The sequence below is a fragment of the Gavia stellata genome, chromosome 4, assembly GCF_030936135.1.
Source record: "Gavia stellata isolate bGavSte3 chromosome 4, bGavSte3.hap2, whole genome shotgun sequence".
Taxonomy (NCBI): domain Eukaryota; kingdom Metazoa; phylum Chordata; class Aves; order Gaviiformes; family Gaviidae; genus Gavia; species Gavia stellata.
This window is the reverse complement of record NC_082597.1, coordinates 17,941,893-18,002,840: the sequence shown is the minus strand read 5'-3', so window position 1 is coordinate 18,002,840 and position 60,948 is coordinate 17,941,893. Positions and strand designations below refer to the sequence as shown.

At 39.4% G+C, this 60,948-nt stretch overlaps 1 protein-coding gene across 2 annotated transcripts; it reads left to right on the top strand.

Moving 5' to 3' along the window:
• The first annotated feature begins 1,520 nt into the window (after positions 1 to 1,520).
• Positions 1,521 to 44,565, top strand: CERK (ceramide kinase). Of its 2 annotated transcripts, none has more exons than XM_059816284.1 (13): positions 1,521 to 1,659; positions 10,765 to 10,878; positions 12,050 to 12,172; positions 14,089 to 14,214; positions 14,754 to 14,817; positions 18,627 to 18,772; positions 27,896 to 27,970; positions 29,716 to 29,868; positions 30,893 to 30,998; positions 33,706 to 33,776; positions 38,134 to 38,339; positions 40,622 to 40,830; positions 41,827 to 44,565. In XM_059816284.1, exons 1-13 carry the CDS (start codon positions 1,521 to 1,523, stop codon positions 41,924 to 41,926), a joined length of 1,632 nt encoding a protein of 543 aa, XP_059672267.1. In that variant the 3' UTR covers positions 41,927 to 44,565. The 2 variants fall into 2 exon arrangements, with proteins under 2 accessions (XP_059672267.1, XP_059672266.1); XM_059816283.1 differs by having other exon boundaries at positions 1,521 to 1,662.
• The last annotated feature ends 16,383 nt before the right edge of the window (positions 44,566 to 60,948 follow it).

The window sequence follows — 60,948 nt, the reverse complement described above, 5'->3', positions numbered from 1 at the left end:
TACAACTAATGGAAATGAAATGTGCTAGATACCGTGCAACCTGAAACAAAAACAACGTTTCTGGCCTAGAGATCTTACCATCAAAGTGTAAGAGGGATGACGACAGATGAAGTAGCTGGCAAAATGCAAAGAAACAGTGAGACGCTAATGACTGCTCAGAGGCTGATTTGATAGACTACTGTTCACAACAGACTTTAGCAACAAACTACTTTAAGGCTCAACGTGAAGAGCTTTACAGGTGTTTGTGGAGGGAAGGATTCAAAGATGTACAGGGCAATACAATTGACAGAAACAGTGTTCCTTGAAATTCTGAAAGTGTGACATGCCTAGGTATTTTCAACAGTAAAGGTGGCAACATGATGTCTTTCAAGGCCAGGGGAAAGGGTGTTGCAATAATCGAGATAGAAGATGACAAGTGTTCATGGCACAGGAGGACTGTCTTGGACACACGACTTGAATAACAGTGCCTAGCTCATTTGTTTTCAGAAAATGGAACGTGAGTGCATTAGAAGGTTCAGAGCAGAGCTCAAGTGCAGTAGCTTTTTAGCCCTGCGCTGGCTCTGAGCAAAGCAAAGCCAGCTGGAGTGTCTGTATCATCCTTGTGAAGCAGAGGACAGGTCGCAGGCTGGACCCATGTAAGAACAGACCAGTGACATTTTTCTCTAACTTCTGTGGGAAATATTCAGAACCAGTAGGTTTGGAGTAAGGTCAGAGGCAGAGCAGCTGCCGCTCACTCTGGCCTGTATTTTGGGCAGGATGCTGATAAGGTTCAGGGAGACCATGGGGGAAAGACAGCGAAGAACGAAGAGTTTAACCATAGTGAATTATTCTCAGCATCTTTAAGGCAAACTCAGAATGTTTTTTATGGAAAAGAAGGCAAGGTTAGACCGAGGGCTTTGTGGTACTACGCAGGTAGATACATTCACTGAGTTTCCACTCTCCTGACAAGGGAAGAGTTCGTCGTCGCTGTGGTGGGTGCTTGATCCTCCCGCAAAAGCACGAAGACAATCCTCAGACGCTATGGTGTAAACCCCAGTTTCCCTGCACGGAGCCGTGCCCGCGGCGCTGGTGTTTTCCCCGTGCTGGCCGTTCCCGGGGGCTCAGGCTGGCCGAGCCTCCGCCGCGGGTCGCAGAGCACGTGGCTCTGGCCGGCGGGGTGAGGAGACAAAGCGGCTCGGGGTGGCGGCGGGCCCTCCGTCTGCTCTGCGGCCCGGAGCCCCGGGCAGCCTGACCGCGGGCGCCGGCGAGGGCGGTCGCCGCCCGGCCCCGCTGCCCCGGGCTGCCCCGGCCCGGCCCCGCCCCGGGGAGCCGGGCGCCGTGCCCGGGAGCCGCGGCCCCCGCACGCCCCGCCCCGGCGGCGCTGGCGTAGGCGCTGACGCCGCGCCCCGCCCCGCCCGGGGGACAGGCCGGCCAGCGGCGGGCGAGGGGCGCCGTTAGCTGCCGGGCTCGCCCCGTGGCGGCCGCCCGCTCTGCTGGGCCATGCGGTAGCGGGCTGCGGCGGGCCTGGGCTCGGGGCGGCCATGGAGCGGCTGCGGGGCGGCCGGCGGTCCCGGCTGGTCTCCTCGCTGGGGCTGGGGCAGCGCTCCTGGGAGGTCACCTTAGACGAGGAGCGGGGGCGGCTGGCCTGGCGCGACCCCCGCCCGCCGCGCCGCCGCGGCGGCGGTGAGTGGAGGGGCGGGACGGGCTGTGGCGGCCGGGCGGGCGGCCGCCAGCGCACCTGCCGCGGCCTCGCGGCGGGCCGGGGCCGCCTGAGGGGCCGCCTCTCCTCAGCGGCGGGGGAAGGGCGTTCGCAGCGTCCCGGGCGGCGTGGGGCAGGGCGGCTTCGGGCACGGATGCCGCCGGCGGCGGCCTGCGGCCGGCCCTGTCCCCGCCGCGGCGCTGCTGGAGCCGGTCTCACGCCGGCGGCGTGCGGCTTCTTGTCGGCTCGGAGTACGTTGAGCGTTCGGAGTATTCTGTCAGCGCCGAGTATTTCCTGTGCTGGGGCGCCTTTTCGCCCTGCGAAGGAAGGGCGGCAGTCGGCGTCACCCGGTGTCCGCCGCGGCAGTCGCCTCTGGGGTTCAGAGTCCAGCGGTGAAAGACGGAGGCTGGTTTAGCGACGCCCGGGCCCGGGCGGTGCGGGCGCGCTGCGGCCGTGCCGGGGTACCAGGGAGCGGGGGAGATGAAGCCGAGGACAAGGCGGTGGCGGGACTGTCACCGGCAGACAGCCGGGTTTGCTGAACGTATCAGCCGGTTCATCGGCTTACGCGTTTCGAAACAAAGGTGAGAGCTACTCACGGTGACCCGCAGACGCTGCGTGCGAGTGCAGTAAGTTCCGTGTGGTGCAGAGAAGGCAAATTAAGCATCTGTTCCGAGAGTCTGCCTCTGTAACAAAGGCGGGAAACCTGTCCCTGCAAATGGATTAGGAAAGCACAGATTTCTTTAGCTGAACCCCGTTGTTCCTTGGCACCGTGGGTAGGTAGCAGCATGTAGTTTGTAATGTTGTATTTAAATTAATCGTAGCAGGACATAATAGACTTGCAGAACTTCACAAGCAACTTTTTTAGTTGCATGTCTTAGTTGTGGTTAAAAAACACTTTCGTACTGAGGCAGTCTTTCAGGCAATTTTTTTTTTTCAAATGAGGTTTTTTAAAGCTCTTTGCTTTCTAAAGGGCTTTATGGAAATTTCCACAAAGTTTAACTTTGGTGAGTTACTGTTTTAGAAATATTTAATACAGGCTAATAGTTTGTAATGGGGTAACAAAGCTGTTTATAGTTCCCCTTTTGTGTAGTAATTTTAGAATAGTGCTGACTTACAAAACTGCAAGAGGGAGAGGTTATTGCTGAAAATACCTGACAAGATTTGCCGTATATCAAGCTTTCTACTACACTTTAGGTGGCATTTTATCAGATTTTTTGACCTTGGTGTTTTTATCTAGTAATTATTCCCATTATTAATGTAGCCCTATTAGCATGGTATGTGAACATCTGAAAATGTGTCATGTCCTTTTCACAGCAGCTGCTGTGGAGTGGAAAACTGCTGTCATCCTCATTTTAGAGGTTGGAGGAACTGAGACTGAGAGAGACTAATAATAGAGAGGTTGACTAGAAGTTTATCTGAGAAGGGTTTGAATATAGACATCTCCAGTCCCAGGCAACTTCCCAAACTTAAATAGTTAAATAGTTCTTCCCTTCTTGAATATTTTCCTGATTATTATCATAATATCTTATTGACCTGTGAGGCTTTTTGAAAAAAGGTGAGGGAAAAGGGGGAAGGAGGACTCAAAAAGTATTTTAAGAATTTGATGTTGTAGTTTACATAGCTGAGAATTGGTCATGTTTTAAATGCAGTTCTTCTTATTCCTGATAATATGAAAACAGAGTTTGTTATCCTTGCTCTGCCATTGTGTGAATACAATTTGACATAACCTCGTTTTTAGCAGCAATGCTGCTGAAAAAAGTATTTGAAAATTCCTGAATTACTTCAGCTGTACAGCTAAATGAACTTAGGACTTTGAAGACAAGTTAGTTCTTCCATTCTGCGGAGCTTAATATATTGGTGTGAAAAATCAGATGTATACTTTTAAAAATGAAATAAAATGAGTCTAAAGAAAGGTATGTGGATTAAATTTAAAATAGAAAGCCTTTTGAGACAATTGCTCTCACTAGGTAAAGTAGCCCCTGCTTTGGAGAGAATTTTGTTGAATTGTTTGTTGAATTGTTTAAAATCCTTCTAAAAATGCCTTTGCATAGTTACCAGTTGACTGATCTGTAGGCTAGAGCAAGTTCAATGGGAGCTCCATTCTACTGTGTGATGACTTCCTTTAGACCATGCAGGAGTGCCACAAAATCATACTAGCTCTCTTGTTAGCACTCTAAAGTTTACAACTGCTTACAGTTGTAAGTTTTTACAACTTTTTAAGTTGTAAGTTTTCTCGACTTACTCCTGGTGGGCCAAACCGAGTACAAACCTGTCCTGAAGCCTGTTCCAAAGTGGGTGTCAGAATGCTGGGAATGGTGGAAGGAGAGTGGGACATAGTGGACTAGACTCTCTTTGAGGCAGTTTCTGAAGCAGTACCCAGTTGGAGATTCCTTAGGAGGCAGGTCTGGTTACTGAGTGTCGCTGCTGTCCTGTAACATAGCTATTTACAAGATTTTGGAAAATATGACGTAGAATCAGAAGAGAAAAGGGAGGGTGGGAGAAGAAAAAGAAGTGCCTAAGTGTTCTGGAGGCACAGCTGTAAGTTATGTAGAGAGCAATACAATAGATGATGTACCTCTTTTCCTTAACGTCCTGATTAATTCATGTGTTTCTTGCACATTCCTGTATTGTGCTTTAATACTACCACAGTTTTATATTATTGCTGCCCTGTTGTCTTTAAGCTCTTTTAAGACCTGGGATGGCTCATTGTGTTCTCTACAATTATTTTGGAAATATGAGCTGCATATTTAAACTTTTTTAAACTTTATAATATGGAACATGGTTAGTTAGAAGCATATAATTTCCGAGGAGTTGCTTGACCAAGATTGGCATCTTTCTACCATTTAGCCTTTGACTACGTGACTACTATGCATTATGCCTAAATACAGACTTAATTATGCAGTATAAAAATGCTGTATTTTTTGTTTAATAGGTAGTTATTACAGTGAAACAGTTGTCTTTAAACTGAAAAAACTCAGTGAGGGCTGCTTATTTTCTGAGTATTTATTACTGTCTTGGACTTAGCTACATGAGTAAAAATGGTTTGGTCAAGGTTTTCAGACTTTGACAGGTAAGGAACTGGAGCTATAGTTAGGTATATTGTAGAAGTGCTGAAATATCTACCTCTCCCTATTGCATCCAAATTCAGGAACAGATAGGAAACAACAGAGACTTTGCCCTATTGTCCAGGGAAATAGTTTTATGGAATATGGGGAGGAGATACTTGTGTTTTCTCATCTTTGTACAACGATATTAAAAAAAGAAAACTAAAACCCATTCTGTCAAAATGCATTTTGTGAATAAAGAAGTATTAATTCAGGAGACTTCTTTTTCATGCTGTCATTGAGAAGATACCAACAATAACAAAACCATAAAATGTTTCTTCAAGTCATGGTCTGTTTTTAAAACCTAAATACTGTTTACTTTCCTTCCTACTGTTAGACCTTGTTTATCAGCATCATATTTTCAAGTTCTGTCTTCAGTGTAATGAGGTTCTCATTTCCCGTTCTTTGGTTGGTTAGACTTTTTTGAACTTAGAGGGAAAAGTTTTATCAGAAATGTTTCACGTCTTTCTCTTATTTTTAGCTGTGCACCTTTTTTTCCTAGGCACGCCTTCATCTTCAAATATTCTGAAGAACATTATTTTTCAACCTTGTAACACTTCACCATGAGATTTAGTTGATCTGCAAAGCTGGGTAGATCAATTGTTTTAATACTTCCTCATGTTGATGGCCCAGTCAGGTTTTTATCAAGTAACACATGATAAAACTTTGTGCACCAAACTTCATAGCAGATTATATATTTTACATATGTACTTATGGGTATTTTAGAAGTATTGGCTAAGATTGTATCATGCCTAGTACTAACGGATTACAAACACAGAATTGAGAGTCTCTTGACACTTTTCTGGTTTTTTTTAATTGTAAAGTACAAGTCTGAAGGGAGCGATCAAACTAGGCACCAGACTGTTTGCCTTCACTTATTGTGTGCGGTTTCTTCTAACCCTTCTATTTCTCCCTTCAGAATTCTCCCTTGGCATGTCCTTTGCAGCTTTCCCCCCAAAACAACCACTTGAGGAAGCCTCAGTACTAGTGTTGACAATGCTGATGCCATTCTCATGTTGTGGATTCTAAAGAATGCTGAGTTTGATAAACACGGTACCAAGACAGCAGAGGTGGGCCTTCTTGGAAACAAAGTCTGTCCAGCACCTGTAGTGTGTTAGCACATCCTTAGTCAAGGTCGTTTTTCATCAGTTGTTCCCAGCTGGCAATGGGCACGTGTAGAAATCTGAACCATGTTTTTCTCTAGACAGTGCCACTGACTACATTGAACTGGTAGGATGTGGAGAATAATACCTTTAGAAAGCATTGTTTGTTTGGAATGTGTCGTCTTCTGGAAGAGACATTATTCAAATACAGATGCACACTATATTAAACAATAAATGTTTCTCAGTGTACACCTCTTTGGTGGTTTTTTTTCCCTTAAGGTGAAGAAGCGCATCTTATTTTATGCTTTACCATTGAAATAGTCATAGTTAAGTTGAAAAGATTTAATTTGGAAATTAAAAAAAAAATCAATGTGAAAACATTCAATGGTATGATTTAAATATGCAAATTGATTCTATACATGGCTGTATATTGTGAGATCATGGCCTTCAGGCGTTTCTGTGACTGTTCCACAGTTTTGAATGAAATAATATAGTCATGGTGTTTCCCGCCCCTGCCCCGATGTGAATTCTGTGTAATTCTGCTCTATATCCCTATCCACTATATTCTTTTATTCTGGACTTTATTAGATACAGCTTTTGTAGTGCATGATCAATGTAATGTACCTTCTGATGGAAAACGTTCTTGGTTTTGTGCTTTTAGGTGAAGGCAAAGCTTAAACTTAGGACAAGATAACTTGCTGTTCATGTGATCTGTAACAGTAAATTACTTTTTAAAATGACTAAAAAAATACTTTTTCTTTAAATCTGCACCCCAGCTTTTTAGTCGTTAATATTTTTAAGTCACAAGAGTATACTAATAATTTAAATTAATTCTGAATGCATCTGAATGCATCTGAATTTAAGAATAAACCAAATGCTGTGATCAACAATGTTTTTATGCTTTTGCACATGTCTGTGTTGCTTTGAGCTAACACGTTTCTAAGGGAGTAATTTGGTCTGTAGGATACATACCTGGCAGTGATGAACAACCAAATTTTGACTGGGGATCTAAGTCAGTTTGCTTATAAACTCAGGAATTGTTTTGGGGGAGTGGCAGACAGCGATGACGCACCAGAAAGCCTTTCTTAACACATTGAATCACACTTCACAAGTGCTGGCTACATTTTTCACGAAGAAAGCCCACTGTTAGTGTGCTTGCTTTGGGTTTTCTTTTTTTTTTCTCTCACTTGCTTAATGTGAGGAGAAGTGGTATGCATCTAACACAGTATTTTGCTGATTTGTCAGTTTGCACTTCAAGAAGAGTGTGTGTTAAGACTGTAAGAGCACTGGCACAGTCAATGTGCTAGGAAGACTGTCACCTGTCCGTTGTGTGTTTTGTTTGTTAATTTTTTTTGCCATGCCCCTTCATTCAGCTGCTCTGAATGGGCAACTCATTGTCCTTAGTGTGTCATGTATGCTAGGCGTTGAACAAGGTGAAAACATAAATGTGTGAAGATCTTTGAGATTAAGCTTAAGAGAATTGATATGTACTTCAGTATTTCTGAACTCAAAATTCAGTCTCTTGAATCTAGATGTGCGTGTTGAAAAAGTCACGGTATGTTGCCTGGAGTTTTGTCTAGGAACTGTTGTGTACTACCTGGTTGAGTATATTGTACAGAGCCAAGTGAAATTCTTTGTTTGGTATGGTCTGAGCCCATAGTTCAACTTTTTTCATTAATGTTCATCTAGTAGTGCTGGTGTAAGTACCAATTTTCTTTTGTTAATGTGGCGATAAGATTTTCCATGTTTTGGGAGAAACTCATAAAGGTGAAGGCCTTTATGAGTGAACACCTTTATGCTAAACGAGTGAAAGAAATGGCTCATGCTACTTTATAATAGGGTAAATGCTACAAAAGTAGGTGTGGGAAAGGACTATAATTAGTGCATGTGTGAACCTTGTTGACCTCTCAAAAGAGGGCAGGATAGACCTTCTACTTACTTTTATGGGGTGGGTTTTGGTGATTAAATGGCAGATAAAGGCATTGTGTTTATAGGAGCAGGAGTGTGCTGCTTGTATAGAAGATCTCTATTTGATTTCTTTGCAATGGAAACTTCTCCCTTCTGGGGAAAAGGGGGGGGAGGATGGTACTAAGTAGTTGACTTGCCTTCTGATTAAACAATATACTGTATAACACTAAGTCAAATAGTAATAGTCATATTTGGACTGATTAGAAATTCTTGAGCTCTATTCAAACACAAATGCCACTGCATTCAGATTTGTTTCTATAAGCTGTAGGGAATGTTCTGAGTAATGTGTTTGTATTTGAGACAGCTTTGCATCTTTCTGGCCCTCTGCATTTATTGTATTAGCTAGTGTGTGGTTTCGACTGCCTTTAAGATTGGAGTATACTGTCAGGGCAGTGGAGTTGCATGATGTTGGTACAGTGCCAGGTAGTACTGAGGGCCACAATCAGCATAGCTGGTATTCATAGAATAGAAACTTCTCAGACTTTTACCAAACCCAAAGATTCATAGAGGGAAAGTGGGATCACTGTGTTCTTTGCTTTTATTTTGTTCCTTTTTTGGGTTTTTGTTTGTTTGGTTTTTTCCAGGAATCTGTTTTTTCAGATGTGTAACTCTTGTGGCTTAAGGAAAAAAAAAAAATGCATGTATATAACTAAAACAGTTACTCTTTGCTTTTTTGGTGCATCTCTTAAGAAAAGCAGAGCTTCCAGTCATGTGACTGTCAGACATCTGAAGAATTAGGAGAGCTTAGTAGAAGTGGTTTCAAGGTCTAGGGTTGTTAATATAAGCTGTGTAATACCTGCTAAAATATATACTCCAAAGAAATGCTTTCAGTGATACAGATTTGGAAGTGCTTTTTAATCTGTTTGCTATCTGTACAGTTGGACAGCTTTCTCTATTATATAGAAAATGTCTAATAAAACATTGACTTATGTTGCTGATCCTAGCGTACATGCTAATAAGTATCCAGTATGTAGAACTGTTTCCCAAAACGTTCAGTAGAGTATTGTCATTTAAACTTTGATCTAAATGTACTATGTCAGTTTTGTAGCATATCTGTGAGCAACAACAAAATGAGTTACCACAAAGTGCAATCTTTATAAATGCAACGAGCTTTCTTTTATATTCTGACATATGGATAGGTGGCATAGCCAGTAGAAAAATGAGAACTAAAAGCAGTTCTGGGAAAGAAAGGTTAAAGAACATGCTCTCTTCCCTTAATTTATTGTTCCATCTCTGTTCTGTATTTTTTTTCCTTGGATAAATGGATAGGTGGATAATCATATTGAGATCCCATAGCAGATCTTTGAATGTTAGGGAGACCAACTAACTGTTATTATCCAATATTGAACACTTGATATAGTCTTACATGTGTGTATGTATGATATCTATATCTGTACACAAGTAAAGTGTTTTTAGTGAGTTCATCTCTGCTGTTGGATCTTTATAAAGACATTCTGTGACTGCTGCATTTCCCCATCATGTCTTAAACATAGTAAATGCAATTGTTATAAGCCGAAATCTGTTTTGTAAGTAGTTATAACATTCAAATACAGCCAGATTCCTAAAAGACCTCAGTGTAAAGTTTGGAGGCTACATTTCTTTGGAATCAAGCTAAAAACCTCTGGGAAGATAAAAATCCCTAAAGGAATGTAAATCAAGTCAGATACTAAAACACCTGTAAAGGAAAAAAAACCCTTGTGTGTAGTCCACAATATGTAAATAGACATGACAATAGGTAATAACTCTGACTAAAATAAATAGGACAGGGAAAAAAAAAAGAAATTGAACTAGTGGCAAATGAATTGTAGTCACTACTGTGAAAAGCTCGGGAAAATTTTTTGCTTATTTTACATTCCTCGCCACCAGCATGGTACTTCTGCAAAATAGCGAGGAAGATGAAATGTAGGATAAAACCCTGTAACAACAGTATTGGTGTTTGTATTTTATGTGTTTAATATCTCTTTATATCTCTATATACCTATCTATATAGGAGAGAAACAAGTGTGTTATACTTGTTACTATATAGGAGATTATATTATTTTAATAATATGTATTATTATGTAATTAAATGTGGTGTGTGTATATATACACAGAGCGCGCGCTTGTACATAAATACAAAGCATGCATTTTCAGTTCCACTTTTCTTTTGAGAAACGGTAAAAGCAGAGAAATTTTGAAATCAGTACTGAAAATAAGACAAAATCCTCAATTTGGCGGGAGTTAAGAAGACTGAGAAGGTGTTGGGGGACTATAAGAGAAAAAAGAGTGAGGGTGGAGTAAACTGTTTCATAGTGTAAGAAGAGGAGGCCTTGAACTCTGAAAAACAATAGTTTTGAAGTTGATACAAGGGAAATATATTTAACAGTACGTAAATATAACATCTAGAATTTGCTTCTTAGGAGATCCTGACGTTTAAAAGCTTAGTGGGATTTTTAAAGTCGTAAGAATCATATGAATGCCCTTCTTTTATAAGCCAGCTACTTACTTGAGAATAACAAATAGCCTCTGTAGTCTGTCTGCACAAGAGTTAGTTGCACATTCTTTGAAATAGCTTGTGCTGTTTGCTGTCAAATATCTGGACTAGGCATCATTGAAGGGGCAATTTTATTATTCTGAAATGAACATTGCTGGATTTCGGCTTCTTTCAAAAATGTTTTCATACTCAGAATACCTAATTTTCTGGGAAATTATAGGCATTTAAAAGATTATTTGGGGTAGTTCATAGGTGGTTCTGGATTATGTGCTTTGACTAAACGCAAAAGGAAATCGAAAATATTCAGCAAATTTCTACCTATGCTCTTGGTTGTGCTTATTGAGCAGTTGCTCTAATTGTATGTCTATATCGTGTACAGAAATAATAATTCTGATGCTGTTTTAAGATGGTAATGTGTAAGATCTTGTGTTCATACAGAGAGCTGTTTCATACCAACCGCCGAGATCATTGCTGTAGAAGAAACTGAACTTAACAAGAAACGGCGTAATATTGGCAAATGGCAAAAAATGGCAGAGCCACATGCTTTCACAGGTAAAGCAAATACAGTCTCAGGATGCTTGTGCTAATTGCTTTGTTGAGGGTACTTTAGGGCAGACTCAAAAGGAATCCTCAGAATTTTTTTAACAGAAACGATGCATTTAAAAAAAACAAAACACCCCCGCCCAAAAAAACCCCCCAAAACGCCTTCCCAATCTAAAAAACCCACAAAAACAACCCAAAAAACCCCCACCAAAATTCTGCCTGTTTACATTTAAAAATCCTTATTTTGGAAAATAAAACACTTCCTTTAAGAACACATGCTGTGTTTAGGTATTTAATGAAGTACTAATGTCTTGTGTTTCTGCTGCTGAATTACTCTGCAGCAGGACACTTGCTTTCTACTAGTTGACTAGAAAATCGAGAGAGGCCGGAAAAATGGGTCCTAAATGTTTGGGGTTTTTAAAATTATCCCTAACCATCAGAATGTATGCATGTAGAGGTTCTTTGTATTATTGACTGCATTAAAACAAAGTGCTAGAAATAAATTTCTGTTTGTTTTGGGGAAAGAGTGGGGACTTCTGTGTTGCAAAGCTGGGGCAAACATGATTGCTTCCACGCCAAAATTTTATGTTGTGGAGTACTTTCCTCACATTTAGTCTTTCAGTAACAATGATTAGTGATACTGTAGATGGAAAGGTAAGGGTGCTTCTTGTCTCACCAGCATAGCTCTTAATGCACAAGAAAACTAAATATTTTTTCTCAAATTTCAGCTTTATGAAATTAAATTCACCCTGTTGGTTACATGGGAGCTGATGTGAGGGTTTGGCTTATCTTGTTAAGCTTATGGCATTTTATATTATGTAGACATTGCAGATTTTAATACGGATAAAATTATATATTAGCTTAGTGAACTTTTGTGTAAGTATGTCTAGTCAGTTTATGGAAAATACATTGTATTTGGTTTAAAAAGAAGTTTATGTTTGGATATCTGCTATAAGGTAATGACCTACAGCAAGTGTTTTCATTTATGTTTTCATTTTGACTTTTTGCAAATGTCCTGTTCACACTCTGAATGCTTTTGTCATTTGCAGAAATATATAGTGGGGGTTAATTACCACTTTTTTCCAAAGGTAGATATTTTGGAGAGAGCTCTCTGAAATGCATTTATTTCACAGAACTGTCTCATTGTGCCTCTTCTTCTTTTTTTATTTTATTTAAATAGTGTATTATGTGGAGAAAGCCCGAAATCACCGCTGGCGGTGTAGTGATGTGACGTTTTGGTGTGTTGATGAGCACTTGTGTAATCAGTGGATACAGGCACTGAAAGAATTACTTGAAATGCAGAGTAAGTTTGACTAAACTACTAACATTTGCAGCATTATTTTACAGGCTTGTACGTCAATTAATATTATTTTGATGTATCTGCTTTTCTGAACTCTTAAGAGCAGCTTATGCTAGAAAGTTGAGGGAGCTGAGAGTTGAAGTGTCTCATTCTTCTTATCACTACTTTTGTATCTTGCATATTTGTTAAGCTGTACTGAGTGCTTTAATCAGTCAGGACTATAGGTGTCTTATAATTCTGCTTAGATGTAAATTATTTTCACAAAACAGGGACACATTAGAAGCTTAGCAGAGGCTTTAAATGACTGCAGCTTTGGAGAAAGTAAAGGGCAGATGTAAGCTCAGAGATTTGAGGTACTCTAGAGATCTGAGGACAAGGATTGTCGCAATTGTAAGATTTATGGGTGGCTTTTTGTGTCTGTTGCACTCTTCCAGTCTCTCTCTCATCAACACCGTGCCTTATGTAGTAAGGGTTCCCATTAATAATTTCTGGGACTCTTGGACATCTACTTCTTGGAAGGCTAAAAGCAGTTTTGCAAGAGTTATTCCTGAAAGAGATACCTTGATACGTGTCAGGAAGTGCTAGGAGCAGAGCAACTCCATGACAGAAGAGAGGTCAAGGATGACCACAGCACAGGCAGTGCCCTCACTGACCAGGGTGCAGTCTCACCCTGTGGGCAGAGCAGGGATGGGAATAGCAGCAGGTCCCATTTACAGCCCAGATGAGATAAAGTAATCAGGTCTATCCAGGGAGACCAGACAGGAGCAGCAGGAGCTGGAGCTGGAAGCAGGACTGGGAATAAGCTACCTACAGCATAGGTCTGAGGTCCATCTGAGACACAGAGCCAGAGAAGGGGCTGGACACAAGTACACCTGTGATGTGACTCAAGTAAGTATTTAAGGCTCAAAGAATAAAAATGGATATTTAACAAAAAATGTTCTTCTGAACAGGCAATGGAAGCGTGCGTCTTACTAATGTTTTTGTTTTGTATGAGTTACACAAGGTGTCTATCTTTCAATAAAATACTTTTTAAAATGGTGGTTGTGCACCCCTTCCGTACATCTGTGAGAGATGTGGCCTGGCCACTCATTTCCATTTGAGTGCAGGTGTTCATTCTGTTGGTCACAAACTATTAGGGTGTGTGGCAGCTTTAAACCATTCAAACAGTCTAGCTTGGGTGGATTTATTATGCAAGTGTGCTGATCTAATAACTGTTTATTCTTTCCTTCTAAAATAATAATAATTTAGAATGCCATATGAGGAAGTGCAATGTTATAACAGGTCTTTGTGTTCTATGCAAAAAACAAAGGCTCTCTAGATGCAGCAAGCGTTACCGTTTTGTGTATCTGTTAGTACAGGGGTGTAATAATAATTTTCAATGTAAATCCATAACTATTTTAACAAACTTGTAGTTTTGTGAGGTATTCTTATTGTGTCTTTATCACAGAAAGGAAATGCATTTTACCTATGTTACCAAAGCAAGAACGTTGTTTAAATAAATAAATATAAAAGTATTTCTATGTATGCTTCACTCACAAGTGCCTTTCCTATTGCTGCCCTTGGTTTGTCTTTTGTCTTGTACGCCTGTGATACTAATGTCATTTAGTGGGAAGGTACTGCAAGAATAATATGCATAAGAATGTGAGATGTGGAGTGAGATGAAATGATTCTGAATTTCACCTGCTGTTTTATTGCCAATTTGTTCAATACTGTCAGTGTCCTCAGTATAATAAAGAGGATAGATGAAGAAGGTTTTTGTAGCTCTCTTGATGAAGAGTTAGAGTTACAAGAATTAATAGTTATAAAAGGCTTGTATGTTGTGTTCGCTTTGACGTTTACAGGTTTGTGTTCTTAGAGCTTGTTGAATTTTTGTTTTGTGTACAAAAGCAGTATACTATAATATTTTTTCCTTACTGCAGAGTCTAGACCAAAGCAGTTGCTTGTGTATATTAATCCATATGGAGGAAAACGACAAGGGAAGAGGATTTATGAACAGAAAGTTGCGCCACTCTTCAGTCTGGCTTCTATCTCCACTGATGTTGTTAGTGAGTAATGAATATTTCTGTTTCTTAATAAACACTATGTGACCTCGTCAAAACATCTCTGAGTAGCTTAAGTTCATTCTATTACTTACTTTTCCTTACCGAGGAAATGAAACTAAGTGGTAGAGAGGGAATATTTTCTAATTAAAGCATAGGTAGCCAGGTAAATGGCAACCTTACATCAATTTTCTGCTTACTAAACTAAAACTTCTGGTACTTCTGAGCTATTTGAGCTATTAATTTATAAGATACTGCCCTTTCTTCTCTTGTTCGGTTTTACTGTTAAAACCAATTGTTCATTTGCACAATTTTTTAGTGAAATATTTTTCCATATATACTGCAGTGCATGTCTCTTTCCATTCTTTCCTTGGCATAAAATCTTTTGAAACACATTTTATAGGCAGGCTGTTTTATGGTCACATTGGTAATAGAATCACGGTTATTAATGAATTAATAATAACATTTTTATAATTGTATATTATATACCATTTTATAATAACATTTTTATAGTAGTAATTTTTAATATGTTTATGTCTTCATAGTAACTGAACATGCTAACCATGCTAAGGACAATTTATTTGAAGTTAATATTAATAAATATGATGGGTAAGTAACTTGCCTTTTTTTTCTTTTCTAGCTGATATATTCTGTAATCTGTCTGTTCCTGTCTCTAATTTAAAATAGTAGCCTTCATTGCTGATAGGTTTATTGCAACAGCAGAAAGTTCTGGGGCATATTCCTTTCCATAGGAGATCCACATTTAGGAGTATCAAAGGAAAACTAAACTGTTTCAGTAAACCTGTTCAACACACAATATATTCAAGTGTAGCGTAACGATGTTCGCATGAGATTTGTGTTCAGAAGATGAATGTAAGATTAATTCTGCTCATCCAGAAGTTGAGCATTCTGTGATAGCTCTAAAGCTACCCTGTAATGTTTTGTGGTATAGGTGATCTTGACATATACATGAGTCCAGAACACTGCATCAGTAGCATTCAGCCTATGTATAAAAAACATGAAGTGTTTAGAAACATTTCAGATAGTTCCTCTTGCTATGTAGGACTGTTCAAATAATGGCTACATCATTTGGCTTTATTTGTGTTTGTTCTGTTGTGGAATTACTGTTTTAAAAGAAGATCTAACTGAATGGTGACATTGCATTCCATTATTAAATCTGCTGTAGAAGCAGAATATTTTAATAAGTTAGTCATTCCGGTTTCCACTTCATGACGTGAAACAAGTTACACGACTGGAAAATCATGAAAACATATGCAGATAAACTCTTGTAACTGCAGTAGTTTAAAATTGTACCTTGTTGTGCTTGTTGACAGGTACATTTAAACTGGTAAGCTGCAAAAATAAAATGCTTTCTATCTTTTCAGAGTACTTTTGCTAGGGGAGCAGATCTATATGCATTGTATAAATCAAGTGAGGGCATGATGTTGACAAATTGTGGTAGTAAGAAACTACATTCACAGGTTGAGTTCCTAGACTTCACCCGCTTTAAAATGAGTAGACTTTGAATAAGCGTTTTTGACTATGCTGTGATTTTTCTTAATTTTGCAGAAGTGCAAGGAAGGGAAACTGAGATCCTAGAAAAACCTTGTTAAGATTTTCCTTTTCATTTGACTTAAGTGATTTGAAATGGATAATACTGTTGGTTGGTGAAATTCCAATACAGAGCAGAAGAGGGAAGCAAGTGAGCCCGTGTCCAATCCTAGCAAATTGTTTTTTACAACAAGTGGCAGTGACCAATTATAGTGGTACCTGAAGTGGTTTTGGCAGATGCAAACAGTATCTTATTGTAGAATTTTTTTTTTTTTTTTGCTTTGGTGAGGTTTTTTTGGTCTTCTCTTTCTAACATGACTTAGCTAAACAATTGTTCAGAGAACTGCATCTTTTCAGAATCTCGTGATTCTTCTATTCCCAGATTGGGCCTTAATGGCAGTTAGCTTGGGAACTGCAACCTGTCTTTCCAAGACTGATTTTTGTCCATCATGTACAAGTCTGTTTCTGTGGTGAACAGTCATGTTAGGAAGGAGTTCTTGTATGAATACTACTTTTTAAATAACAGATCATGTGGTTATATGGAAGATTTTAAAAATGGTTGAACTGCATAAATGCATGTGTTTCTTAAAGATTGATTGACTCTTCTCACACACAGGAAAATTTTCTCTGGATTCCTACATCTAATTGTTGTTCACCTGTCCTCTTAGATTGGTTCTGATGAGTGGCTTTCCTTCATTCAGTGAAGAATTTATTTAATCTCCAGATTCCCTATTTGGCAAAGCCATGCCTGTAATTTTGGAAGTAGATACAGCATTCTTAATGATAACCGCTTCACTGCTTTCCAGGTGTATTTATTTGACACAGCTTATTTAAACCTCTTGTGCATGTTGCCTGTTTGTTCTTCCTATTTCCCCTATAAGAATTTCTTATGGTGAGTGTGCTAATCTAATAGCTCAGTGATAGAACAGCTTCTCTTTAAAGACAGTTACTTAAAATACTCATTCAGTTACAATATAGCAGGTTTTTGTACATCATTGTGCAGAACAACTAGAGTATGCTGTAATATTGTGCAGGTAATGACCATGTTTAGAATAAGTTTGACATGTATGAATCACTATCCTTCCTTATCCATATTCCTGTTGCACAAGCCTTTGTAAACTGTTTCAGACTGGGTTTTTTTCCTACTTCTTGAATTAGTTCACAGAATGGTTGAGGTTAGAAGGGACCATAGTTCTTTTAAAACTCATTTGTCTTGTGGACTTGCTTCTCCTGAAGTCCTTTAGCATATGTAGTTTACTGTTACCATCTGTCTAAAAAGTGAAATGCTAGTTCATTAGAAAAATAAACCCAAAATCTAAGAATCGCTCTAAGAAGATCTCTCTTACAGTAGTTCTTCACTAGGGGCCTTCACACATGTGACTCACACATGTGACTTGCACATTGGTCATCTGATGTTTGCAATGAATTTAGTCATGCTGATATTGTGTGTGTTAACTTCTTTATCTGTCAATATTTACCCTTGATAGGTATAGACATTCATATCATTGTCATATCTGAACCATAGTATTTGTTATAAATAGAACACTATTGAGACAACATTGACCTTGAACTGACATGGAAATTTTTGTCCACTTAACCCTTTCTTAGAGTCTGCAGAGAAAGATAAGACAGGCTAAACTTGAGGAATAATGTCGTTAAGCTATGAGAAGAGAAATTAATTATAAAAATGAAAAACGAACATCCTTTTCTCCCTTCTCTCCCAGTCTTTTAGGTCTTGACTTGGAGTCGGACAGTGTGTATTTTTAAGACTGTCCTCTCCATTCATGAAAACAATGACAGGTTTTTTCAAGCTTTCATTCTGCTGAAAATACATTAATAAGTAAATTTAAATCATCAATATTTAAAAATTAAATAAACTAACTTGTCCTTTTAAATAAATGCTCATTCTGCAATATCTGTTGCTGACTATGTGGAAGAGTAAGTACTAGTTTATACACTGAAAATGATTGCTATAGATAACAGTAAACATTCCTAAACATGTATGCTGGGGACTACATGCATAACTTTAGATTTGTCATGTGTTCCTTTTAAAGTGTATTTGAATTAGTTTTTCAGTTAAATAATGTTTATGCTTTTAGAGTTCAGGGTGTGCATTTGATTATCGTGCATGAAATGTATACTGCTGTAAAACAGTGTTTTATTTCCTAGTATTTGCTTGGCTGTGGACTCTCTGCTGAGCTTTAACATATTGAGGATCTGTGTAGCTGCTGCACCAGCTCTGACCTGAATTAAGTTTGCAAAACAAAGTTTTGTATGTGGTAACATTCAGAACTCTGTGTTTCATTATGAATGGTTATGTAGATATACATGACTCCTGTCTGTCTGATGGGCTCTCAGCATGTTCAAAAGAGCGTGCAAGCATGCACTTTTCTGTTTTTTGACTTTCATATAATGTATATCCCTATTAATTTAATACTGTAAATTATAGATCTGCCTGAAGCCACAAATATTAACTAACAAATATTTTCCCTTTTTAGTAAAGGTAGCCTATTTCCATTTTGTTTACTTAGAAAGCTGTATGTACAGTCCTGTTCAGTGTTTTCCCTGTATAGTGAATTTCCACTGATATTTGTCTGTCTGCACACAGCAGTAGAGGATAAAGATTTTTTTTTAGGTTGCATTCCAAGGTTACAGACATGTCTAGGTGCATTTGCAGTTGTGTAGCTTGAATTTTTTTTCTGCTTTTTGTTAATTGCCAAGTTGACTGTGGGCTACTATATGCTGTGAAAATGGAGGAGAAGAACAGAACAACTATTTTTGATGTGCCTAGTGCATGCCCTAAGTAGAACACTTACCATGTTGTTTATTGACTGTTAGTGTGCATTCTAATTTGTGTTTCCTGGCAGTGTTGTTTGTGTTGGTGGGGACGGCATGTTCAGTGAAGTGATGCATGGTCTCATTGGAAGAATGCAGAAGGACTCTGGCATAGACCAAAATAATCCCAAAGCACCGTTAGTCCAGTGCAATATAAGGATTGGCATAATTCCGGCTGGTAAGAAAGGGTTAACTTTCAGTTTATTCATTTATTCTTGACAAGTCTTCTTATTCATAACTTCATGAATTTAGGCCTCAGTGTAAGATATGAGCAATGTTATTTCATAAAGACACCTAGCTAAAACTGTTTGTATCCTGGTATAATTATTGATCACATGCATTTTTATTTGGGAAGGGTACTTTGTAAAGGAAATCAAATCTTAATGTGCAACTTCAGAATTAAATTACTTTTTTTTTTGTGGCTTACTGTGTGTTATTACTGTCAACATCTTATTTTGTATTACCTTTGCCCATCTGAACACATTAATGAGTGAAATTTACTGAACAGAGACTTACCTGATAAATATTTTTCCAGTTCCAAATGCTCCACAAATTTAGTTAGAATTGTAATGAGAACTTAACCACTGGTCTGGCAAACTCCAAACAAATGCTAAAATTTCTTCTCTTCTCTTTTTTTTTTTCTCTTCCCCCCCTCCAGTTGTCATCACAGAAAGCATAAGGCAACTGCAGCTGAGGAACAGTCCTCAGGTTCCAGACCAAGTAGCAGTTTCTGCCCGTTTTTAGAGGTGCTATACCTTCACAGTTCTCAATGTCAGCCACTTTTTCAGGCAATCCTGATTACTGTCACTGAGGGGCATTTGAGAGAACTCATTCTTGGAATTCAGGCCTTTGGTGATAAACTTTTTTTATTGACCATAGGCACTCTTTGGATTAATCTTGCTGTTAAATCTAGTGTTCCCGGTGTTACTTCACCCTGCCCAGTTGGTCCCCAAGATTCCTTCAAAAGTGGACTTAGAAGATGACTCTCCCAGGACTGGATTCAGTGTTGCAACTCTTTAATAGCATCTGCAAGTTTGAGGACTCTGTGCAGACATATGGCCAGTTCAGTGTCTTTTCTGTGCTGTTCTCTTTTTCTTGTCAGATGCTTGCGATTTGAATTAAGGAACAGGCATGTGAAATAAACATTATGAGTTTCTGACTAGAACTAAAACACAGACTTTTATGAGAAAATTTAGCACAGGTTATAAAAATACACCAAATGAAATAGTATATTTGTACCCTCAGGCTTTAGGTGACTGATTTTATACTCATTATATCTTTGTGAAGAATGTATCCAAACCTAAATGGTCTGAATTGTTGCTTGGAAGAAGCTTAACCCTTTCTGCTTGCAGTACAATAAGGGTTAGATATCTAAAAGTTGCAGTGTGAATATCCCCTTACGGTTTTTCGTTCTCCTTGTTTTACAGAACCCTTAATGTGCTAGCTAACAGAATTACTATATTTAAGTATATTCTGATATATTTGTTAAAGCTTTGTATTAAAATCTGTTTGTATAATAAACCTAACAATAATAGCATTTGAGGTGCTCTACCCTTTGTTTCCCTTATTTGGGCAAATTTCTTGGACTAAAGGTTTTTGCTTATATGTTTGGTTTCAGAACATTTTGCCTACTGGTAGTGATAGTGACCATAAGAAGATAAAATTTAAAAAAATAGAATCTCAATATTAAGAGCTATTTCTTTGTCCTTAGGAAATTAACTATAAGCATGTTAAAATCAAAAGATTAACCTTGCTTTTTCAACAATTTATTAATGCATTTTTTCCAATTGCAACCAAGAAGTATGATCTTCACTGATATTTTAATATTGCTAACATGTATCAGTCACTTTCTTCTCTTACTTTAGTGTTTTGTTTGTTGTGGTTTGTCCATTGTAGCTGTTTGCTATTTGAATGTATACTGCATGCTCTGTTCCTTGAACTAACATGAGGTACAGCCTTGTAATCAGTGCTATGATTCAAGTATTCTCCCCAAGTCATTATTCAGATCCCTCAAATTATTTATAATGGTGTATAAGGAAGCTGGCCTTGAAGTTCTATTACTTAAATTTTTGGAAGTACAGAGGATAATACATATCTGATCTATTTGTATATTGTACCATATTTAAAATGATCCATTACTGAAAATACGGGAGGTGCTTTTTTACTGAAAAAGGGAGTCAAATCACTGAACAAATCTTAACCCTTTCTTAACACACCTAGCCATCACATGTACCTTAAATTGTGTGTGAAATAGCTGAAGCTATGCATTGCAGGGTGGTCAGGAAGGCAGCAAGAGTTGTGTTGGGTTTTTTTCCAAGCCCTTGGTGAAGCTGTTCTCTGTTCATCTTTGCTTGATGTTATGGAGCTCTGGCCGTGTATTGACCCCAACAGATCCCCTAGTTCACAGACTAGTGCAAGAAGTCTGTTCCAAAATAAGCGAGATCCTTAAAAAGACTATTTTTTTTAAAACTAAACTGACAGTCCTAAAATACAGCAAGTCAAAAGGAATAATGAAAAATAAATCATGCATCTAGAAAAACTTCATCCATGATGCTCTTTTTAGTTCTTTATTAACCAAACTTTTTCTTAAAATCCTAAGAACTCATTAGAACAAACACTACCTGTAGTTTAGAGATTTAAGTTCTAAAGCTCTGTGTGACTTCTGATACATGGAGACAGCTTACTCAGTGAGGAGAGGAGCCTGGGGTTAAGGTGACACTGAATCAGTGGTTTTTGCCTTTTTTCTATCATTTAGTTCCTAATGTCAAGCTGTGTTAACAGAAACATGGCAGGTTGTGGTTTGTGGTTGTAATTAAACAGTGTTTGTATTCAAACCAATGCTCAATTCAGCAGACTTAATCATTGCTCAGAAACTGTCAATTTAATTGTACAAAGGTTTGAAATTACAAATGAAAGATTTAATGCTAAAATACTCTGATCTGTATGACTTTTTGAGTGATTAGCTTTATTTCATAGGTAGAATCCATTGTGCAGGATCTTTTTTTAATATTGGATGCTACTTGTAAATAATGATTCTAACTTTATGGAGCAAGCCCCTACTTGGCCCCCTTTTTTTTTTTAACAGATGTTTCTGTTTCCAGACAGTCTCTTTCCTTAGTGTGTTTTCTGGTTAAAAAAATACCATTTATTCTTATGATTTATGGTACATTTTTATGAAATAACTTGTGTTTTTATTGACATGAATGAAGGCTTCTACTCAAATGGCAGTTTTAACTTCTGAATTTCTCTTAGTTGCAGCTGTTCTTCAAATCTGCCAGTGTAAATTGGCTGCTGTTGTAAACAGATTTGCTGTTAAGAGTACTTAAGAGGTTGTAGCAACCTGACAAAGTTTTGCACTGTGATGTGGTAACTACAAGTCAGCACACCCATGAAAACTTCTGTTTAGTTATTACCTCCTCCTAGTGTCTTCTAGCCTTAAAAGCACATTCAGCCATGGTTTCTCACTGCATTCAGAGTGGTAGTATGCCCTTATAGAACTCAAAAACAGAGAACCATTTCTTTTATGACATGTGGCACTGAGGTTTCATCCACATGTTTTAGTATTAAAATTATACCCTCTGGAGTAAGCCAAAGTAATTCGTCATTCTTACTAAACCCAGCATAGAACAGGAGGACAAAGCTGTCAACTGCTGTTGAAGGACTCTCTAGTAAGAGAACAGGTTATATTAAATACTCTTATGATCTCAGCAGGTGGAAAAAAAACAACCTACTTCTCTCTGTGCTGTGGCGTAATAATGCATTCATTCTTCCAAAAACAGAGTCTGCCAGCCTACCCTGGGGATAAGGGAAAAATCTTCCAAGCGCTAGGGAAGATTGAGTGAAGTGTAGGTATGCAGTGTTAATAGCTATAGTGATTTAGGCTTCTAGGTTATCCAGATCCCTCTCACTTCTATTGTGGTCAAGGGATGAACTCCGTAATGTCTAGGACTGAAGCATGCAGTATGATCATAATCAGCAGTTGATGTGTAGCTGTAAAAGTTAAGAATGCTAGACAGCACAGACTTCTTATGCAAAGTTAGTATTGAAAAAATGGTGGAGGATTCATTCACAAACTTAAAAATCGGATGCAAGTAAAATCATTAAGTATGGACTCTTATACTACTGTCACCTAAGCTGTAAAATTTCTCTTCAAAAATGTGTTAAAGCATAGTGTAAAAAGCTATCTAATTATTTTTTTCAATTACTCCAAGTGATGTGTCCACAGCCTTCTCTGTTACAACATGTGTAATACTTAATGATCTTTGCAGTTTAGTTAGCATCTCATTTCAAGGTTCAGTATGTCCAGTTTGAAATGTGAAGTGCAATGTTTTGTGTTCCTCCTTCAGCATTTTAAATCCGTTATACTTCTGGAGATGACAGTCTTTAGAGCTAAATACTGCATTTAATATGGTGGGACTGCTATGAAGATAACTTAGTCAAGATTACTTTTCCTTCTGATGTTAATTTAGTCTCTTAAATTTGCCATTGTTGTATTAATCCATTTTTGTTGTACTGTGGTACTGAACTTCTGCTGAAGTGATTATCTACCAAAACCCAGACCAAAGTCCTTTTGAACTGTTCCTTTTTAAGACAGTCTGTCATTCTGCAGATGTTAAACTTGATTTCTTGGTTTCTGGATGCAGAAAGGAAGGTGTATAAAACTTTGAGTAGGAACATGACTGTATACCCAGGCCATTCAGCTCTCCCTGTAACAGTAGCTTCTCCCCTTACTTTTGAATGTGTCAGATCCTTGTCATTTGAAAATCACTTCCCAGAAAAGTCACCATCTAGATTTTTCAGAACACTAAATGATGCTTGACCAAGAGTATGCAATTACTCTGTCATTAGCACAACTCACCTGATATTTCATCTATGAGGTGACTGCATCGATTGCGACTTCACAAAAATACTACAAACATATGGGACCCTCATTGAAGTTTTTAATCTACCTGTTTGCTGTACAGAATCCTGTTGCCATACTAGTTTGTCTCTCAGGATTCTGTGTGTGCTGTGGGAGCACTTGCCCCTGTCAAGGATATCTCACATGGAGCAATGCTCATGAGCACTAAAAGTATTTTTATTTCTTTATTAAATTCACTCTTTCCCATAGGATCCACATCTAGCTGACTGTTGCTTCTGTCATCTGCTTAGTTTAGGACTTCCAGTTCTTTGGAATTTTAGTTTTCAATCAATAAAAGCACAAAAATGAATACTTACAGCACACAGCATGTGTGTGTTTTGGTTTAAGAAAACTTAGTTATAAGTTAGTAGTCTAATCATTTTTCAGATGATTAATTCTAGCATTTTGAATTCTTTGGGTTTTTTTTGGTCCACAGACTCAATGGCATGAACTCTTCCATACAACCAGTAAATCATCTCGTTTTCCTTATTGCTGTGGTGTTTCTATGACCAATTTAAAGCTTGTGAGATGGCGACTGAGCACCTGCCTGCACAACTTGCCTACTCACAAATATCCAGCAATATCTGAATGCAAAGGGGAAATCTGGTGATTTAGCTGTAGTGTATTCTATGTAGTGCAGTCCATCATTTTGGTTTCTTTAATCTTGCTTTAGCAAAAATTTTTTATGGGGAGTACATACTCTTTAGTATTTTAAATAGCTACCTTGATCATCTCTCCTTGTGATGAATTAAAAGGAAGGATTTCCTTGATAATTTTTAAATCATTAAATTTATTTTTAAAATTATGATATTTAAATTTGGGGAGGGAAAGATCATAGAAGAACTTGCCTATAAAACTATGTGGCTGTGTGATACCTCCTAATAACAAACAGGCTTTGGGGAAAATGCATAATGAAACAGGGTGCTAGTGTACACAATGTATGGTAAAGACTCAAAGCAATTACACTTATTTTAACAAAGACTAGTTGATGTGCCCTCTACACACTTCATATTTTTGGTGGGCTCTTAATAGCAGAATATCTGGGTTGAGAGCTTTCTTTAGCTGGGAGATATCAGACATTTAGTTTGGGATTCAGCTATCTACTATGGTGATGTGGTGCCACCATCATTGAAATGTACTAGCCCCATGCAAGACAACTATTGTACTAGAGTAGCAGTTGGAAGCCAAGCAGAGTAATCTGCAGCACTTTAACGCTGGTGGTTGGCATCAATTTAGGTAATGGAGTTACTTTGCTTAAGGTGAATTTAAATTTGAAATTGATACTCAAATTTTCATGCTCGCATTTAGGTGTATGCAGGTGAGATGGGCATCTAAACTCATGTTATAGCCAGGGGGCATCTGGTCAATACAGTCAGTAGAGCCTGTAAATCTTGTGTCGCATCTGCCTGTCTTGTGCAATTGTCTTATTTCCTAAGACCCTTCAAATGGGGCCTGTGTGTGAGTACCTTCAATTGAGCTCAAGCTGCTGTCAGCATTCCTGACAAGATCTCCTTGACCAGAATGGAAGCTTTGACATGGTCTGCAGTGTTACATGTACACAGGTAGCTACTTCTAAGTGTCTTAACCTGAGACTTAATCATTCCATTGCAAGCAGATTTTCTTCTCTTCTAGCACACCAATGCAAAAATTAGTTTCCACACTGAAGATCTTTCTTTTTTTAATGAATTAGGGCTGAGTTAACAAGCAGTCCAACTACTTTCTTCGCACTTGCATGTAGTTCTGTGCAACCCATAAAAACGTCTTCTATTTTCCTTCACTCAGTTAGGCTGTTGCCCTTAAAAATCCCCAAAGAAAATCTTGCAAAGTACGTATATAATTTTTCTGTTGGTTTAACCACAACAAACAACATCTACCACCTAACATTAGTCAAGAGCTTCTTGTCCACATTGAGTTCTCTGGCAATCCTAAGCTATTAATCAAGGGATATTAGTCAAGCTATATTTGCATTCTAAACCTGCTTTCCATATTAGACTTACACTGATAAAATGAGCCAGATTTTGGTGAGGTTTGCATGTGCATCTACTCAGAGTGCTGTTTCAGCAATAGTAGATTCCAAATCTATTCAAGACCCACCTAATGGTCTAGAATTCCTATTTGGTTTTGAAGGATTCAAAGATATTCAAATCCTTAGTCATCACGAACGTTTTTGTGACCTCTAAACTAGTACCGTTAGGTCTGTGCTTGGTGAGGTGCTAATGACCAGTTATATTTTCTCGTAATGTACGTAAGGAATGATACTGGTTTTGTTTCTCCATACTACTGGCTCTGAGAGAGAAAAAAAAAACCCTATTTTACTGTTTGTACTTGGTACTCCACCGCATGTCTGAGAAAGAGGGATGATTTGACTGTTGGTAAACACTGTTGGTGTCTTCCCCAGTCTCCCATTTTAGACTCTCAGAATTAATTTCAGACTTAAGATCTAATTTTCACCCTCCCTTGCTAGTTAACAAATAGAAGTGAATATAAGTTCTATAAAATTGCCCAACAGATCAGCTTTTAACTGACTACAGAAGAGTATAGGGAGATAAGCCTCCGGTGTTAAAATGTAGCTTGCAGGAATTCCCCTCTTCTCCTCCCACCTATAGTGTAAGATTACTTGGAAGCTCTGTTTCCATCAAGGCAAATGTGACTAAGGTAATTCTCGCAGCAGAACGCAAACAGATCTTGAAGAAATGAAAAAAGTTGGATGAACAATTAGGCTTGTACGCTCAGCAGTAAAAGTTCAGGTCAGATCTTTTAGTGGATATTTTTAGTGGCCATTTTGTTTGTTTTTCTTTTCAAAAGTAGAGAGAATTTTCTTTGCTGCCTAACTGAAATTCCTGAGGCAAAATGAAACTGAAAAAATTAGCAGTAAAGCATAGCTTCAGTATCTGAATTCTACTTAATGTTTTCTGCTATAAAACTGCAAATATTGCATGGTAACATCACCTGTGTGCCTTGTGTGTTACGCTACTGAGAGAAATTGGAGTCCCGTGTCCTGTGCAATGGCATATACTTGTAATGGTACAATGGCACCGTCTTGAACCTCAACCTTGTAGAGAGAGATTTCTTTAGTCACGCTCTTTCTTTTGTTCTGCAGTTCTGTTACATTCTCTTTAATTGGCTCCTGGAGCTGCTGCTTGTTCGCTATGGCAGGCTTGGCATAGCATTTACTTGATAGAAGTACTCTCATGCCCTTCACTGGTGGGGGAAGTGGTGTCCATTTCCCGAGAAGTGAGTTGGACGGGAAGGGATTTTCTTTGCTCCTATTGATAACTGTATATGCCCTGACTGTTTTCAAAGTGAGAAAGAACCAAAAGTGGATTTTAAATAATGATTGCTTATTCCTCCATTTTTAGTTTTCTATTTCAATTTGATTAGGCCTTAGAAATTAAGTACTCTGTATCTGAGCTGCTCTGCATCTAGTGTATCAGTAGCAAATCTAAGAATATGTATATGGACAAAGTAAGTTTTTGTTTTCAGATATCCAGCCTTGACTTTGAAGGAATGCAATTTCAGGGAAGGGATGGGAAAGAATACAAGATAAATTTGGAGTTACATGCTGCAACAAAAATACTTCCATATGTCCGGCCCTGACTTTCAAGTTCCTGCTGCAGAGTAGGATTCAGAACCTACATTAGGCTCTTAAATTGGTTTTTATAGGGATCAGGGAGAATTGCCTGTCTCTAAACAGCACCTAAAATGCTGAGTGGACGTACTGAGTGAGGAGTGGCCTGAAGGTAGTTAGTAACAAAGACAGAATATAGGTGAAACCTAAAGCTTCCCTCCTTTCTTCTTGTAGGTGTTTCCCTCAAGGCTGTAAAGGCACATCTCTATTCACTTTGCTCCCCTATCTATAAACTAATTCCTTTTTTTTTTCCCCCCCACTAATTTTACTAATTTTCAAATAATAGAACTAAGCAGGAGTTTCTGGTTTAAGATGCAGTTGGAGGAGGAGGGGATGTTGACAGTTTGGAATTCAGATCACTCTCCCAAAAAACAGGAGACCAGTCAACTTTGTTTCATGAGGTCTCAATGAGTAAGAAATCTTAAGCAAAGGAGAATCAACATATGCCTTCCTTGCCCTCCATCCTTAATTGATATAAAAGCTGTAATGTAATCCTGAAATGTTTCATGTGAGTTAACTTATTTCCCTTCACTAACTGCTGTATATTTATTGCTTATATAGTGAAAATCTTTGTATGGAGAGAAATAAATTCTACTCATTGTTGGGGGGGGAGCTACAATTTACTTCATAATATTTGTGTCCTTATATTTACTTTGTTCCATAAAATAGAAGGGGGAAGGCCAAAGGAACATAATGCTTTTATTTGGAGGACCGTGCCAATAATACTTGTTTGGAAAAAATATGAATTAATCTCTAGTTTTTTTATTTTTCAGGTTCAACAGATTGCATATGCTATTCAACTGTTGGCATTTCTGATCCAATAACATCAGCTCTTCATATTATTGTAGGTGGGTGGTCATAGTTCGCTGTTTCGTTATGAAAATGATTAAAACAGCCAAAAATAGTAATTCCATTTAGTTCTTTCTGTGTATTTGTGAAATATAGTTTGAACATAATGGCTAAGTTGAAATACAGAGGTCTCTGATTTGAAATGCAGGAGGTTAAAAATTAATTGCTTTCTCTACTGTAATTCATTGTTTTCAAGAGATCATAACATTTTGAAATTTTATATCTGGTGCTTAAGTTTTCATGCATTCTGGCATGCTTTTGAAAATAGCAGTAAAATACAATAAGCAGTGTAAGTTGTTGGACACTCTCTCCCTCTCTCTCAGCAAAAGCTATGACAAGTGCATGTACACTTGAATAGTAGTATTTTGTACTAGTTGCCCAATTATCCTGTGCAATTCAATGCTTCATGCCAAGTCAGATGTATGGCTTCTGCTTGACTGGAATTAGCTGATAATTCTCCATTTTTACCATCTGTAAGTCATGTATTTGAGGAGGAACTAGGGAGGAAAACAACTCTTCAGTAAATGCTTTTTGATATGTTGTCATCCGTAGGGATGCTGATATTGCCACTTCTCAAAGTCCTCTAGCAATGGAGTCCCTGACCTGCACGGGGGCTGAAGGAAACAGCTTGGTATATTCAGTGCATTGTGGTTTGTGATGTCCGTGCTATCTCGCCACATACGGGAGAATCATAGTCACCCAGTTCTTAATACTGAATTTGAAAAATTGTGCAAGATAGTCTTCAGTTATAACGATGTTGCATAAGCATAAAGGATAGAATTTCCAAGTGACAATTATTTCATTATCACTTGTTATTGAGTGCTTAACAGTTACAGTTCTAGGAGCTGGTGTTGCAAAGGTTTACATATGTGCTACTCTGTTACTAACCTATGGTTAAATCTGTTCAGCATACATAGAGTTCAGGCCATTGGACGAGGATTAGAGAGAGATATGGATTTAGTATATCACAGTATTTTAGCTGGATTATTAAGTGTACGTATATACACATGTATTTAGATTTTTAAGAGAGTTTCTCACGTAAGGGGTTCTTTACAGTAGTCTTGTGGTGGAAGGATGAGAGACAATGGGCATAAAGTGAAACAGAAGAAAAAAGAAAAAAATCCAGACCAAACAATAAACCCAACAAGCAAAGAAACACCACCACCCCCTCCCCAAAACCAACCACCACTCCAAAGCTTACACTATGAGAACATCAGAGAGGTGGTGTATTCTCTGTCCTTAGGGATTTTCAGGGCTTGACTGGATAAGCCCTCAGTAACCTGATCTGACCTCATAGCTGAACCTATTTTGAGTGGGAGATTTGATGAGAAACCTCCTAAGAACCCTTCCAGCTTGAATTATCCTCTGATAGTATGACATACAGGATTAAGTAGTATCTGGTAGATGTACAGATGCTGCATTGATCTTTTCTATAACATCCCCTCCTACTGCTACATGGTAAATGAGTGTAAATTATTCATTATAAATTTTTAGCATACCAACCTTTCTTCTCACTTAGTGCTTAATGCTTTTTAAATATTAAATGAAATTAGTATTAAAAAATATTTTTCACGTTCTACATTTATAAGAATTATATATGGATATATGACATATATATGTTATGACATAAATACAACATACATTTTTTTAGTTTAAAAAAACCTGTAACATTGAAGTTACTATCATGTTTGCAGCTGCAAACAAAATAAGCCTTAATAGAACCTTGCACTTCTGATCTTCATAGGTGACTGTCAGCCTCTGGATGTCTCTTCTATACATCATAACAACACGTTTTTGAAGTACTCTGTATCATTGCTGGGTTATGGTTTTTATGGAGATATATTAAAAGATAGTGAAAAGAAGCGGTGGATGGGTCCGATGAGATATGACTACTCAGGTAACTAGTGTAATTATTACATTCTTTTGTCAGTATTTAAACATATTGGAGCAGCTGATGTGCTCTCTCCAAACCAAGCTTCTCTGAAACTTTTAAACATAAGAGGCAGACTGAACCTGATTTTAAACTCCTTGTGGTACCAAGTACATTGGATCACATTATGTAAAGCTCTGTAACTTGAGGGATAACATTACAGGGTGCTCATTAAAGATGTGTTGAATTTGACTATATAACACACTTAATAAATTAACTGATAGTTAATATTTTAAGTATTTTATGAGCTTTATGAAGAACTAAAAAGTTTATATTGAACTGTTATAAATGATGTTGGAAGCAACCGTAATTCAAATTTGTTTAATAAGCTTTTTTATTAATAAAATTGCTATTACTGTTCTGTGTTGTTAATAGAAATGTGTTGCTATATGTCACCTAGTGATAGCTGCCTAAAAAGTAATATCTTTTCTGTGCTAATAATTTTTACTTTCTTTTCAATCAGTTAGAGAGAGACAGGCACTCCTCTGTCTTGAACATTCAGCTGATGGAATGAATTGTTAATTTTGTCCTTCTTCCAGCACTGATTATAGAGACACCTGAGTGGTTTAGCCTAGTTAGCTACTATTTGGACAAATCCTATGCTACTGGAAGGTATTTTTTGCCTTCTTTGATTTGTTTTGTGTTAGGGGAAGAAGATACAAAAGCAGGATTTAGGTAGTGTAGGCTAATTTTAAGATTCAGCTGCTATGTACTGCTAAAATTTTTAGTTGGCTTTTAGAGATGTCAAGCAAAGTAATGGCACTATTGACAAACATTAAAAAGTTGGGGGGGGAGGTATTTCCTTGTCTTTTACAGTGTAAAACATCATAACACAAAGAGCTGTGAGCTTGAGGAGAGCAACTATTGTTTTGCAGTCCTTAGAGAAAGAAAGAGAGGAACAATCGAGGGGTGTATGCAGGGGTGTATGCAGAGGTGTTCGTAATGAGGATTTATAATCACAATGCTGCTTAATACCTTTTTTTTTATATAGGCTTCAAGACTTTTCTTTCTCATCATTACTATGAAGGAACAATTTCTTTTCAACCCGCAAAACACACAGTGGGATCACCACGGGATAAAGATAGCTGCAGAACCGGGTAGGCTAATGTTTATCTTTGGATATTTGACATGAACTATTTGAAAAGGCCTGCACATAAACAGAAGTCACAGAAATGTTGTTTTTAACATCAAAACACTTACACTGAAAGAGACAAGCTTTTAAAAAAGTTTGACTCATTAAAGAGAACACCTCAATTTATCAGATCAGTAAACAAAAATGTAATAAAATTTTGTTAGCTGGTTCCCCCCTCCCCCAATTTTAAATGAAGTGAAGTATAACAGCACAGTACCCAGTTACAAGATGCTGAGGGTACTATGCTGTGTTGCTGCTAATAAATGAAAAGTCTGGATGCCTCATAGGTTCGACAAATGGAAATAATTATTCAAAAATTCTCAAAATGTTCACAATGTAATTGGACCTAGCAATTTTAGCAATTGTTTTAGTGCCATGACAACAGCTGGTATGGCTTGTCCTGATGATAGGTCCTCTTGGGAATCAGCCTATTTAGCCTTTTTTTATAGCCTACTACTATGCTGTATAAATTCTGTGTGATATTCTTCACTTGTTTCTTCAGTCAGGAGGCCTACCTTAATCTGCCAGTGTTCCTTCTTTTCTCTTTGCTTTCACCTGTGTGAAGTTATGCACTAGTATTTATTATTATTCTTCATATATGAATGTAGCTGTCACAGATTTAGTAGTTGTCACAGCAGCATACAGAGGAGCCAGAAACTTTGGCCAGAAACTACATGGAACTTGTTGAGACTGTGCTATAATGATAGTGCTGTGACAAGCTACAGATCACGGTCTCCAGTACTAGCTGGAGCAACTATCCTGATCCATCAGGTGCCTTGATGCAGGGGAAAGCTCCAGAGGGAGAAAACTGTCATCCAGGTCCCCAGCAGGAAGTAAAGAGTGCCTGATGCCTCACGGGGGATTTTATACATCCTGATAATTGCTGGAAGGGCAATAGGGCTGGGCACAAGCAATTCAGGAGAATCTTGGAGTGTGGTGATGATAGTGATCGTGCAGGTGATTGACAAGCTGACTAGGAGAAATGCTCTGCTGGTCTTGTTACAGAAAAGGAAAGAGGGGGATGTGACGGTTGAGGGCAGTCTTGGCAGTGGTGACTGTGAGATTACAGAGTTTAAAATCCTGAGAGAAGTAATCAAGACAAAAAGTAGAATTGCAACCCTGAGCTTTAGGAGAGCAGATTTTGGTTTATTCAGGAATCTTGGCAAGGTTCCATGGTAGACTGCCCTGGAGGACAAAGAGGCCCAGGAGAGTTGATTGGTACCTCCTCAAAGCACAAGAACAGTCCATTCTGAAACGCAGAAACTTGAGTAAGCATGATACAAAACCAACGTGGATGAGCAAGGAGAAGTAAAGAGAAGGTGGACATGGAATGGGTTACTTCGGAAGAACAGAGAGACATTGCCTAAACATGCAGGGATGGGACTGAGGAAGCCAAAGCTCAGGTGGAGTTGAAATCAGTGAGGGATGTGAAGGTTATTACTTATTACAAAGGAATGATATAAGTGTGCCAATCATAACAAAAGGCTAAAGGAACTGTGGACCTGTTGCTTAGTGGTGTGGGGAACCTAGTGATAGACGATATGGAAAAGGCTGGAAAATTACTCCTTTGCTCCGGTTTTCACTGATGTAGTCTGCCCCCAGGCCTTATAGGTCCCCAGGCCCGTGGATGAGGGGGAAACAGTGGGTGTTAATACCTTGACTTTAGCAAGGCCTTTGGTACTCTTCCCTGTAGTATTCTTAAAACCAAATTGATGAGGTGTGGACTAGATAAGTGGATGGGTGGAAAACTGGTTAGACTACCTAGAAAGATTGTGAGTACCAAGTCAGCTGGCAGCCAATTAGTAATGGTGTCCCTCGGGGATCAATACTGGGGCTAATACTGTGCAAAATCTTTATTAATGACTGGGACGGTGGCAGAGAGTGCATTCTCAGCAGTTCTATGGATGGTACTAGATTGGGAGGAATGGTTACATGTTGAAAGTCAGGGCTGCTGTTTGGAGGGACCTTGGTGGGCTGAAGAAATGGCTGATAGGAACCTCCTGAAGTTCAGGAGAGGCAAACGTCACGTATCTGGGGTGAAACAGTCCCATGCAACAGTACTGACTCGGCACTGACTGGCTGGAAGGCAGCTCTGCCAAAAAGAACTTCAGAATCCTGGTGGACAGCTGCTGTACCTGAGTCAGCAGTGTGTCCTTGCAGCAAGGAAGACCAACCGTATATTGGCTTTCCAAGCAAAAGAAGAGTCAGGAGAAGTGATTCTTTCCCTGTACTCAGCACTTGCGAGATGAAGGACTGGCTCCAGTCTGTCAGTGTCTTTCACTGTTACAGCAGTCAAATACTGGAACAGGTTGCCCAGAGGTCTTGTGGACTCTACCCTTGCAGATGTTCAAAACTTGACGGAACAAGACACTGAACATCCTGATCCTATAAGACCTGCTTTGAGCAGAGTTTTAGACCACATCAGAGGGTCACTTGCAACCTATGTGATCTTACGGCTCTGTAATGCTGTTATTTCTGACATCCAGTAATCTTCAGCACTGTATTTAAGTACCTCTACTGCCTGCAGGGCTATCATGACTCATGCCACATCAGGGTTGTCAGTGTCATGCTGCATCTTGTGGTAGGGGAGGGTCCTGCAATGACTGGGTAAAACAAAGTTAAACTGAATAATAGTTTTGTTTTCAGGAACTGAATGGTATTTTTGTTTTCAGATGTTACATTTGCAAGAAAAGTGAGCAACAGCTGGCAGAACAGCACAAGAAATGTGGATTAAAACATGAAGGTAATTTGTCATAAAAAGTAAGATGGTTTAGTATTATACAAAATATTGTTTTTCAAAATTTATCAGTTCACGTGTGTGTGTGGTTTTTTTAAACATGTGAGTTACTAGATAGTCCATGGTTTCTTTAAATTTAAGGAAAATATATGTAAATATGTGAAAAATATGTAAGGTGTCTCCTCCACCCAAACCTCAGAAAATTCTGATAAAATTATACTGAATACTTGTATATTTCAATGTGTTGGGTTTCTTTTCTTTAAGAAAGATGTATTCTGCGAGCTAGGACCCTGTGTTCTTTTTGTGAGAAGGACTTAACTGATAAACTGTGAGGTAGTATGGAAGAGAGCAGTTCATTAAGATAACTTTTAGAATAGATCAGGATTAAAAATTTGTGTTTGTTAGCACAAAAGTCACCCTATGTAAAGCTGCTTATTAAACAAATATGAGGCAGTGAACTTGGACAACTAATTACTGATCTAGTGGACTTAAGTATTTCTGTACAATACCTCACCAATACTCAGTATAAATGATAAATGAGATTTCTCCAGTTATGCTATCCTTATTCTCTTTTTTTTTCCCCATTGCAACCCCTGCGCACCCTTCCATGGATATTTTTTTTTTATGGGCATAACTTTTCTTTCCATTTGTTAAAACAACTGTTAATATACTGGGTTCTGTGCTGTCATCCTCCTAGCTGTTATTTCTTTATGTCTGACTACTACATCCTAACGGGAAGCACTGATGTTGATAGACTCGTGGCCTTGCTGGAGTAAGATACGCAGATTCAGTTGGCTGAGTTTTGCCTCTGCTTTCAGTTCATCGTCTTGGATAAACCCCTCTTAAACAGCAGGCAGCCTTCCCATGGGTGCTTGCTTCTGCTTTTACTCTTTTTTTTTTTTCCTTGTAAAGCCCAGTGCATAAAACCGTAATTTTCTTGACGCAATCATTGGTCCTTATGACCTAGATTATTTTATAATTACAGTTATTTTACACAGTATCTGTGCCAGGTTCTATCCATTTGTTAGCAAAAGGAGTATCATCATACTATAGAAGTTCATTGATAGCATAAAGACTGTGTATAGATTTCTATGCCAACTTGAATTCCTGTTACGCATGCTTCTCTATAGTGCTGTCATCCCAGCTACTGCTTTCAGATCTTTGACATAGTTAACAGATTGCCAGATTGGTGTATTTCTTGAGTAGTTTTAATTTATGCCCAGATTCAGCTAAAGAAATTGCTTTACCTAATATTTTCTTAGGAGCTAAATCTGATAGCATTTTTTTTTGGTAAGGAAAAAAACCCGTGAAAATGTGAAAAAATGTGGGGTTGGTTTTTTTGAGAAATAACTGTAGTTAGAAATCGCCAACCTTTTTTCTTTTGTGGGGGGTTTTTTTTGGTATTTTTTTGTTTTGTTGTGTTTGGGATTTTGGGTGGGGTTTTTTTTTAAATTTGCCATTTTGTTAGTTTTGGTCCAGCAAAGGAGCAAAGTCAGAAGAAAGCAAGCTACAGGTTAGTGAGCAATCAAGACTGCTTTAGCCAGCATTGCACAAGACTTTAAGCATGATTATGTAGGACATTGTTTACCTAAATCCATTTTACTTCCGGTAGCTGGCTTTCTTTGCAGTCCAGTCTCTTTGTCATGAAGTACTGGTAAGCAAACGGTAACAATCAGCTACTCTTGATTTGCAGTAAAAGATTTTAAATTGCCATCTCAGATAAGCTTTTTACTCAGCAGGGTGTATTGGTTGACTCCATTGTGCCTACTTGGTTTGTGTACGGTTCAGATAAGTTTAGAAGGATGCTTGCATTGACTGTCATTGAACATATTTCTTTGTATTATGCAGAAATCTATGTGCATGTGCCGAGTAAATTTTGAGCGCTAGCACTTTATGCTGATTTCAGCAACTTGCAGTGTGTATGTACACAATAGGCAGTTGAAATGAGTGCCATTTATGCTCTCCCTGCTTATGATTGCTCTATTGTATGAAAGATATTTGGGGCAAATAATTTGTGGTATTACAGTGATGCACCCTGCAGAACAGTTATGAAAACAGTTGGTCATTTAAAATGTGATAAATACCCTGACTTTGTTCTTACTTGAACAGTGAGGCTTTTTTTGAGTAATGTGCTGAAACTTATACTGAACAGTACTCTTCCACCAGGTGAAAACAATCTGTTACAGTAATATATATAAGCATTCTACCCTAAGTAATTTGAGACTTACTTATTACAGTGAGCATACTTCAAAAGTTAACACATATCTAGATACACTATAGACTAAATTATTAACATTTCTCAGATAAAGAACAAAAGGATTTATCAGTAAAGGGTGTTGTTTTCATTTTGTTTGTATATCAGAAAATGCCTGGGTTTTTTGTAAATAAGTACTTGTATAGTTCTAGACATAGATGTTTCCAGTTCCAGTAGTTTCTTATGTTCTGTTCAGGTGCTTTCATCTTGGAGCCGGGCCTTGTCATTTGCCTGCAGCCTGAACAAAGTCATTCTGTAGTTTGACGTTTAAGTCTATCTCATCTCTCTTACGATACACATTTTTAATCTGATTTAAATTATTTCTTTCTGTAATGTCCTGTTTGAAAGCAACATAAAAAGATAAGCAGTAAAACAAGCATAATTGATACTAAAACCATGCTGGCAAATGATGAGAAAATGTTGAGTTTGAGCTGCATTTTTTCTTATTATTACTGATTTGTTTATGAGGAGATAGAGAAGATAGTCTAGATGGAAAAAGAATAAGGGTTTTGGTTTCCTTTGTCTTTTTTCACATAATAACCCTACTCTACTTCTCCTGGAATTCTGTTTTTCTTGGTTCTGTTACTAAAGAGTGGATAGTAAGAAGTTCCAATAAATAAAAATTCAAGGAAGTGAGAAAAGTTCAAGGAGCAAAAAACAACTATGGAAAACTTTCCAAACATTTTTTTTTTTCTTCTTATTCTGATGTATAAAGCTTGGACAAGGTCAATTCAAAATGAATGCATCATAGAATTTAGGTCCAAAATTACCTAGACAATTCTAATTGTTCTCTAAAGTAGATAGGAAGTTCCTGAAACTAAGACAGTAAAGAATATCAGAATTTCAGGACATGAAATACATAGCATAAATGTCATCTATAGTCTCATCAAAGAAGCACCTTGAAAATAACTGTAAGTTAACCCAAACATGGGGAACTGGAAAATGTTAGCTTTCTAAGTCCATACCAGTTAATATGCCTCAAAACCTCTACCTTGCTGTGGTTTGATGATCAAACTTTTTTAACAAGCTTATATAAACTTTATCATTTTTTGTTCATTCCTTAATTTTACCCCATCATCAACAATGGCACTTCACTTCTGAATTCCAGTCTTAGAACCACATGTATCTCCACAGAAGTCATGATTGCAGAATAGTCTATAGAGTTGTTCATTTGAAATATCTGAGTCCACTTATATTGGGAGAAGAAAGGGAGTGTTTTGGCTTAATTGTAATGAGGAAGGTGATTATGTGTAATCTAAAAATGCAAAGGCATTTTTTATCTATTTTTATCCATATTCAAGAAAATACAGTTTAGATGACAGCTCTGTACGGTGCCTGCCAGTGTTTCTTTGTTCCGGAAAATTCCTTTGCCTCTTGGTAGTGTTGATGCCATCACACACTTAAGCTCAGTCTAGGTCTAATCTCTAACAGAATGGTTTCGTGTTGTTGAAAACAGACATTTGTACTGTTTTCCAGAAATCTCTGAAGATTTACACACAGCAAAGTTCAACTCTGTGGATAGTATTTATCTTCAGACATTTGGGGGTGGGTTGGGGTGAAAACAGACTCCTGATCTGCTGCCTGCTGGTCCTTGCTGAACCCTGAGTCATCTCTTCCCTTTGGCTTTTTTTAAATACAATTTGTGGCGTTGAGGCAGAAGAGGAATATTGATTCAGAAACCAAATACTAACCCACTGTCTTTGCATGATTGTTTATTGAAGATTAATATGTTGAAAGCAAGAATAGAATTTTTAAAAAGTTACAAATCGCCCTGAACTTTCACACTACAAGAGTTGTGACTTGCCTCTGACCTGTCCCTGCCTGCTGTTTTGTGGGTTTACCTAAATAGCATTGATCCGGAATTTGACATGCATATGTTAGAAATGGTCAGCAGTTTTAGTAGATAATCACAGTCTATGAAGGGAGAAAGCAACTTTCTTTGTTAGCGTATGAAAAATGTTTTTTTAATGCAGTTTATTTTAGATACTTATTGACAGTGCATGAATATGCCCAGTAAAAACTTTTAGGTTGCCGAGAATGATTGCTTTTTAGTGTTGTTGAGTAGATCAATTAATAACCTATGTCCATGCCTTTATTGATGTGTTTCAGAAGATGAAGAAGAATGGAAAGTTATTAAAGGGAAATTTCTAGCCATCAATGCAGTAAATATGAGCTGTGCCTGTCCACGAAGTCCAAAAGGTCTTTCACCAGCAGCTCACTTGGCAGATGGTTCAGCTGACCTCATTCTAGTTCGTAAATGCTCCAGATTTGATTTTCTACGGTATCTTGTCAGACATACAAACCAAGATGATCAGGTGTGTATTCCCTTTGACAATGAATTCTCCAGAGTCAGTCTAAGTTGTAAATATCAATATTCTTATATGACAAAAAGAACATCTACAAAGCAGGATTTTTTAAAAAAGAAAAAAGTTTATACATTTTGAGTGACATAATCTCAGCATGTGTACCATTAAAAAAAAAAAAAAAATTTAGCTAGGTGAAGTCTTTGGCCATAGCATTGTAACAAAATTCCACTTTTGCTAATTGAATTCTGTTTCATAACATTTTTCCATATATTTGCTGTTTGGACAATATTTAAAGTGATTTTATCACAACTGTGCCCCCCTGTATTTGTCATGAAAAACTGCTCATAGCAGTATAATGTAGCTGAGGTAGAAGATGTGGTGAAGAGTAATAAATCACTTTTTGGACACCGTATAAAAATGTGGTTTAGAAGAAAGTTACCGGAACTGCAGTTTGATTGTAAACTGCAGGCTTTTAGCAGAATTTTACTACATATATGTGACCAGGATATGAGCTTTATGCATTCAGCTTCAAAATTATTTCTTGCATATGTTGTAGCTGTCAGGATAAACTACAAAGAAAAATTCATCACTGCTTTGGATTGTAATATCTGTTGAAAATAGAGCTATGACTGTGAATACACATATTTAATATTTGTCACAACCTGATATTATTAACATGTTCTGGAAATTATCTGAACAATGGACTAATGTCATATCTAGTTATAAAAGCAATAATAACTTTTTTGTTAGTGTTGAAGTGTTTCTCACTTGTTTATGATGCTATTCTTCCTCCTCTGTAGAATAATTAGTATTGATTCTCTTTCCTGTATTTCCTCATTACCATTCCCTGCGTGTGTCTATATTCCTCCTTCCTGCTATTCTCAGTCTCCTTCCCTTCACTCCTCCCCACTCACTCTCACTGTTCCCTTGATATTTTTGATTATTTGACGCCTTCCCTGGCTACCTTTCAAATTGACTTCAACATTTATGAAGAGACTACATTCTGCTTAGACTTGAGACGTGAGAGCATTCATGGGTGTTCCGTGCAGCCGTGGATACCGGTTCTTGCAACTACGCTGTTTGGACTAGCACAGTTAGTGAGCCTCGTTGTATCTGTGAGCCACTGCTTCCAAGTGTGGACTTTGACAACTTCACAGTTTGTTTATGGTTAAAAGCAGAGGTAACTTAAGACCTAGGATGTTCCTTCAACTCTTTTTGTGATTGCCACTGTGGTCCTTCCCCTTCCAGTGCTTCACCACTGTTTCTTTCTGGGATATGTTGGTTTTGCAGTGTAGATTAAATGCAGGGTTGTACATATGTCCTCATCCCAGGTTAGGGTCTACCATAATAGTGGAAACCCTGTTCGAAAACTTCAAAAAATGTGAAAAGAAGAAGGAATAAAAAGGTTGACTGTACATTAATACAGACTAGTTTATAGGTAAACTGCTTCTTTATTCACTTTTGCTTCCTTGCCACCCCCCTCCCATAGACACACACAGATGCTAAATGACATGTCTTTATTTATTACAGCTTGCTAAATGCTTAAGTCATATGTTAAGTTGCTTTCAGGGCAGGTGGGAGTACCCTCCAATTTGATTGTTCCTTTAATTTACAAAGCCTGTTTTGAAGCATTTGTGCAATATTGTAGTGTAAATCTGCAACCTCTGTTGTAAGAGCAATCTTTTAATTGCCCTACTTTTTCTGGCTGAATTAACTAGTTAAAATTATTTTTATTTTGTTGGAATGTAATAATATTATAATATTGCCCGCTATTTTTGTTTTCGTATACACCCAGCTCTGTGATTTGATCACACTACCATGGAATTCTCACTTTCAGGGCATTGTTCCAAATGCAGAAGCAGAAGGCTTTCAGAAAAGCCCATGAGTCTTAAGGAATGTAGTTGAACAGGTCCTGAGGATGGTACCAAGATCCAATCCAAACCTTTTTGACTTTGATTCCATGTTATAACAGTTTTTATAGGGTTTTTTTAATAGTTTTTATACCCCATTTACTCATAGTCTCAGAAGCTGTTACCTGATTATCTATAAAGTGGCAGTACTGCAGCTACTTGAAGAGGGCCATTGAAAAGTAAGGTTCCATTTTTGCTTTATTGTTTCTGACTTGTGCAGTTTTTTAAAAACAAAAATCACTCTGTCTCAGGTAAGCTTCTCTAGAAAATTGGAGTGGACAGACGTTCTGGAATACACAATGCTGCATGCTCAGTTGCTTTACGCACCAAATGTATTTAACCAATCTTAATTGCCTGTTTTGTTTTTTTTTTTCTTTGTAGTTTGACTTCTCATTTGTAGATGTTTATCGAGTGAAGAGTTTTCAATTTACATCAAAGCTTTCAGAAGACAACGAAAGCAATGTCACGGACATGGGAAAGAAACGTTTTGGCCAGTTCTGCAGAGATCATCCAGCCTGTTGCTGTAATATTGCTAATAGCACCTGGAATTGTGATGGAGAAACTCTGGACAGTTCAGCAATTGAAGTGAGGTAAGCATTGATTTTTCTCTCCACGTACCAGAAAACATATTAAGCCTGCTCACTGATTTTAAAGATGCTCATAAAGACATCCCAAAAAGGTGCCTCCACATAGCAAATTTGAGTCTTCTGATAATAAACTCAATTTTTTGTTACTTTTTTGAGTCCTTTCCAGAGAATACTCCAACCATGTATATTGTAAATGATCACACTGGCTGAGATAGATGGATGGCCCTACCTTTTGAAGACCTACTTACTTCTTAGATACTGATATGACGTGCTTGAAGTGCTGAAAGTGAAGGTGGTGTTGGGAGGATTCTTTTTTTAAATAAATGTAGTACCTCATTACTCTGAGCAATAGCTTTTCCAGTTAAATTTAAGCTTAAGTAAGCATATTTGTCTTACAGAAATATTGAGTATGTCCCATACTTTGTTTTTTGACACACAGCACAGAGTCTTATCTCCAGCCTTGGCATATAGATAAAGAAGTTTGCAGTTGTGCAAATAATCAAATTAGAAGGGAATAGAGGTTTGTGAATTTGAAGGGCTTTTTTCTTTTTTTTTCCTTGTTGATTCTTTTTGTTCTTTTTAGAACAAAGAGAACCAAAGACACAATACAATGTATTTACATGCAAGTGTGTTCCATTAAAACATAATCACTTAGCAGTCCCAAGTGATTTTTATTAAATATATCAAAATCTTTTAATTTTATTTAATCTTTTATTAAGTATATCAATATATATATACAATATATATTGTATATTATATAAGATCAGCTCATCTAAGTGCCCCATAGAACCTTTTGTGTGGAAAAGAGGAGTAACAGGAGTGATGGATATATGAAAGCATTCAGCCTTCTTTGCAGGGGAGGATTGTATCAAGAATGAGAGCACAGTTTGTGTAGTCTGGAGCAAGGAACTTTGTCCAACTCCTTGAAATTCATGGATTATTAGAATTAAATGTGTAGTACTCATTTACTTCTTACTAATTGACTTCCATATTTTTCAGGGTTCACTGCCAGTTAATGAAACTATTTGCAAGGGGAATCGAGGAAAACTGTAAAGATGAAGCTGCCTACAGCCAGAGTAGTGTTGAACAATTACTATAGACATTGTTCCTCCAATGGGGAGAAGAAAAAATAAAAGCTCAAGGAAATTGAGTAAATATACATTTTAGTCAAATTGACAAGTATTTTAAAGTTTTAGATTTTTTTTTATGACTTCAGTATAATTTTAGACATCTTATTGCATTGTGTCTTTTTTAAAAAAAACATTGTAGTCATTAAAATATATCTTGGAGCAATGTAATCTAAATTACGTTAGAAGAGAGAGGATTGGCATATATATATGTATCCACAATGACTGATAAATTCTCTGTGCTTTTCTAGAGAGCTAATTTAGCAGTTGTGTTGCAATAATATCTAAATGTTATAAAACATTGGACTTTCCATTGTCATCAAACCAAGATATCAAGACAAGATATTTTCAGTGTCTGAGAAAATGTTTTCTGCTGAGAGTGTTACATAGTTGCATGTGGCTTAAATGCTGGACAACAGTGTTGTCATTCTCATCTTTTTTTTTTTTAGAAAAATCTTTCATTTTGTAATTCTGACTATACCTTGCAACTTATCAATGCAATTCAGACACATGCTCCTGGCTTTAAGTAATAACAATAAGAGGTTAGATATACTTTGAAAAATAAAAGCACATCTGCATACAGATCTTACCTTATCCTATATATCATCTTTATAAAGGCTTCCTTGCATGGTGCTTTTTGGGATTATAAAGGGTTTTATGACTGTTTGGATGATACCAAATACCACACACAGCAACTGAAATGACTTGCAAGCAACTCGCAAGGGATACTTTTACCAGGAAGGTACAGGCAAAGGAAAATATAAATACCTTCTGAAACACCAGCAAGTTTTAAATTTTTTAAAATATCTAAAATTAACACATGAAAAGCTTCCCTCTTCAGTACACAATTCTTTGGAGATTCTACTACATATGTTAAAATGTCTTTGCAAAATAAGGTGTTGGAATGTTAAGTTTAAAAACATGATTTGATGATTGAAAGTTTTTAAAATAATGTTTATTTAACTAAATATGAAACAAAATAATTTGTTTCATGAAGTCAATGGAAGAAACTGGCATCTGATAAATCACAAATTCACTGTGCTGATTTGTTTTTATAGCAAAAAACATTAGACTATCGTGTATAGCTATGGAGTGATTATTTAAGTTGTGTATGGATTTGTGTATTGTGACACACAAATGTTCTGTGTGTAGGCTTGGGGCTAAATTTTGCTTTTCTCATACATATTTATTTCTGTTTGAGAATCAGAAGTTAGCCCCTGGTCTGTTCCATCTTTTCTTAAGTGTGTAGTTCTCTTTAAAACTCATTTCATCTGAGGGGGTTCTTGTGTCCAAACAGCTAATGATTCTCCATTCATGTATATTTATTGGCACTTCTGTCATTCAGCTTGTATTAGTTTTGTCTTTCATGTGTTTGCTCTGTATAAGCCATGGTGATTGCCCAGTTTATTACTGAAGCACTTGAAAATTGTTATAAATGGCTGATATTTTTTCTATTGAAATTATTTACATTTAGTTTTGTGTAATACCAAAATGGTGTGCTATATCTCTGCTGCAAAGTATTATTCATACTGTTCTATATGACAAAAAAATTTGCAAATTATATTTGCTTAAAGTACAGTCATACAAAGTTTAGGATCTGTTTTTTGTTATATAGTATTTCAGCAAAATACTTGAATACTTTTCCAAAAGTACTGCTGTTTACTTTCCTTATTAATGCAATGAGTTGAAATGTTGATTGATCCCATGTTTTTCAGACATTTGTAATAGAAGTGTTACGTATACTATATTTTTTAAGCCATGTTTAATAAGTGAAATGGTACTTTTGACCTAAGAACCTCATTGAAAATGAGATTATGCAGTTCTACAAATGCAAATAATTTTTGAAAGTGCCGTTTGTTTAAAAAGTTCTACAGTTACTTTGGTCTATCCATGAATATTGTGAAAGAACCCAGACTTCAAGTTCCTGTAATTCTTGTGCAGGATATGATGGTGCACACTCAGCTTACCAACAGATGAGGGCATTTATGAGGCATTACAGCTATCCAGATCACATTCTCATAAATGAGAACAGGGGTAAATACTAACCAGCACTTTCCGTTAGTTTACTAGCAAGTCATGAGACCCTTATTTGAAAACTGGAGGCTTAATCTATAGGATACTTGTGAATGTATATTGAAATGCTTTGAGTATTTTTAATGTCTGAAACTGAGTGCTTGGTGTTTCCAAAGAAAGCCACAGTGAAGGCCCCCTTTCTGAGGAACAAGCCACCAGAAAAGGAGGAAAGATCATTCTGTAGTATGGTAATGAAGTGTGAAGTAAATAATAAAGGTGTTGCAACATAATAAAATGAAAAGGTCTTAGGCAATAGAAAAGCTGCATAGTTGCATTTGAATAATTCTATTTGTAGCATATTATACTAGCAAAGCACCATATGTGAGTTGTATGACATGTCCAGTTTATCTTTAAGCAGAGAGCTGCATAAGTAACGTCTGCTTACATTTTAATTCTAGGGGTTTTTTTCTCTGAATGTAGTCTCAGTATGGAAATTATGTATAGGAAAACCAAGTTTGATTTTTCTTTTTTTCCCAATCTTGCTGGCTTCAAGATTAGAAAATGTGTTCCGTTTCATGACGCTAGGGCATTTCATGGAAAAAATAAAATCACGTCGTACAGCAATACAGTGGTTTTCTTCTTTTCACAACTTGATTTGAAAAAATATCTACCTTTGTTTGGCAGAAGTCTGGCAGTAGTGTGCTCAGTGCAACCAATGTGGGCAGATTAAACAAGGTGGAGAAGTAATTGATAAGCTTCCATTTGGGTTGACCATGGCTTTGTAGCAAGTGTGAATGTGGACAAACAGAGAGTGAAGGCAGGCAACTAGTGAAGCTGGACTTACATTAAAACTAAGCGACTCTACCAAGGTAAACTAAAGATTGAAGGGGGACAAAGAAGCTTAGTTATAATGCAAGTATTTAGAGAGATTTATTACAGAAAAATCTAAACCACAAAAAGTGAAAGAAAACTACCGTTCTAAGAAGCATGAAATATCTATTGTACTATAAATAGTATATAGATGGTGGTTTTTAGAATTTCATTGCAATAATTATTACAGATGTAGTACATATTCTAATAAGTAAAACATGTTTGTTATAGATAAACAATGGGCACAGAAGGAGAGCATGCTTTTCAGCACTGTAGAGACTTCTGGTTTTGAAGTGTATTGGGTTTACATGGCAAGATTTGGTAGCTGGGGGCACTGCATGGCTGGCTTCCATGGGAAGCTACCAGAATGTTCGACAGTCAGTTCCAGCCGGCTCAAAGATGGACCTGTCACTGGCCAAAGCTGAGCTGGTCGGTGACATGGGTAGCACTTTTGTGATAGCATATTTAAGAAAGGGCAAAAGATGCTGCACAGCAGCTGTGAAAGGAGTGAGTGGGAAATAAAGAAACATCCATGCAGACACCAAGGTCAGTGAAGAAGGAGGGGGAGGAGGTGCTCCGGGCCCTGGAGCAGATTCCTCTGCAGCCCGTGGTGAAGACCATGGTGAGGCAGGCTGTCCCCCTGCAGCCCATGGAGGTCCACGGTGGAGCAGATACCCATCTACAGCCTGTGGAGAGTCCATGCTGGAGCAAGTTTCCTGGCAGGAGCTGCAGACATAGAGAGGAGCACATGCATGGGCAGGTTTTCTGGTAGGAACTGAGGCCCATGGGGGACCCAAGTGGGAGAAGTTCATGAAGGAGGAAAGAGCGGGAGAGATGAAGTGTTACCAACTGACCACAACCCCCATTTCCCATCCCCCTGGGCTGCTCAAGGTCAGAGGAGGAGGTAGAGTAGTCAGGAGTGAAGCTGGGCCTGGGAAGAAGGTGTGGTGGGAGGAGGGGAGAAGGTGGTTTTAGTTTTGGGGTTTTTTTCTGACTATCTTACTCTGTTATTAATTGGCAATAAATTAAATTAATCTTCCCCAAGTCAAGTCTATTTTGCACCTGACTGCAATTTCTGAGTGATCTCCCTGTCCTTATCTCGACCCAAGAGTTTTTCATCATATTTTCTCACCCTATCCTTCTGGGGAGGGAGAAGGATAGAAGGATAGAGAGGTGGGTGGGCACCTGACTGGCAGCCAAGGTCAACCCACCACATGCAAACATGCAGTTATGCAACAAGGCAATGTTTACAAGGATGTCTTATGGCATGAATGGGAAGATGGTATGTAGAATCAGAAATTTTTCTGAACACCTTTCTCTTGCAATTCAAGTATTATTTCCCTAAAACTCCTGCCTTAATACCTATGAAGTAAATGAGTAATAGGAATTCATCATTTTTATTTGCATTAGTCACATTGCTATTATTTCAAATTTTCAACAGGATAGTTAAGTACATTTAATAGATTCTAACTGGTGTTTAAGTTGCAGTAAATGAATTCTGTCCATAATGAAGTGTAAGTCTCCCCAGACTTCTGTCTTGCCCACTGCCATGCACATAATGTACATCTTGCAAAGGCTTATGTGTGTTCTTAATTAATGTGTGACTAGTCCCATTAATTGGAAGGGGGTGGGACATTCATTCTGTAACCAGTCATGCCTTTCAAATCCTTTGCAATGGGAGGATCAAAATTTTTTTTTAATCCATTTCCTACTGTTTAGAAATCATCCTGAATATGCACCTATGAAAATTGCCAACAAGATGTCTTCAAAAGATGTTTGCTCCTTTAAGACTGTTATATGTCTGAAAGGGTGATTTGCTTTTGTTGGTAGCTATTTCACCTAAAGTGCAGTTTTGTGCCTTATTTCATAGGAAACCTCCAGCAATAAATAAAATTAATAGGGTTTTTTTTCTCTTTTTTTGCATGTACAGAATCATACAGAATCATTAAGGTTGGAAAAGACCTTTAAGATGAAGTCCAACCATCAACCCAACCCACCATGCCCACTAAACCATGTCCCAAAGTACCACGTCTACACGTTTTATAAATGCCTCCAGTGATGGTGACTCTACCACCTCCCTGCGCAGCTTATTCCAGTGTCTCACCACTCTCTCAGTAAAGAAATTTTTCCTAATATCCAGTCTAAACCTCCCCTGGCACAACTTGAGGCCATTTCCTCTTGTCCTGTCACTAGTCACTTGGGAGAAGAGACCAACACCCACCTCTCTGCAACCCCCTTTCAGGTAGTTGTAGAGAGCAGTAAGGTCTCCCCTCAGCCTTCTCTTCTCCAGACTGAACAACCCCAGTTCCCTCAGCCGCTCCTCATAAGACTTGTGCTCCAGACCCCTCACCAGCTTCGTTGCCCTTCTCTGAACACGCTCCAGCACCTCAATGTCCTTCTTGTAGTGGGGGACCCAAAACTGAACACAGTATTCGAGGTGCGGCCTCACCAGCGCCAAGTGCAGGGGCACGATCACCTCCCTACTCCTGCTGGCCACACTATTTCTGATACAGGCCAGGATGCCATTGGCCTTCTTGGCCACCTGGGCACACTGCTGGCTCATATTCAGCCGGCTGTCTATCAACATCCCCAGGTCCTTTTCTGCAGGGCAGCTTTCCAGCCACTCATCCCCAAGCCTATAGTGTTGCCTGGGGTTGTTGTGACCCAAGTGCAGGACCCGGCACTTGGCCTTGTTGAACCTCATCCAATTGGCCTCAGCCCATCAATCCAGCCTGTCCAGATCCCTCTGCAGAGCCTTCTGACCCTCAAGCAGATCAACACTCCCGCCCAACTTGGTGTCGTCTGCAAACTTCCTGAGGGTGCACTCGATCCCCTCATCCAGATCATCGATAAAGATATTAAACAAAACCGGCCCCAAAACCGAGCCCTGGGGGACTCTGCTTGTGACCGGCCGCCAGCTGGATTTGACTCCATTCACCGCAACTCTCTGGGCTCGGCCATCCAGCCAGTTTTTTACCCAGTGAAGAGTACACCTGTCTAAGCCACAAGTCGCCAGCTTCTCCAGGAGAATACTGTGGGGAACAGTGTCGAAGGCTTTGCTGAAGTCCAGGTAGAGAACATCCACAGCCTTTCCCTCATCCACTCGGCGGGTCACCTGGTCATAGGAGGAGATCAGGTTGGTCAAGCAGGACCTGCCTTTCATGAACCCGTGCTGGCTGGGCCTGATCCCTTGGTTGTCCTGCACGTGTCCTGTGAGCGCCCTCAAGATGAACCTCTCCATAACCTTCCCTGGCACCGAGGTCAGGCTGACAGGCCTGTAGTTCCCCGGATCCTCCTTCCGACCCTTCTTGTAGATGGGCGTCACGTTGGCAAGCCTCCAGTCATCCGGGACCTCCCCCGTTAACCAGGACTGCTGGTAGATGATGGAGAGCGGCTTGGCAAGCTCCTCTGCCAGCTCCCTCAGCACCCTTGGGTGGATGCCATCAGGCCCCATAGACTTATGAGTGTCCAGGTGGCATAGCAGGTCGTTAACTGCTTCCTCCTGGATCATGGAGCTGAATACCCTGAGGATACCTGGTCTGGCTATTAAAGACTGAGGCAAGGAAGGCACTAAGTACCTAAGCCTTTTCCTCACCTTTGGTGGCAATGTTCCCCCCCACATCCAATAAAGGACAGAGATTGTCCTTTGCTCTCTTTTGTTGTTAATATATTTGTAAAAACATTTTTTGTTATCCCTTATGACCATGGCCAGATTGAGCAGATTGAAGAAGAGTTCAATAGTGTAGAACCGGAAAAAAGTAGAAGGGGAAAAGTAATTATTCATAAAGGAAAAATACTGAAAGAATAACAGAAGTGATGCAAATTAAAAATTCCATGGAGACCAAATTCTGGAAAGGATGAAAGAGAACAACTGCAAAACAAATCTTACAAGGAAGAAAAATAAAAGAAGAAATAGGAAAATAAAATACAGATTTTTTTTTTTTTTTTAGTTATTTTGCTGGAAAGCATTGCCCAGGTGTGTGTACTTTAACTGCACAGTAGAGCTAGCACTAAAGGTTTGAGTAGATTGCTAGAAGCTTGACTATTTACAACTGGTAGACAGAATAAAAGCTTTATCACTGTTGTGAAGACATATTTCTAAAAAAATGTTGGGTCATGCTCTGTATCTCCGCTCACAAACTTTACCAAAATAGCAGCATTGCTAGAAGAGGTGTTAAAGGAGAATCGTAAAAGTAGTTTCCTGTAGCAATGTGCAGCATTCTGAAATGACGGTTCAATTTAATCTGCCAAATATTTATTTTTCATGTTAATATTTAGCAGCTGTATTTTAGGAAAGGGGAGATTGGGCAGCAAGAAGAAATGCTAGGTTAGTATTTCAATGCTGCTGAGGTTAAGGCGGTGGGATAGCAACTCACCAGCGAAGCGTCTGCCCCATAGACCTTGTAACGTCAGGGAAAGTTCTCGCAGAAAATGATTGCATACAGAAAAGCCTGTGCCGTTCCGTAGATGTTTGTGTAACCTATTCTTCTGAGCTTCTTCAGTGATGTATATTCTGCAAAGCAGTTTAGCCATCAGAACAGATTGCTTGAAGATTTTTATAGTTAGAAAACTTTGGTTACTTGTGTAACTGAATCTCCCTTGCTGTATTCAAACGTGCTTGCTCTGTCCTCAGTGGGCACAGTGAACAGCTCATTGCCTTCAGGGAAATTCCCTGCCTATGCTATTGTGTTACCTCTCCGTCTTCTGTTCTTTGCCTTAACAGTATTAATATTCAGACAGAGAAGGAAAAAACCACAATATTCGAGCACATATTGATATAAAGAAAAACTGCTTGAAGCTGATTTCTGTTTACCACCAAAGAAGGGACTCTATAGAAAGAGAGCTGGTATTGACAGGGTTGCTCCGAAAAAGGAATGAGTATCTGCATAAAGTCTTCAATCAAATCAGATACAGATAGTTCCTAGTATCATATTTTCACAGAATGCTGTCTGAAGCTCTGATGGATGCATTTAGAGTAGATACCTCCCCTCAGCAATACCTATCAGATAAATGACTACTCTGAGGGTTACACTGCTGGTAGATGCTGCCCTGCCCCTAGCCCAAGAAGAATCAACGCAATAAAATAAGTAGCTCTCAGGTGGTTGGAGCCTCCCATTTCCATTTTGTCTCATAATGCTGGAATTTTCTAGGGAAAACAGGCAAAACCTGAACACCCTGGCGTTGCTGTGGTTGCAATTTCCTAGTAAAGGCTTTCCGAAAATCCTCAACACATTGGTAGCAGGATCAGGAAAGAGTAAACATAGGCATATTCTCTCACCAGAACAGCAGATTGTGTTGTTTGTTCTCCTCTGTGCGTAGGCAAAGCTTTGAGCTAACAGAAGAATTTGTATTTTTTCCTGCATAAAAGAGTTTACAGACTCAGTGGAGGAAGCACAGGCCTGCTGCCATCTGTGCTCAGACGAGTCCATCCTGAGGCTGTTCTGGTGGGAACAGCAAGCGGTAATGCTTCCTCTGGATGGACTAGTGCAGAAGAGGGATGAGGTGAGCAGGAATATCAAAAGATCTGTGGCTGTGCAGGCTCAGCAGTCCAAAGTCACCCTCCCAGTCAACAAAACATTGCACTGCACCTGTGTAAATTGCTCAGGTTTTGGGACTGAAGGCCATTGCTGTCTGCCCTGCCTCCATTTGTGGGAGGAAATTTCACTTGTCTGGAATAAATCTCCCCTGTAACACTGCTGTGAAAAACCACAGCAGGAATTTATTAGCAAAGTAGACTGTGTTCAGTTTTTTCACTGGAGCTAGAAGAGAGGAAAAAGGAGGTGATGAAAGGGTCGTTGATTCACCCTGTCCCTTACTGAAGGAAGCTGACACAATGCATCTTACATTACATGTGCAAGGGGAGTGGGAGACTACTGCTGCTTGTATTGATTTCTGCCAGGGTTTCTGATTTCTACCTTCCAACAAAGGCTACTGAGATACAAGAACTCCTTTCTCCACTTGGCATGGCTGGGAGCTAATGAAATGAATGCTATACCCATTCAAAAGCACAAATAGCTATATTTGAATTCCGTTCAGTCCCAGAACACAGCATACATCCCTAGTGGTGACAGCCAGAGCTTCCCGTGGAGTGGAAAATGCCTCCCTATGCTCTTAGTGCAAGGCAGTGGTGAAAGGAACTACAGTTACTGTGATTTTAGTGTTTCCCCTAAAGCCACTCGGGTGGGAATGCATCTCTGCTGTCTTCATAAAGACTGGGAAACACACATGAGGTCACAACGACCCCTGCAGTGCCCTTTCCACTGGCATCGACTGATGTCTTAGTACCAACAGGCTGTGGGCCATGTGAAGGTGCAATCAGAAGACATCCATTAGGAAATGAGGTTGCCATTACCTTTAAGCTAAGGCCACATACATTTTAGCAGAAGAAGAGGTCTTGTTGATGACCGTGCAGTTGTTGTCTCTCATACATGTTGAAATGTGTGCTGGCAAACCCTGGTATGTACCAGGAGAAAGATGTGGGTATCCTCTATGGCTGTGCAGCCAATACTGATGAGCAGGAGTGGCTTGTAGTCATCAGGAGCACTGATGTGGAGTATGCCTCGCAAAGGACCTTAGGTTAGGATCTGCGTCCCATTGATGGCTCTGACACAAGTCACACTCTGCCTCCAGAACGCAGAAGTGACACTGGGAGCAGCAACCAACAGGGAGCAGACAAAAGAGGTTATACAAAACAAAGGAGATGATAGAGACCGTGTTAATGATGTCTATGATGGGCTCGCTGACTGTGAACTGCTGTGCGACAGAGTTGCAGGGGCTGAGCACAGCCAGCTCGCTGAAGGCAATGCCCACTCATTTAGTTGAGGGTGAGGGCCTGGAAACAAGTGCACTGGCACTCCAGATCTTATGGCAGCTCTTGGCCAAAGATCTAAAAATTAACCACTTGTAGGTGGTTAAATTGTGCCAGGAAGGTTGAAAGGTCCTGATGCAAGTCCCAGATCTCTAAGACATAGCAAGCCTGACCTCATGAGTGGTGGCCTCCAGCAACTTAGCCATCCTCCCTTGTTTAATAATGGCCAAGGCAGCATGACTCCTGAGATGCACTGGGGCACTTAGTGCGGTGGCTCTCCTACCTAAAGCTCTCTTCAGCCTCCTGTTTGCTCTTTTGCCCTTCTCTCCTTGCATGAGTACCAGCCTGTTACAACCTACTAATGAGCAGGAAGAATATCGACACGGAGAGGTTACCACATTGAGACCTTTTATACAGGGCAGCAGGATCTCCGTGGTGCAGAAGAGTTCAGAGGGAGGAGCAGAGTCTTGTCCTTTGGGTTTGTGTCACATGCCAGGTGGCATGGATGTGTCATGGAGGGGCCCACTGCCGTGAAGCAGCCATCAGGAGTGACTGAAGAGCAGCCCTGCTGCTGCTGCTGCAATGTTACAGCATATTTGTGACTGTGAGTATTTGGGAGCAAATTGACATGATGAAATAATTATGACAAAGGTGTATTTTCAAGGCCTTTTCATGCAGGTCCACTGGAGGAGATGCTCAAATCTAAATAAAAATCTCAGGCACATTCTTGGATGTACTCTGAGACCTGTAAATAACATTGGATATTTTGTTGTAACCTCATTTTCCTCTGTTCAGGCACCTGTCAAGGTCTTGTTTTTCAGTCTTGGCTGACACTGCCGACACAGCGGTGTCAGTACAGAGAAGGCTCGCAAACACTGAGTGATGCTAAACATCTGTAAACGGCACAGTGTTTCAAATGTCGCTACCTGGCCTACCTTGATAGAGCAGTGTCGAGAGAAAAAAGGCTCAGTGCATGTTGAGTCTAAAGGATAACACTTGAAAACGACACATCTAGACAAAGTTGCACATACACAAGATTTGCCTTTGGGTAGAAGCAGATTATTTTGCATACAAATACAACAGGATGGAGACACACAGATAACTGCCTGTTGCTCTCTGATGTGCACGTTGATTGACTCCCTCAACCTGCAGTCTACAGTTACCATATTGGAAATACTGCCACTAACTTTCAATAAGGAAAGAAATACAGCTTTGTTTTGGTTTTGGAGTCTTTCTATCACAAATCAATGCCTATAATCCAGCAAAAGAGAAGATTATTTTTTGGTAAAAATTCGAACAATGCCTTTACATGCACTTACATACATGTCACTTGTTTTCTCCAGACCCTAAGCTGCAGTGGAATGTTCTAAAGTTTAAATCATTTTACGATAATAAACTCTCTGGTACACTGTTTAATAATTCTGCATGTTAATGTAAATACTTTTTTATCTACCTTACTGCAGTAACTGCTATTCAGTGGTTTAAGTCTGACTTGGTCCTGCAGCTCCCTCTACTGAAAAGAATTTCTCTTGAAAATAACTCCACATTTCAGAACACGGCATTCATTTTTAAGGTAGTCTGGCAAATCCATTTCTATGGTTCCCTACTGATGTGATCTGCAGCAACATGCTTCAGTTCACATTACATGTTACTTCACACTGCTAATTTCTACTTTTAATTTTCTTTACAGGAGTCACTGTGATCAAACAGCAATAGATGCTGCAAAGTTGTTTTTTGTCCCAAACAACTGAACAACTTGAACAATGTTTTCATTTAGAAAGGACAGAAACATAGGTCAAATAGGGGAAAAATAAAATTGCAAATTTTAGCACCTGGGACCCTTAGATTCTTGTTCTGGTACCAACTTTCTCAGCTAAGGAGAATTTGCCTGTGCTGCGAGTGTGTTGGGCACACTAGTAAAGGTGGCTTAAATATTTGTTTCCACCAGGTCTCAAGTAGTTCTAGTTCTCGGTGAACAAGAGCTCACTGTGCTCTGCCTTAAGCAAGAGTGGAAGAATGTCATAAAGAAAGAAAATAAGCTTCCATATCTGTTAAGCTGATAGCCTGCAAGGACAAGCCATTTCATTATCATTTTCAGTCAGTGCCACGTGGCGTATGGGGGGCTGGGGCAAACCTGACTAGATCTCAGTGTTGCTTTTCCTCTCCCTGCCAGTTCCTGGCTCTCGGGCTACGCCACATTTACTCCTTTTACAGCCGTAGCAGCATTTCTGAGTGCTCCTCTTCTCCTCCAGCATTTCCCCTTGCTTAGCCAGCATACCCTGACACATGCCCTCAGCACTGCCAGTTTTCTCTTCCTCCCTTCTTCATTGCTATCCTGACCTCTTACTATTCCCATTGCTTTCTTTTACTGGCTCCTTCTGGAGTTTGAGTATGGCACCTGTAGTACTGGCCTGATGACATTTCTCTCTGTTCCTTTGATCTCCTTTGCCCCACCTTTGATACCCCCTTGGTCTGCCTGCCTACTGCTCCAGCACGTGGGCTATCAAGCTCTTCTCTACGTTATTTCTCTTCTGGAACTTTTCTGCTTGATTTTGGGATGCAGACTTAACATCTGAAACAAGGGACTTACTTACGTATCTCTGAGAAGAGATGTTTGGTGTCTGGACACGTCCTTGGGCACCCAAGTGTTCTATGTTACAGTATGACCAAGCCATACTGATCAGCTTTGGGTTTCTGGCTTTGTGAGTGTTTTTCTGCCAGAGCATTTGAAAATTCTCCAAAACTCCTTTTATCAAGGGGAATATTGATGTCTAATAAATGAATGACAATAGCAATAGGAAAATATTATTTGTTATGTGGAATTCAATTACAAATAAGTGCATATTCTCCAAGGGAGCATTTAAATGCCAAGTATCACTGACATGAGGCTACGTAGCGTCACCGTCGGGGTAAGACATTGCCATATTCATACTGCTGTCTAAAAGACTGCGTTAAAGAAAGCACGTCGCTCTGAACAGTGAGCTTTTCTTCCTTGTTTCTACATTAAAAGGAATCTCCAAGGAAACAGAAGTACTGTGTGGAGCTGCTAAGATGTTTGTTCCCTCTCTTAACCCTCCAACAGCCATCTTTTTTGAAAGCCTTTAAATAAATAATGATTTCTTTAGCATGTACAAGTACGGACAATATAAATGTCAATATTTATGCTCTACATATTTTCTCCTGTATAGCAGAGCAATGATATATGTGTAAAAGCAATTTTGCAGAAAATAGGATAGAGTGATTTCAGTGCAAATGTTCCTAGCATTTATTGCTGTGAGCTGGCTTGTTTACAATGGGATCCATAATCCACACAACACTTGATTGAAGTGCATCCTAATGTTTGTAACTGGATTTCATCAGAAACCATAAGCTGTAGAAAGGGAAATGCCTGTTCCTATGGCCAAAAGGGCTGTGTAGGCTGTGCTGCATGTGGACATCTTTTAAATTCAGGAGTATTAAGATCCCTGGGGCCTGTAGTGGAAAATGATGAGAAAGAACACAACGCTATCAAAAAGGTAGCAGGGAAAGTACCAACCCCTCTGCCCTGGGGGGAGCGGTAGGGGAATGACACAGAGCAGAGAAAAGCACAAATCGAAGCCAGACCTCTGCGTGTTTGTGCATCCCAGGTCATATTGAAGGCTCAGCCAGTGGCATGTTGATTGCAAAATCCAAACTGACTGCACTTTGGAGCCTTTGGCATGTCACCATTCCTCTTCAACCACCTTACATACAGGTTTTGAAATTCAGCCCCTCCTCAACAGAGCCTTTGGAGATAAGTACCATGCTTAACACCAGAGGGTTTCCCCTCTTCTGAAGGGCAAAGGGACAGGATACAGGTGGCAGGTCAGCTGTATCCTCAGCTGATGGAAATCAGCTCCTTTTTGATTTTTAATAGAGCCACATCAGTTTACCACAGGTGAAAATTTGCTCCTCTGCTTAGCAAACATATGCGCTTAATCCAAGCATATAGCAGGAAGTATTTCACCAAAATTATGAACAGGATTTGCATCCATGGCGTGACCTCTGGAATTGTGTTCTGTCAGACCTAGCAAAGTAACTTTTATTTTCTACTTCAATGTTCTCTGAACCCGAGGAACTAGACTAATAGGAGTGTTAGGTTCATTTCCAGTTGGGTTTCGTGTAAGGCAAATTTGCATTTTCTATTGAATACACAAGCCCATCTAAACAGAGGAGAGGACGGTCTATTGACATTATGTAAAGGCAGCATATCAGTTTAAAGAGTTCTGTTTGCCTAGAGGAGTGTGAAGGAGACTATTTAATTACCTGTCTAGGGTTGACAAAGATAAACACCCTGTTATTATTCTATGTATTTGCTTGTAACTCAATTAAGGATGTGTACTTAATTGTATCACCAATATGAAGAAATAAGCATTAAGGTGTTTGAAAGCTAGAGGAAATGAGATGTCCCTCAAGAAACATGAAAGGTCAGGGAGTAGAGAAAGCAAGGAAGCATAAAATTATGGCATTGGTATTCAACTAAGATCAGAAGTGAAAGGCTGTGTTATCTGAATTCCCAACTGTAAGGTTGAATTGAGGAGTTAACAGAAAAAGTGCAGACTTACAAAGCAGAGCGACACAGCACAGCAGCATGAACTGAATCAGACACGTCTAGCTATTCTGTCAGTGGTGAAGGAAAGCTTATGTTCTCAAGTTATTTCAGTTACATTGAATCATCCCTGACACATCTACAATATTTGCTGTCTTCTGTGTACAACAGTCTTGAATGATAAAATATAATGCATGGCACTAAGTGATCAGCCTGTTTCATTTTTCTGCTTCCCCATATTAATTTTGCCTTTAGAAATACAGGAACAACAAAGGAGATGAGTTATTATTTTTTTTTTTTTAATTTAAGATTAATGCACAGGGCTGTGTGATCATCTCCCTACCTGTCGCTTTTAATGTGCTAAGTCTTTAGCATGGATTATGACTGCATATATCATATAAGCCAAACTGGCTAGCCTCACCTTCATCCGATGCACATTAGCCTTAACTTTTTGCATAGCAAACACAGGGGAACGGATGTACTTCCCTGTGAGAGGTGTGCGCTCCATAATCCTGCCCCTCGAACGCTGGCTGTTCCTGCCAGCACCACCACAGTGAGGTGATCCCAGCCCACCAGCACCAAGGCAGTGAGAAGAGGAGTGAGGCAATAAACAGCAAAGCACAGCACGTGTTGTCCCTGTCGTATGGCCCCGCAGCAGAAAAGCCAGTGACAGCCAACGTCCCATAATTGCACGCAGAGCTGTTGTTGTAGGAGCAGGGTCAGAAGAGTAAGTCATTAGGTGACTTCTTACTGTTTCTGACTATTTTTCCTCTTTTTGCAGAATCAACTGTTCTCATCGGTGCAAGTCTGAGGGGGGCAGAAAGCAGGCAGGGGATGCCACTTGGCCACATTGTGTGTGGATGTGGCATTGTGGGATGTAGCTTGATGGACATGGTGCTGTGTGGTGTTGGGTGGGTTGTGGCTTGTTGTTGTTATGTGGCGTGGGTTTTTTTTGGGGGGGGGGGGGGGGGGTTGTTTTTTTTTGTTTTTTTGGTTTTTTTTTTTTCCAGGTTGGACTCGATGATCTTACAGGTCTTTTCCAACCGTAGTGATTCTGTGATTCTGTGATTCTGTGAAACGGCACTTCTGGGATGCTGTAACAGCAGAGAACTGAGGGAAAGGATCTTCCCTGCTTCTCCCCTGCCATTACAATGTCTCCATCTAATCTTCCTTTTGACATACCTGACAATGTAAACATGTTCTTTGCAATCCCGGGAGACTTCCCCAGCTGCAATTTATCATTGAAATAGTCTGATTAAATTTAATTTTGCTCTTTATAATTTTTTTCTTAAATTACCTCAGCACTTTCAGAGGAAACTGGTTTGGGGTTTTTTTAAGCCATTTGACAGCTGCTTGTTTTGAGTTTTTTTTACAGCATCTGACACAGCTGACACCACTGTTCTTATCATAAATATCTGCCACATTAGTTTAAAGCTGTGATTAAAGCTGCTACACATTCTGCTGGCAAGGCAGCTGGACCTGCACGAATTACGATAATAACCACAGAAGCTCCTTCCTGAGAAGAGTGCTGTTTCTGTAGCTGTGTCAGACAAGTGCTACCTTTTAAGAATGATTGCTCAGCTCTAAATGACATTTTTGGCTTTCTTTTAGAAAAATGAGTTATTTATTTTCCTGTGATTTTAACTAAAGAACACTATCATCCCTAGAGAACAATTTTGTTTTTCAGCACCGGAGCAATTACTTTCAGCTGTATCAAGTGCCTGATGTTTAAAAGTCTGTGTGGTTTCATGGGTTTAAAAAATGCCTTCTCTTAAGGACTCCTAAGGTAGTTTCTCTGTGGCCCTCACCACAATCTCAGAAGTAGGTAGCTGCATATCACCTGGGTAACACTCCCTTACTATTCACCATTTGTGAGCAAACACATATGTAACCAGGAGATTGTTATACTCAAAGTTGAAGCAGGAGATGAATGTATATGGGTATGATGCCATCATTAAGACAGCAGACCTTTGTCTGGAAAAGCTGTTCTCGTACGGGACAATAATCACAGAGTCATAAAACAGCCCAGGTTGGAAGGGACCTCAAAAGATCATCTGGTCCAACCTTTTGTGGGAAAGGGAGCCTAGATGATATTATCTAACATCCTCTCCAGTCGCACGTTGAAAACCTCCAACAATGGAGACTGTACCATGTCCCTGGGGAGGTTGTTCCAGTGAATGATTGTTCTCATTGTAAAAAATTTCCTTCTTATGCTGAGATGAAACCTCTCCTCGTGCAACTTGTACCTGTTGCCCCTTGTCTTCTCCATGTGGCTCCTTGTGAAGAGTTGGAGAGCCTCCGTCCTCTTTGCAGCTGCCCCTTAGGTACTGGACTACTGTGATGAGGTCCACCCTGAGACTTCTCTTCTCTGGGAAGAGAAAACATAACTAACTCCTTCAGTCGTTGCTCAAAGGGCAGGTTCTCCAGCCATGATCATCTTCATGGCCCTCCTTGGAACCCTCTCCAGTCTGTCCATGTCTTTCTTGAATTGTGGGGACCAGAAGTGGATGCAGTACTCCAGGTGTGGCCTGATAAGTGCTGGGAGGAGTCACAGAGCCCACAGGATCAAAGCAGATGGAGAAACTACAAATTCAGCAGGAACTGAAGAGCTTCTGCCTTGCACAGGTGCAAGATACCACTGACTGACAGCAGCTTGTCTCTCTGAGAAGCAACATCTCCCATCTCCCACCTCTGCCAAATTTCTACCAGCCATCTTCCCCCTGGTTAGGCTGCTAGGGGACCACTGCGCTGGCAGGACGCTGGCATGTCTGGGAGACCCTCCACACCTTCTAAGCAGAGTGTAATGGCATCAGTTCCCCTCCTAGTAGTCGGCACAGAGCACGAGCCTTAGTGCTGCACTGCCCAGAGGAAGGAGGTAAGCAACAAGACCTTTGGTGGCCATGTCATGTGTGGCACGTATATTCCTGAATAGAGCTAGTCCCTGATGGTGGAGGGAGGAAAGCAGGACCATAGAGCTGAAGGCAAGATGCCCTGTCAATGGCAATGTGTACCTGCATTGATAGTTGATTCCTGACATGAATCAGGATCATATTGACAAACAATCCACTGAGGGAAAGTCTTAAAAGCACAACTCATAAGAACAAAACATGTATATATCTAGATCAATCTATAATTCATACTTACCAGAGGCATTTTGACACTCAGTTCTTGCCACGTTGAATAATTAATATATTCTTTGTGCCAGAAGCAAATAATGTACATGAAACATATCATCCACAAAATGGTATTAAATGTGTAAGACCGTGCTATTGCCATCTTCTCATGACAACATCTAAAAAAAAACCAGCCCCCAAAACCAGCATGGTAAACAATGACAAAACAAAAAACTATGATACTTGTAATCTGGGTCATTCTTAGGTTCTGACAGGTTTTCAGACAAAATACATGGTCATTAGCCAGAGTCAACATTCATGGCTTGCATTCTGTTGGAAATCAATTTGTTGCCGTGTCTTCCCATCCTTCAGCAGTATCGCACTTTGGTGTAAGCCTCCCAGTGCTACAGAGCCCAGTTGCTCAGGCCCAGATGGCTCACCCAGGTGGAGTCCACAGCAGTGGAGTCCACAGCTCTTGCCATAGTGGCTGCTTTGTTTGAGTCCTACACTCTGCTAAAATCTGAGTCGTCATCGTTCTGGTCTGTTTAGATCCCTTGAATTAGTATTGGAGAAAAAAATAATAACAAATGTTTTGAGCAAGTAAAATCAATTAGATTAGTGTAAATAAGCTGGTTGCATGTGCTGACAGGGATTCATTGCATTGGGGAGAGCACTAAGGCAACGGCGTATGGTCTACGTGAGGCTGGCCAGGGAAGGGTGGTGACCTGGGCTGGGGAGCAGAAGGAGGGGGTTGTACCTGGGGGACACACAGCAGGAGACAGAAGACAGGTCCTGAATGCAAACTGCCGTACTTGGCCTGGTGCATTTATCACTGGTTGCTGCTCAGAGGATCTAAAGGAGCAGGCCAGTGCCCAGTAACCCAAGCTGGAACATGTGCAGTGGTGACTGCTCACCTCTCCAGAGACTGGTGCTGGAGAAGCACTTGTGGCTGTGGAAGGCAGCTTGCCAGGCAGCCCCGTCCTTCATCGGGTTTTCCAACAGAAGGATAACTGTGGCATGGCTTTTGGGTCTGTGGCCAGCCCCTTTTCCATCCACCCTGTGCTCCTTTACTGCCTGCTGGGCACTTGTGATACGAAGGAGCGGGTCTGTGTGTCGAGCTGGGGAAAGGCGGGGGTGAGAGTGACGGGTGACGGACTGCACGTCTTGTGATCACCTCTCAGGCATGAGGGTGCTAGCTAGCAAATGAGCCCAAATGGGGCTGAGCTGCTTGAAATGAGTGCCTAGACATCTGGGGTGTTGTTAGCAATCCAGGGGAATTAGATTCTGCGGTCTGGGGCAATTGCATCGTAACTAAATGTAGGCTCATACCCAGAGGGAGAAGTTTACTCTCTTTTGGGAGTCTAAACCAGGGCAGATGAAACTCAGTCACTGGGTCTATATACAACTAATAATACTCTCAATATATTCAGGCCACTTTTCTCTTTGTCTTTTATTCCAGAACAGACACTGTTTATTATTGTATTAATTTTCTTATGTTACTTAAAAAATTAATTCAAGTACAGAGTAAATTGCTCATGATATTTTTTCACTGCCAATATGGCTTGATGAAACGGCTATGAAAGTTTGCCCGTAGCTCAAAGAGCAGCATGAGGCCGAAAGATG

Excerpts from the sequence above, each read along its gene's own strand:
- CERK (XM_059816283.1), top strand. The coding sequence starts at position 1,521 with ATGGAGCGGCTGCGGGGCGGCCGGCGGTCCCGGCTGGTCTCCTCGCTG. Across the intron at positions 12,173-14,088 it reads AGAATTACTTGAAATGCAGA|AGTCTAGACCAAAGCAGTTG; the intron begins GTAAGTTTGACT and ends TCCTTACTGCAG. Across the intron at positions 27,971-29,715 it reads AGCTCTTCATATTATTGTAG|GTGACTGTCAGCCTCTGGAT; the intron begins GTGGGTGGTCAT and ends TGATCTTCATAG.